This window comes from Oreochromis aureus, linkage group 14, assembly GCF_013358895.1.
Source record: "Oreochromis aureus strain Israel breed Guangdong linkage group 14, ZZ_aureus, whole genome shotgun sequence".
Lineage (NCBI taxonomy): Eukaryota > Metazoa > Chordata > Actinopteri > Cichliformes > Cichlidae > Oreochromis > Oreochromis aureus.
This window is the reverse complement of record NC_052955.1, coordinates 836,755-906,725: the sequence shown is the minus strand read 5'-3', so window position 1 is coordinate 906,725 and position 69,971 is coordinate 836,755. Positions and strand designations below refer to the sequence as shown.

The 69,971-nt window shown below is 43.9% G+C and overlaps 6 protein-coding genes and 1 non-coding gene across 11 annotated transcripts; 5 read left to right on the top strand and 2 right to left on the bottom strand.

Annotated features, from left to right (window-relative positions):
- The first annotated feature begins 12,104 nt into the window (after positions 1–12,104).
- On the top strand, positions 12,105–13,031 carry LOC116335334 (olfactory receptor 49-like). The gene has a single exon (XM_031758993.2). The coding sequence runs from the start codon at positions 12,105–12,107 to the stop codon at positions 13,029–13,031; it is 927 nt and encodes a 308-aa protein (XP_031614853.2).
- A 14,257-nt stretch (positions 13,032–27,288) lies between these two features.
- Positions 27,289–29,083, top strand: LOC116335333 (olfactory receptor 10A3-like). The gene is made up of 2 exons (XM_039597970.1): positions 27,289–28,010; positions 28,900–29,083. The coding sequence occupies exons 1-2, from the start codon at positions 27,289–27,291 to the stop codon at positions 29,081–29,083; spliced, it is 906 nt and encodes a 301-aa protein (XP_039453904.1).
- A 17,345-nt stretch (positions 29,084–46,428) lies between these two features.
- trnag-ucc lies at positions 46,429–46,500 on the top strand. Its single transcript has one exon. It is a non-coding gene; the product is annotated as a tRNA-Gly (tRNA).
- Positions 46,501–46,815: 315 nt separating this feature from the next.
- On the top strand, positions 46,816–53,371 carry polr2d (RNA polymerase II subunit D). Its single transcript, XM_031759016.2, has 4 exons — positions 46,816–47,124; positions 47,274–47,454; positions 47,526–47,621; positions 53,093–53,371. Exons 1-4 carry the CDS (start codon positions 47,046–47,048, stop codon positions 53,169–53,171), a joined length of 435 nt encoding a protein of 144 aa, XP_031614876.1. The 5' UTR covers positions 46,816–47,045; the 3' UTR covers positions 53,172–53,371.
- A 5-nt stretch (positions 53,372–53,376) lies between these two features.
- On the bottom strand, positions 53,377–55,484 carry LOC116335347 (dual specificity protein phosphatase 14). 2 transcript variants are annotated; one of them, XM_031759013.2, is made up of 4 exons: positions 55,350–55,484; positions 54,324–54,398; positions 53,922–54,238; positions 53,377–53,846 (listed from the first exon to the last, which is right to left on the bottom strand). In XM_031759013.2, exons 3-4 carry the CDS (start codon positions 54,230–54,232, stop codon positions 53,633–53,635), a joined length of 525 nt encoding a protein of 174 aa, XP_031614873.2. In that variant the 5' UTR covers positions 54,233–54,238; positions 54,324–54,398; positions 55,350–55,484; the 3' UTR covers positions 53,377–53,632. The 2 variants fall into 2 exon arrangements, with proteins under 2 accessions (XP_031614873.2, XP_031614875.2); XM_031759015.2 differs by lacking the exon at positions 54,324–54,398 and having other exon boundaries at positions 55,350–55,480.
- LOC116335345 lies at positions 54,719–59,972 on the top strand. Of its 2 annotated transcripts, none has more exons than XM_031759012.2 (5): positions 54,719–55,320; positions 56,202–56,788; positions 56,943–57,019; positions 57,500–57,751; positions 57,878–59,971. In XM_031759012.2, exons 2-5 carry the CDS (start codon positions 56,242–56,244, stop codon positions 58,133–58,135), a joined length of 1,134 nt encoding a protein of 377 aa, XP_031614872.2. In that variant the 5' UTR covers positions 54,719–55,320; positions 56,202–56,241; the 3' UTR covers positions 58,136–59,971. The 2 variants fall into 2 exon arrangements, with proteins under 2 accessions (XP_031614872.2, XP_039454006.1); XM_039598072.1 differs by lacking the exon at positions 54,719–55,320 and adding an exon at positions 55,491–55,614 and having other exon boundaries at positions 57,878–59,972.
- Positions 59,973–62,465: 2,493 nt separating this feature from the next.
- Positions 62,466–67,648, bottom strand: LOC116335332 (P2Y purinoceptor 14-like). 3 transcript variants are annotated; one of them, XM_039622335.1, is made up of 4 exons: positions 67,297–67,648; positions 64,224–64,332; positions 63,864–64,123; positions 62,466–63,701 (listed from the first exon to the last, which is right to left on the bottom strand). In XM_039622335.1, the coding sequence occupies exons 2-4, from the start codon at positions 64,326–64,328 to the stop codon at positions 63,014–63,016; spliced, it is 1,053 nt and encodes a 350-aa protein (XP_039478269.1). In that variant the 5' UTR covers positions 64,329–64,332; positions 67,297–67,648; the 3' UTR covers positions 62,466–63,013. The 3 variants fall into 3 exon arrangements, with proteins under 3 accessions (XP_039478269.1, XP_039478268.1, XP_039478267.1); XM_039622334.1 differs by lacking the exon at positions 67,297–67,648 and adding an exon at positions 65,131–65,724; XM_039622333.1 differs by lacking the exon at positions 67,297–67,648 and having other exon boundaries at positions 64,224–65,724.
- Positions 67,649–69,971: the final 2,323 nt, after the last annotated feature.

Here is a 69,971-nt window from a genome sequence, read left to right as displayed (position 1 = left end):
AGAGGCTGGTGGCCCAAAGGAACAAAGGCTCCTTCTTCTGATGCTTGAGCTTGTATGACCCACAGAAGATGGCGGCGCACACTGTTGCAGCGGCTTACGGCTCTCTGTCTCAGTACTCCTTTCTTTTGTTTAGTTTGTTTAGTTTGTATGTCCTTCTTATTTTTTTCTGCACTATCGGCTCTGCTTTCAAAGTTTGCTACACCCGCCAGAGCCTCATAGACATCGGTGACCAGCATCAAACATCTGTTTCACTGGACTTTCTTCGCACGCACAACATCCCAGATCACATAGCGAGACCACCGGGCTCCCCGTGGATTGTTATCGGGACTAGGCGGCGGAGGGAGAGGAAGCAAAAGCAGGGCCGTAGGTCCGGCATTATGCTGAGGCTAAAAAACAAACCACACAAGCCACCTCTGCTGAGCCTCTATCTCTCCAACGCCAGATCCCTCGAGCAAAAAACGGATGACCTGGAATTACAACTAGTGGGAAATCGCTATGTTCGTGACTGCTGTGCCTTGATCATCACCAAAACCTGGCTTCACCCGGGAATACCCGATGCTAGCGTGCAGCTAGCAGGCCGCACTCTGCTCCGCTGGGACAGGACAAAGGACTCCGGTAAGAGCAGGGGGGGAGGGCTCTGTATTTACGTGCATGAAAGCTGGTGCAACAACGGGACAATTATAAACAGTCACTGCTCCCCGAACCTCGAGTACATGTCAGTAAGATGCCGGCCTTTTTTTCTACCGAGAGAGCTAACAGTAGTGATCATCACGGCTGTGTACATTCCACCCGATGCCAACGTAAACACGGCGCTCTATATCCTGCTGAACACCGTTAACGAACAGCAGCAGGCCCACCCGGATGGTGTTCACATAATTACAGGTGATTTTAATAAGGCCAACATAAAGACTGTACTCCCAAAGTTCTATCAGCATGTCAAATGTCCCACCAGAGGAGAAAACACTCTAGATCATGTTTACTCCAACATCAACCATGCATATAGAGCCATACCCCTCCCCCACCTCGGTCAGTCCGACCACCTCTCCCTCCTGCTCTCCCCAGCCTACACCCCCCTCAGACGCAGTGCCAGGCCCACCACAAAGACTGTTACAACCTGGCCTGAAAATGCTCTCTCCAAACTACTCTGCTTCACAGAGACAGACTGGGACATATTTGAACACCAGGACCTGGAAACCTTCACAGGATCAGTACTGGCCCAGATAGCAAGACGACATTGAATCTATGTTGATTTTTCATCCAAACCGTCGTATATGGTCGGAGTTGAAATGCCAATGTTGTAACAACATTGAAATACTGTGGTAAACCGACGGTCTTACTATAGAGACGTTGTAACGATGTTGATTCACCGTTGTTTTTTTGTCATTGATATTTGATCTATTTATAGTCGACCAGGTGACAACAACAACGTCGAGAAAACGTCTATTTATAGTTGACGATCATTCGGCTCTGGTCACCATCAAAAACCATCAATTTGTAGTTGAGCATTAAATTGCATTGCAACTGATCGGGTATAAAGTACCAGAGAAAGTAGATTTATTGTTCATTTGTTATCAATGACTTGGTCTAGTTCACCAGCTTTAAAAAATCGTGTCTACGTGCAATTTATGTATAGTTGACCGAAATTAAAGCAGCGATCAATTGGACTATTCCGCAGCACCCCTCTCACATTGGTACATCCCCCCAGGTATTCATTGTCTTCTACAGTAGAGCGGGACATTTGATTTACTCTCAGCGGAATTGAGCGGAGAAGGCATCAGTTCATGCACTGCACTGGCCCGCACCACGATTAGTATAAGGTAAGAATTAATGATATTTTTTTTCCTACTCGTTATTTCCATGTTTGCATTTGAATAACAGTAAAAAAGTCAAAGTCAAAGTCAAAGTCAGTTTTATTTGTCAATTTCTTCAGATGTACTTGCCATACAAAGGAATTGAAATTACGTTTCACACTGTCCCATGCGTAGACATAGACAACAATAAAGTGCAGATGCACAACATTTAGGTACATACAGGATGTAACAAGACAGGACCTACACATAACGTATAATAAAGTGTTCCACAGTGCGCCCTGGAAAGTAGTGTACTTGTCTACTTGACGTAGTCCCAGGTTGTGGTTGGTAAGTGTTTTTGTTTTAATGCAGCATAAGACTGTAGCAGCAGTAATAGTAATATAAATAATATAAATAGTGCTAAAGAAAATACTAAAATATATAGCAGCAGGTGTGTGCAATTGTAATGCAGAGGTAGTCGTTTCCAGTCAGGAATGTGGAGAGTGTTTCCTTGTTGTGGTGTGTGTGTGTGTGTGTGTGTGTGTGTGTGTGTGTGTGTGTGTGTGTGTGTGTGTGTGTGTGTGTGTGTGTGTGTGTGTGTGTGTGTGTGTGTGTTGGGGGGGGTAGGGTCCAGTCTGTCTTCCCTATACTCCTGCCAGTCTGGTGGTTCTGCTGGCTGGGAGCCGGGAGGAGAGAGTTCAGCAGTCTCACAGCCTGGTGGATGAAGCTGTTGGTGAGCCTGGTAGTGCGGGGGGCGGAGACTTCTGTATCTTTTTCCGGAGGGCAGGAGGCTGAACAGACAGTGCTTGGGGTGGGTTGCATCGTTGACAATTGTGATGGCTTTGCGGGTAAGGCGGGTGGTGTAGATGTCTTGCAGGGAGGGGAGTGGTACACCAACTATCCTCTCAGCTGTTAATGTTGTACATTAACAAGTTTTTTTTACTGTTATTTACGTTGCTCCCACAAAATGTGGGAGCCCGAAATTGTGTCTACTTCTTACAATCCGGCAACAAATAAATTGCACTGCGAACAAAGTATATCAACAAAGAAAACATTTTCGTTTCATAATTTCTTCGTTATATTCCTTACAAAGCTAGCTTTAACGCTTTGAGGTTTCCTTTGTTCTTGCCGCCGCCTCGGCGCTTGACCCAGACTTTCGCTCTGTAGTTGCTTAGTACTACAAAAATTCTAAATCTGTGATATATGATTGATAAACGTAAAGTTAACTGTATAAACGTGTTCAATGACTTTGTTACTTTTGATGATTGGAGAGCACTCGCTTCAATTCGCACACGAAAACTTTAGACTCAGTTTGAATGCTCACGCAGCATGCCCACGTGACTGTACGTTGCACGCGTACATGACTTTCCGTTTGTGCCTTGAATAATGAATAAGGCTACGTCCACACGCATTACCAGCGTATTTTGAAACCGCTGATTTTTCTATGCGTTTGCACCTTTTGTCCACACGTAATGTATGTCTGGCCGTACATTGTGTTTGTATTTCTAGGCACATTTCACGAAGCAGAACGCAGTCTTCAGAGATATCCACGTGAACGCTGTGATAGGTCTGACCTTCAGTCCGAAGAAGAAACTCAGACCAGTCTTAAAAGAAAGCACAAGTAAAACCTTTTTATTCACAAACATATCTTTGATTGTTAAGAATTTATGATCTTGTCTTTTATACATATCTGTGGTGCGTGCATACTGCAATATCACCACATAATATAGTCCAAAAAGTGAAAGTTTGTAAACTTTTTAAAAATGCAAAGCAGTGTACACTTGTGCACTTCAAAAATTCATTGTATACTGTACCTTCTTGCACGTCTCTGTTTCCTGTGTGTGTTGTTAGAAATCAAACTAACTTTAGGAAACAATATGCCAAAAGCATATTTACAATTACTTAAGACCGTTTTTAATTTCTTTTCTTTAGACCAAATCCCCTGTACACATATACGGACTCAGAGGATGAGCAGCCTACAAAAAAACGGTTTCCCCAGGCCCCTCGAGTGAAAATACCAGGTAATAAAATACTGTCTAGTTTCTGTGTACATATCTGTGTCTGACACGAGGAAACTTTTTGACAAGTTGTCTGTATTCTTAAATACTTAAAAATTATCTTTTTTCTAAACAGCCCTCATCACTCCGCAGTCTGCCCCCCAGCCCACTGATAGCAACCATCATAATGCCCCACCCAGCTTCCGGCACCTTTCGCCACTCCGGCACAAACCGACACAGCTTTGCGATCTCGCCAGCATGCAGAGTCTGATGTCTTCCCTATAGATGGTATGCTTTTAAAAAAGCTTTAAAGCTGCATCACAATGTCATTGTACTCTTATCTTAAAAAAAAAAAAACCAATTTATACTCCTGAATGTCATCTTGTTGTGATTTTTTTTTTTTTTCTGTAGATTCCAGAGACTCTGTGAGGCCACTATTACAAGGCAAGTTTGAAAATCTTGGAATTTCACAGTTTACATGGTATAACAAATATATGTGACAGGCAAAAACTAGTAAAAAACTTTTAGCAGTTACAAGAACTAACAAATGAATATCCAACAAAAGGGAATAGAAATACATTGTACAGCCAATACTTTGGTTTATTCTTTGTATGACTTGAAAATCAGGCTTTAGGGAAAACTAAATGACATGTTTCTATCATCAATTACATGAAGTAAACACACAAGCACTTGCATACACATGAGACACGCTAATTCCATCTCATAAAATGTGTCTATAGGTGAGACGCTTTGCATTGATTGGTGCTGCTGGACCACACTGGAGGTGCGAGTCCGCCGTGTAATGGTTTATGCCATTACAAAGGAGCTGGCCTCTGTACTCAACTGGGCAGGGGAAAAAACCAAGGACCAGACAAAGCAAAAAGGGCATTTAAAGAGACAGCGCTGTGCAGATGCATATTTGGTAAGTTTTAACATTTATTGTAGTTTTATGAGCCTAAAGTGAACAATAAAGGGATCAATTGATGTGCTGGGTGCGTTTCACATTTCCTATGTCTGGTTTTTGCTATATTACTTTGTCTTTCTTAATAACAAGACTTTCATGTCCGGTTAATCTGGAGATGGAGTCTTTGGTCTTGACTTGTTTTGTCCTCGGGTTGTACACTTTGTACAGCCCGAGGACTATGTTTTCTTTTTTCTTTTTTAAAGGATACACGGCACACCATGCTAAGACATATCACATTTTCAGCTTATAGCTCTTTGGGAATCAAATGCGGCAGTTTGCTGATTTCCGCCTGGTGACTTTCATGTTTATCAGCCTAGGAGTTTACATACTTTCTCCTGCTGAAGACAGTTAACAAGAGCTTATTCATGTGCTGTAATTCCCTTTTTTGTCTTTGTTTTTTTGTGTGTGTCTATTTTTGTCCTAGATGGCCTGGCGCAGCAGGTGAGGGGCGAACTCTATGTCTGAGTTGGTCTTTGCTCAAGCAGTCCAGAAATGGCTCAGATATGCTCCAGATAAATGCGGTGGTGGCGCGCGAGGACGCACATCGTCCTTCCCCATCCCGGAGTAAATAATAAAAAGTGACGTGAAACATAGAAATGTAAATAGGAAACTTTGTCTTTTAATAAAGTATTTTGCAAATGATACATGTCTATTGACCTTTTTTGTTTTTTTCAATAAAAAGCAACTGTGCGAAAGAGGTGGAAAATCAATACCATAGCTCAACAGTGTTTCAATATCAGAATCTGACATTGTTTCAATGTCAACAGTGTTAGAAAATATAACGTCGAATCAATGTCAGGTTTCAACATTGATTCAACATCAAAACCTGACGTTGTTTCAACGTTAAAAATGGGTGCAAGAGTGATGTTGGGTCAACGTCACACTTCAACGTTGATTCAGTGACGTCGCCTGATATTGACTCAACATTGTTTCAATGTTTCCTTGCTATCTGGGGGACTACATCAAGTTCTGTACTGCAAATGTGACTGTGGACAAAAGCATTCGGGTTTTCCCAAACCAAAAACCCTGGATGACCAGCGAGGTCCGCTCACTCCTCAAAGCCCATGATGCCGCCTTCAGGTCAGGTGACAGAGCTCTGTACAAGGCTGCTCGAGCTGACCTGAAAAGGGGGATTAAAAAAGCCAAATCAGACCACAAAAGAAACATCGAGTCCCACCTGTCCAGCAACAACACACGGGAGGTGTGGCAGGGAATGCAAGACATCATCAACCACAGAGGCAGAACTGCGAAAACAGAAAACCTGAGTGTGCAGCTGGCAGAGGAAATAAACAGCTTCTTTGCCCGCTTTGAAACACCACAACAGCAGCACTCATCTGCCTCAGCCCTGCTCCCATCCTCATCCTCACCTGGTTCCTGCACCGCTCCACTCACTGTAATGGAGCACGATGTCAGACGTGTGCTCCTAGCAGTGAACCCCAGGAAGGCGGGCAGTCCAGACGGAGTACCTGGCAAGGTACTAAGAGCATGCGCACACCAGCTCACCCTCATCTTCACCAGACTCTTCAACCTCTCACTGGATCAGGCAGCCATCCCATCCTGTCTAAAATCAGCCACAATCATCCCAGTGCCAAACAAGTCTCCCATCACCAGCCTGAACGATTACCGCCCTGTGGCCCTCACACCGGTAATCATGAAATGCTTTGAGAGACTAGTCCTTCAGCACATCAAGGATTACCTCCCCCCAGAATTCGACCCCCACCAGTTTGCATACCGCGCAAACAGATCCACAGAAGACGCCATCGCCACAGCCCTCCACGCTGTGCTGAGTCAGCTAGAGCAGCGGCAGAGCTACGTCCGAATGCTCTTCGTGGACTACAGCTCAGCCTTTAATACAATCATCCCGGACATCCTCATCACCAAACTGGTCACTCTTGGCCTCCCTCCTCTCACATGTGCCTGGATAAAGGACTTTCTCACAAACCGCCCCCAGACTGTAAGACTCGGCCTCATCTCTCCTCCACTCGCACACTGAGCACGGATCCCCACAGGGCTGTGTGCTGAGCCCCCCTCCTGTATTCTCTCTACACCCACGACTGCAGTTCGACTCACAACAACACTCTCATCATCAAGTTTGCTGATGACACCACGTTACTCGGACTCATCTTAAAGGGAGACGAGGCAGAGTACAGAGAAGAAGTCCTGAAGCTGGCAGCATGGTGTTCAGAAAACAACCTGGCACTGAACACTAAGAAAACCAAAGAGCTCATTGTTGACTTCAGGAGACACAGCACTGGCTTAGCCCCCCTTTACATCAATGGGGAGTGTGTGGAGAGGGTCCACACCTTCCGGTTCCTTGGTGTCCTCATCTCTGCTGACATCTCCTGGACAGACAACTTCGTCAAGAAGGCCCAACAGCGGCTGCACTTCCTGTGGGTCCTCAGGAAGTACAAGCTGAACTCCAACCTGCTGCTGACCTTCTACCGCTCGTCCATTGAGAGCCTGCTAACCTACTGCATCACGGTATGGTACGGCAGCTGCACCAAGGCGGATAGAGTGAGGCTTCAGAGTCTGGTCAAGACAGCACAGAAGATCATCGGCTTCCCTCTCCCCTCCCTGATGGACATTTATTCCTCCCGCTGCCTCAGCAGAGCAGCAAACATCATCAAGGACAGCTCCCACCCTGGTTTCAACATGTTCAGCCTGGGCTACAGGTGCATCAGCACAAAAACCCACAGACTCAAAAACAGTTTCTTCCCCAAAGCCATAACCACCCTGAATTCACACATGCACCAATAACACAGCCCCCAATTTTTTTTCCTTCCCACTTCCTCTATGAACCACCACTGTGCAATACCAATTCTATGTGCAATAACCCAACTGTATATACATAACACTATTTATTACATATTACCTTTTTTTAAAACCGGCTTGTATATTTGTACATTTTATATATATATATATATCTTTTTCCCTCTGTTAATACTGTCCATATGTATATAGCGCTGCAGAACTGTACCCCCAGCATGTTTGCACCGAGTAGGAGATGCTCTGTATCTCATTATACAACTGTATAGTGACAATAAAGGCATTCTGTTCTATTCTATTCTATTGTTCCTGCTGCCTGTTGTTGGCTGGTGGGCAGAAAGTGTGATGCGAGGTGTGGGGTAGCTTCATCGTTGGCAGCGTTGTCTTTGTTTCTGCCTAGTAAAGGATCATTTTTGTTTGCTGTTTGGATGTGGGAGTGTTGAGAAGTTAAATTGGAATAACTTCCCCTTCGCCTCCGCGAATCGCTACCTTATTGTGGTGTAGGGGTTTGGGTCCAAGGGATCCCAGGGGCTATAAATGCACTTTTAATTTTAATTTTTATGTTTATTTAAGCATTGTCTGACAGTATGTTTTGCACGTACCTCAGCAATTTCCTAATGTTGTAAACTTGCTCAACATTTGGCAATAAAACCCTTTCTGATTCTGATTCTGATTCTAAATGGCCTGTATTTGTATAGCGCTTTACTTAGTCCCTATGGAGCCCAAAGCGCTTTACACTACATTCAGTCATCCACCCATTCACACACACATTCACACACTGGTGATGGTAAGCTCGGCTTGTTGCCTGTATGCTGGGGTTTCTCCCAGTTGAAGAGAGGGTTTGTTCCCTGCGCCTCCGGGTCTGGGAATGGGTCCTGACCATCATCTGCGCTTATCTGCCAAGTGGGGGTTCAGAGTACCCAGCCTTCTTGGAATCCCTGGGTGGGGTACTGGAGGGTGCTGAAGAAAGTCCTATCAGCCTTGGTTAGCCTGTGGGACTTCAGAGGCAGCTGATAGGTACCGACAGGCCAAGCAGAACGCGGCACGGGCAGTGGCTGAAGCAAAAACTTGGGTGTGGGAGGAGTTTGGAGAGACCATGGAAAAAGACTTATGGACTGCCTCGAAGAGATTCTGGCAAACCGTCAGGTGACTCAGGAGGGGAAAGCGGTGTTCTACCTGCACTGTGTATAGTGTGGGTGGAGCGCTGCTGACTTCAACCTAGAAAATTGTCGGGCGGTGGAAGGAATACTTCGAGGACCTCCTTAATCCCACTGGCACGTCTTCCATGGAGGAAGCAGAGGTGGGGAGGAAGAGGATGAGGGGCGAGGTCACTTAGGCAGTTAAACAACTCTTTGGTGCCAGAGCCCCTGGGGTGAATGAGGTCCACCCTGAGTTCCTGAAGGCTCTGGATATTTTTGGGCTGTCTTGGTTAACATGCCTCTACAATGTTGCATGGAGATCAGAGGCAGTATCCCTAGATTGGCAGACCGGGGTGTTGGTTCCCATCTTTAAGAAAGGGGACCGGATGGTGTGTTCCAACTAGAGGGGAATCACACTCCTCAGCCTCCCTGGGAAGGTCTATGCCAGGGTGCTCGAGAAGAGAGTAGAACCTCGGATAGAGGAGGAACAATTTGGTTTTCATCCTTGTTGTGGAACACTGGATGAGCTCTTCATCCTCTCAAGGATACTTGAGGGTGTATGGGAGTTTGCCCAAAACCACTCTACATGTGTTTTGTGGACTTGGAGAAGGCATTCAACCGTGTCCCTCAGGGGGTCCTGTGGAGGGTGTTTCAGGACAAGATGGGCTCCGCCAGGGCTGCCTTTTGTCACAGATTCTGTTCATAATTTTTCACATAATTTCTAGGCATAGCCAAGTGGCGGAAGGCTTTCACTTGGATGGTCTCAGAATATCATCTCTACTTTTCACGGATGAAGTGGTTCTGTTTGCTTCATCGGGTGATGGCCTCCAGCTCACCTTGGAATGGTTTGCAGCCAAGTGTGAAGCGGGGGGAATGAGAATCAGCAACTCCAAATCTGAGGCCATGATCCTAAACTGGAAAAGGGTGGAGTGCCCACTCTGGATCAGGGACTAGTTCTTGCCCCAAGTGGAGGAGTTTAAGTATCTCTGGGTCTTGTTCATGAGTGATGGGAGAAGGGAGTCTGAGATTGACAGACAGATTGGTTTACCGGTCTGTTATGGTGAAGAGAGAGCTGAGTGTAAAAGCAAAGCTGTCAATTTACCGGTCAATCTACATCCCTACTCTCACCTATGGTCACGAGCTGTGGGCAGTGACCAAAAGAGCGAGATTGCGGATACAAGCGGTGGAAATGGGCTTCCTGCAAAGGGTGGCTGGCCTCTCCCTTAGAAATAGGGTGAGAAGTCCGGCCATCTGGGAGGGGATCAGAGTAGAGCCGCTGCTCCTCCACATCAAAAGGAGCCAGTTGAGGTGGTTCGGGGATTTGACAAGGATGCCTCCTGGGCGCCTCCTGGGTGAGGTGTTCCGAGTATGTCCCACCGGGAGGAGATCCCGGGGCAGACCCAGGACACGCTGGACAGATTGTATCTCTCGGCTGGCCTAGGAACGACTTGGTGTTCGCCTGGACAATCTGGAGGAGATGGCTGGGGAGAGGGGGGGTCTGGGCTTCTCTGCTTGGGCTGCTGCCCCCACAACGGCCCCAGATAAGCCGAAGAAGATGGATGGATGGATGGATGGATGGATGGAATACCTTAAGCGAATAAATCTCTCTTTTAGAACTCATTGTAGACAGACTACAGTCCAGTCTGAAATCCTTGATGCGAAAACATCTATGGGAGACGTTTCTGGAGCATGGGAAAGGTGGCGTTTCTTCTGATTTCGTCGCTGAGATGGGTCGGATTTTCAGGACACTCCACTAGGCTCAAAACCGGTTTCATAACAACTAGGAGTCACTGTCTAGCTAGATGGAGCACAGAGAGGAATTCAGAGGAATTAATACGGTGGAGAAGATTGTCAAACAGCGAGAATGGCTGCTAGGAAGGTTCCCTGGGGTGGCCAGTAGCGTTGGGTCTGTCTGCCAGAGCATGTCTTTTAGGGCTGGAAGTTTGGGATTATTGGACTTCCTGGAAGAGATTCAATGAAGATGGGCTGAGATTTTGGTCTGATGAGCTGAGGGACCAAAGGTTCATGATGAGCCTGCTAGATGGGTAAACAGGATTCCTTGCTCTTATAGGAAACACCGTTAGAGTCGCACAAAAATGGGAACAACAGGTATCTCCAAAGATCCTCAGGATTTTCTATACAGGCACTGTGGAGAGCATCCTCGCACAGAACATCACATCGTGGTTTGGGAACAGCTGTGTTAAGGACCAAAAAGCTCTCCAGAGAGTGATCCGTACAGCAGAACGCTGCTGCAGGATTGCTCTCCCCCCGCTTCAGGAAACCTACACCAGGAGATGCCGGACTAGAGCAGCGTAGATACTGAAGGACCCGTCCCATCCCGGCAACAAACTCTTCCAACTTCTGCAATCCGGTAGAAGGTTCCGCATCATCCAGGCAAGGATAGAGAGACTCACGAGGAGCTTCTATCCCCAAGCCATCCGGGCCCTAAACACACACACCCGCCCTCTCACATCATCTATGATTGACTGAGACAGGATTCTCTTCCAGACACTCTAAACCCAGGCACAATGTGCATTTCAAATTCCTTTAATTTTAAATATGTTTATATTGTCTATTCTGTAAAATAGTCAGATTGCCTATTCTTATTTAATTCACTTGATGTACAGAATTCACCTGCTTGCTGCTGCTACTGCACATTCACCTAATGTATATACTACATATATAATGTTCTTCCTCTAACCCCCCCACCCCCCTTTGCCCATGTCGAGGAGCGTGTCAGGTTACATTTCACTGTGTGTCATACTTGTATAACTATGCATGTGACAAATAAAGAACCTTGAACCTATTAGTGCTAGAGGCGTGTCTAGACCGGAAGGAGAGTGTAGGTGTTGTCCTGCTCCTGAATTTCAGATAAATTATCTCCAATTAACTTATGCATATGCAGAAAGATTAGACTCACAATCTATCTCTGTGTTTAAACCATATTTAGTATCAATGTTAAGGGTTTGTTGCACTGCAGTGCAAGAAGTTCTTCCACTTCTTCTGTATTTCATGCATACTATACTACTTGAATAACAACTTGAACACCATTCTTTGACAACACTATTCTCTCCAGTGAATAAATAGCAGGTCAAAATAATTTACAATGACTTTAGTGATAAATCCATTAGCTTTTATAATAAATGTGATACTTTAACTTCATCTTTACTCATTACTCATCAATCTCCAATAGGCATTCACCAAGCATTAACCCAGGCTTAATAATATTGTTTTGATTGGACTTGTCCATGATATATTACTAATGATTTGTCACCAAGTGATCATTAATAATTAATTTCATGGTGGAGTCAGCTCAGTCCACCCCTGACATGAAAAGTTAAAAGAAGCAGAATGGGTGTGTCTGCTCAGCCGGGTGGGATCAGTGTTGCTCGTCCATTGTCAGGAAGAGTCGTATGCTGACTGTAATGAAGTGATGCAGAGGATCGTGATGAACAGCACACGGGTTTCAGACTTCACACTTGGAGCATACTTTGACACAGGTGTTTATAAATCCCTGTATTTCCTCATTGTTCTCACCGTTTATATTGTGATTCTTTGTGCCAACGTCCTGCTGATTGTGGTTATCTGTGTAAACAGAAGCTTACATGAACCTATGTACATGTTTCTGTGCAGCCTGTTTGTGAATGAGCTGTATGGTAGTACAGGGCTGTTTCCGTTCCTCCTGCTTCAGATCCTCTCTGATGTTCACACTGTTTCTGCTCCTCTGTGCTTCCTGCAGATCTTCTGTGTGTACACATATGCCAGTGTTGAATTTTTCAACCTGGCTGTCATGTCCTTTGACAGATACCTTGCCATCTGTTGTCCTCTACAATATCGCACACGTATGACGGATAACAAAGTTGCCATGCTCACTGCTCTAGCGTGGTTCTATTCTTTTCTTGTAAATGCTTCCATACTGTCCTCTCTGACTGTCTCTCTGCAGCTTTGCAGGGGCATCATTAACAAACTGTACTGTGACAATTATTACATTATCAAACTGGCCTGCTCTGACACTACAATCAGTAGTGACTTTGGACGTGTTCACATGTTCACAGTAATCTTTGGTCTCATCCTTTTAATCCTGTACTCCTACATGAGGATCTTTAAAGTCTGCTTTTATGGATCCAAACAGACGCGACAGAAAGCCATCAGCACCTGCACGCCTCACCTTGCTTCTCTGTTCAACTTTTCATGCGGTGCTTTTTTTGGGATAGTTCAGAGCAGCTTGAACATGAATACTTTACCAACCATGTTTCGTATTTTTTTGTCACTATACTATCTTACATGCCAACCACTCGTTAACCCTTTACTGTATGGACTCAAAATGTCTCAAATACGCATGTTATATAAAAGTTTGCTCTTCTGGAAGAAATGAAAGATGAGTCCAAGAATCAGCTTCAGACTACAGCTTTTCAAACACAGCACTAAAATGTTGCCCAAATCTAATTTGATTATGATTTTTCTGAATGCACCTCTGAGTATGTTTAAGCACTTCTGTTTGATTGTTTACCTTTACAGTTTTTCTTCGTACAGAAGTCTTCATACAGTCTGTGAATACATGCAGCATGTCTTTATACAGAGCACATGGTTTGCTCCACTGTGACAGACAGATTAAATATAGCTCTCATTTCATTGCCAGAAAGGCCTTTGCTATATGTGTCTACTGATGTCATTAAATCTGGTTAGCTTTCTTGGCAGTTTCTTTGTATTTGATCCACAAAATGTGTCCAAATAGTACATACATTTGTTTGACAGTTGTTCTGATGGATGCAAACTATTCCTGGTAAAGTGATTCCATCTCCATGAAAACTTTATCCACAAATATATATATCAAACAAAAGCTACTAAAATACAACAGGAATTCATCAAATGAGAGTACACCTAACACAGGAATAGAGGCTTAACAGCACAGGGAACACAGGAGGGCAGGAAAACGGGAACTTTTCTCAATATAAATAATTAGCTAGATAAACAAATTACAAAAGGACAAGGAAATAAAACAGAATAAAATTATGAACATAAGTCAAAATGACCTGAACAAAGAACAAACTAAGCAGTTTTATTTGTATACTGCCAAATCATGACATTCACACTATATTGTAAAGACCCCGATAATCAAACAACTCCCTTTGAGCAAAACCTTGGTGACAGCTGGAAGGAAAAACTCCCTTTTAGCAGGAAGAAATATCTGGCAGAACCAGGATCAGCTTTAGCAAAAAGAAAAGTTTGAAGTCTAATCTTAAAAGTAGAGATAGTGTCTGTCTCCTGAATCCAAACTGGAAGCTGGTTCCACAGAAGAGGGGCCTGAAAACTGAAGGCTCTGCCTCCCATTCTACTTTTAAATACTCTAGGAACAACAAGTAGGCCTGCAGAGCGAGAGCGAAGTGCTCTAATAGGGTGATATGGTACTACAAGGTCATTAAGATAAGATGGGGCCTGATTATTTAAGACCTTGTATATGAAGAGCAGGATTTTGAGACAGGATATTTCTAATTTTAGAGATCTTGCACAAATGGAAGAAAGCAGCCCTACATATTTGTTTAACATGTGCATTGAAGGACATATCTTGGTCAAAAATGACTCCAAGTCAGTACAGTACAGTGGGTACGGAAAGTATTCAGACCCCCTTAATTTTTTTCATTTTTTGTTATATTGCAGCCATTTGCTAAAATCATCTAAGTTTATTTTTCTTTCCTCATTAATGTACACACAGCACCCCGTATTAGCAGAAAAACACAGAAATGTTGACATTTGTGTAGATTTATTGAAAAAGAAAAACTGAAATATCACCTGGTCCTAAGTGTTCAGACCCTTTGCTCAGTATTTAGTAGAAGCACCCTTTTGAAATAATACAGCCTTGAGTCTTTTGGGGAAAGAGGCACGTCAAAGTTTTTCCCACCTAGATTTGGGGATCCTCTGCCAATCCTCCTTCCAGATCATCTCCAGTTCTCTCAGGTTGGATGGTAAACATTGGTGGACAGCCATTTTAGGTCTCTCCAGAGAAGCTGAATTGGGTTTAAGTCAGGGCTCTGGTTGGGGTATTCAAGAAGAGTCACTGAGTTGTTGTGAAGCCACTCCTTCGTTATTTTAGCCGTGGGTCATTGTCTTGTTGGAAGGTAAGTGTAGTGCCCAGTCTGAGGTCCTGAGCACTTTGGAGAAGGTTTTCGTCCAGGATCTCCCTGTACTTGGCCTATTCATCTTTCCCTCGATTGCAACCAGTCATCCTCTCCATGCAGCTGATGATCTAATGATCAGAAGAAATGGACAGCACCTGAGCTAAATATTAGAGTGTTACAGCAAAGGGTCTGAATACTTAGGACTAGGTGATATTTCAGTTTTTCTTTTTTAATAAATCTGCACAAATGTCAACAATTCTGTGTTTTTCTGCCAATATTGTCACGGACCCGGCTCTGGAGGACTCGGGGGTCCATGAGCAGTTTTGACTGTTGGTATTATAATAATAATAATAATTATTATTATTATTATTATTATTATTATTATTATTATTATTATTATTATTAGGGGATGTGTCTTTCTGCACTTTCTGCACTATGCTGTGTTATTCTGTGTTCCACTTATTATATGTATAGGCTGGATGTGGGTGTGTACATGTGTGTCTGCGGGTGTGGCTGGAGGATGGAGAACGGCCACATGCAGGCCTGATGGGTGTGGCCCTGCAGGTGGACTGGCCACACCTGAAGTTCCTGCCACACACCTGTTTGTGATCAGGGCTCGTTGGGGAGCTACTTGGAGAGTGTTGGAGCTCCCACCGGTAGCGGGATCATTGCGTTGTCATCCCAAGTTAGTGTGTGTGAGTGTAAGTCAGTTCGTGTATGCCGCGGGGTCAGTGTTGACGGCTGTTTCTGTGGTTTTCCTGCAGGAGGAAAAGTGGACCAGAAAGGCAGCACGCACGGGGTGTCTTGAACACGACAGCGGGGAGCACGAGCACAGGCGTCGGAGGGGAGCACACACACGGGAGTCAAGGGAGCGACGGGGAGTTATTGTGTTTACAACCTTCACTGTAAATAAAGTGCACTGTTTGCATCGCAGAACCATGCGTTTTGGGTCCTCATTCCCCCATATCCCCACGGTCTGCCAGCCAGACCGTGACAAATATGGGGTGCTGTGTGTACATTAATGAGGAAAAAAATTAACTTAGATGATTTTAGAAAATGGCTGCAATATAACAAAGACTGAAAAATTTAAGGGGGTCTGAATACTTTCTGTACCCACTGTGATGTTATCCAGATTAAGGATATAGTTAGACACCATGTTTCTAAGATTCTTAGAGCTGGGTACAATAACCTCAGTTTTCTCTTAATTTAGAAGCAGAAAATTGAGCTCATTCTGGTCTTTATGGCTACGTTCACACTGCAGGCGAAAGCGCATCAAATCCGATTTTTTTGACCCTATGCGACCCATATCCGATCATGGTATGACAGTGTGAACGGCACAAATCCGATATTTTCAAATAGAATAGAATTCAACTTTATTGTCATTTCACATGTCACAGGTACAGGGTAACGAAATGCAGTTTGCATCCATCCAGAAGTGCTATAGCCGTGATATAGATATATTACAATATATATTAGCAATAATATAGATATGTAAGTATATTACAGAAATAGGTCTATTATGGTATGTTATAATGTACACGGTATGAAGTATGTTATGAATATGCTATAACTATAAGAATGTACAGGCTATGAACAGGATATAAATATGAAATAAAAAACTATACAGAAATATGAGATATACAGTTATACAGAAATGTGAACTATGCAAGTTATAAACAGTTGTAGGATTAAAAATTATTGTATGTACAGAATGATTATTTACACAGAACTATACAGTAGTGCAGTTAAGATAAGTGAGATATGTGGATAATTTCTACAGAGGTTATATAAAGTGCTGGTGGTTGTGAGTGGTGGTTCAGTCCATGTTATTATTGTGTGTTTGAGGGTACAGTTGTCCATTGTGTGTGTGTGTAGGTGGTTGTGGGTGTGTGTATGTTCAGTCCATGAGTTTAACGTGGGTCAGATGTCAGGAGGCAGAGTTCAGGAGTCTGACAGCTGTGGGGAAGAAGCTGTTCCGGTACCTGGTGGTCTTAGTCCGGAGGCTCCTGTAGCGCCTCCCAGAGGGCAGGAGGGTGAAGAGTCCATGTGATGGGTGACTGGGGTCTCTGATGATTTTCCCAGCCCTTTTCAGACACCGCTTCCTGTAGATGTCCTTTATGGCAGGAAGTGGTGCTCCGGCGATGCGCTGGGCAGTTTTCACGACCCTCTGCAACGCCTTCCGGTCCGAGGCAGAGCAGTTCCCGTACCAGACTGTTATACAGTTGGTCAGGATGCTCTCGATGGTGCAGCGGTAGAAGTTCACCAGGATGTCTGAGGACAGGTGGTTCTTCCTCAGAGTCCTCAAGAAGAAGAGGCGCTGGTGAGCCTTCTTGACCAGCTTGGAGCAGTTGGTCGTCCAGGTGAGATCCTCGGAGATGTGGACACCCAGGAACTTGAAGCTGCTCACACGCTCCACAGCCGTCCCTTTAATGTGGATGGGTGGATGTGGGTCAGCATTCCTCCTGTAGTCCACAATGAGCTCCTTGGTCTTCTCAGTGTTAAGCAGCAGGTTGTTTCTGTTGCACCACTCAGCCAGATGATCCACCTCCTCCCTGTAGGCGGTCTCATCGTTGTTGCTGATGAGGCCAATCACCGTGGTGTCATCTGCAAACTTAATGATGGTGTTGGAACCATCAGCAGGTCTGCAGTCGTGGGTGAAGAGGGAGTAGAGGAAAAGGCTCATCACACAGCCTTGTGGTACACCGGTGTTCATTGTGATTGTTGATGAGCAGTGGTTATTCAGTCGGACATGTTGGGGGCGGTTGGTCAGGAAGTCCAGTAACCATTTGCAGATGAGGGAACTGATGCCCAGGTCTGTCAGTTTCCTGATGAGTTGTGAGGGGTGGATTGTATTGAATGCTGAACTGAAGTCTATAAACAGCATTCTGGCATAGGTGTTGTTGTTGTCCAGGTGTGAGAGGACAGAGTGCAGTGCGATGAAGACTGCATCCTCTGTGCTCCTGTTCTGATGGTATGCGAATTGGTGGGGGTCCAGGGTGGGGGGGAGACAGGATTTGAAGTGTGCTAGGACCAGCTGCTCTAAGCACTTAGTGATGATGGGGGTGAGTGCTACTGGGCGGTAGTCATTGAGGCTAGATGGGTTGGAGTTTTTGGGTATCGGGACGATGGAGGTGGATTTGAAGCAGGCCGGTACCACAGCGTGGGCCAAGGACAGGTTGAATATGTCTGTGAGCACTCCTGCAAGCTCCCCCAGAACACGCTCTGAGAACACGCCCGGGGATGCCATCAGGACCTGCAGCCTTGTGGACATTGATCCTGCTCAGCACCGCTCCTACATCGGTGGGGGAGAGAGTCAGAGGTTGGTGGTCTGATGTCGTGTCTGTCTTGGTTGTGGTTGTGGGGTTCCCTTGCTCAAAACAAGCCGCATGTTCTCCTTAAATTGCTGGCTGTCTGAGTGGTGTCCCAGAAACGATGTGGGCTTCATAGATAATTGGCAAACCTTCTGGAGGAAACCTGGTCTTGTTAGGAGAGGCGGCATCCATCCCACTTTGGATGGAGCAGCTCTCATTTCTAGAAATATGGACAAATTTATTAAACCCCCAAAATATGACTATCCAGAGTTGGGACCAGGAAGCAGAGTTGCAGTCTTACACGCCTCTCTGCAGCTTCTCTCCTCCTGCTACCCCCAAAAACCCATCTCCATTGAGACTGTGTCAGCTCCCAAACAGACAAAAAACAAACCAAAAACCAGCAATAAACAACTTAAACATAAAAATCACAAAGAAAGAACAATACAGTATCCACATCTGAACCAAAGAGTAAAACAGTGAAATGTGGATTATTAAATATTAGGTCTCTCTCCTCCAAGTCTCTGTTAGTACATGACTTAATAATTGATCAACAAATCGATTTACTCTGCCTTACAGAAACCTGGTTGCAGCAGGATGAGTATGTTAGTTTAAATGAATCAACACCCCGAGTCATTCTAACTACCAGAAATCTCGAAGCACAGGCCGAGGGGGCGGTGTGGCAGCAATTTTTCACACCAGCCTATTAATTAACCAAAGACCAAGACAGACTTTTAATTCATTTGAAAGCCTGATGCTTTCAACTTTTTATCTGATTTAGTGCTCAGCTCAGATAAAATAATTATTGTGGGTGATTTTAATATCCATGTAGATGCTAAAAATGACAGCCTCAACATGGCATTTAATCTGTTATTAGACTCAATTGGCTTCTCTCAAAATGTAAAAGAACCCACCCACCACTTTAATCACACTCTAGATCTTGTTTTAACATATGGCATAGAAACTGAACATTTAACAGTGTTTCCTGAAAACCCTCTGCTGTCTGATCATTTCCTGATAACATTTACATTTACAATAATTGATTACACAGCAGTGGAGAGTAGACTTTATCACAGTAGATGTCTTTCTGAAAGCACTGTAACTAAGTTTAAGAATATAATCCACCCACTGTTATCATCTTCAATGCCCTGTACCAACATAGAGCAGAGCAGCTATCTGAACGCTACTCCAACAGAGGTCGATTATCTTGTTAATAATTTTACCTCCTCACTACGCACGACTCTGGATACTGTAGCTCCTGTGAAAACTAAGGCCTCAAATCCAAAGTCCCTGACTCCGTGGTATAATTCTCAAACACGTAGCCTAAAGCAGATAACTCGTAAGCTGGAGAGGAAATGGCGTGTCACAAATTTAGAGGATCATCATTTAGCCTGGAGAAATAGTTTGCTGCTTTATAAGAAAGCCCTCCATAAAGCCAGAACATCTTACTATTCGTCACTGATTGAAGAAAATAAGAACGACCCCAGGTTTCTCTTCAGCACTGTAGCCAGGCTGACAAAAGTCAGAGCTCTACTGAGCCAACCATCCCTTTAACGTTAACTAGTAATGACTTCATGAACTTCTTCACAAATAAAATTTTTATCATTAGAGAAAAATTACCAATAATCATCCCACAGATGTAATATTATCTACAGCTACTCTTAGTACCATCAATGTTAAGTTAGACTCTTTTTCTCCAATTGATCTTTCTGAGTTAACTTCAATAATTAATTCCTCCAAACCATCAACGTGTCTTTTAGACCCCATTCCTACAAAACTGCTCAAAGAAGTCCTGCCATTAATTAATGCTTCAATCTTAAATATGATCAACCTATCTCTAATAATCGGCTATGTACCACAGGCCTTCAAGGTGGCTGTAGTTAAACCTTTACTTAAAAGCCATCTCTAGCCCCAGCTGTCTTAGCTAATTATAGGCCAATCTCCAACCTTCCTTTCATATCAAAAATCCTTGAAAGAGTAGTTGTCAAACAGCTAACTGATCATCTGCAGAGGAATGGCTTATTTGAAGCGTTTCAGTCAGGTTTCAGAGCTCAGCACAGCACAGAAACAGCTTTAGTGAAGGTTACAAATGATCTTCTTATGGCCTCTGACAGTGGACTCATCTCTGTGCTTGTCCTGCTAGACCTCAGTGCTGCGTTTGATACTGTTGACCATAATATCCTATTAGAGCGATTAGAACATGCTGTAGGTATTACAGGTACTGCACTGCAGTGGTTTGTATCATATCTATCTAATAGACTCCAATTTGTACATGTAAATGGAGAGTCCTCTTCAGACACTAAGGTCAATTATGGTGTTCCACAGGGTTCAGTGCTAGGACCAATTCTATTTACATTATACATGCTTCCCTAGGCAACATCATTAGAAGACATAGCATAAATTTTCACTGCTATGCAGATGACACGCAGCTCTATCTATCCATGAAGCCAGGTAACACACACCAATTAGTTAAACTGCAGGAATGTCTTAAAGACATAAAGACCTGGATGGCCGCTAACTTTCTGCTTCTTAATTCAGATCAAACTGAGGTTATTGTACTCGGCCCTGAAAATCTTAGAAATATGGTATCTAAGCAGATTCTTACTCTGGATGGCATTACCTTGGCCTCCAGTAACACTGTGAGAAACCTTGAGTCATTTTGACCAGGACATGTCCTTCAACGCACATATTAAACAAATATGTAAGACTGCTTTCTTCCATTTTGCGCAACATCTCTAAAATTAGAAATATCCTGTCTCAGAGTGATGCTGAAAAACTAGTTCATGCATTTATTACTTCCAGGCTGGACTACTGTAATTCACTATTATCAGGATGTCCTAAAACTCGCTGAAAAGCCTTCAGTTAATCCAAAATGCTGCAGCAAGAGTACTGACAGGGACTAGAAAGAGAGAGCATATTTCTCCTGTTTTAGCTTCCTTCATTGGCTTCCTGTTAAATCCAGAATTCAAAATCCTGCTCCTCACATACAAGGTCTTAAATAATCAGGCCCCATCTTATCTTAATGACCTTGTAGTACCATATCACCCTATTAGAGCACTTCGCTCTTGCACTGCAGGCCTACTTGTTGTTCCTAGAGTATTTAAAAGTAGAATGGGAGGCAGAGCCTTCAGTTTTCAGGCCTCTCTTCTGTGGAACCAACTTCCAGTTTGGATTCGGGAGACAGACACTATCTCTACTTTCAAGATTAGGCTTAAAACTTTCCTTTTTTGCTAAAGCATATAGTTAGGGCTGGACCAGGTGACCCTGAATCCTCCCTTAGTTATGCTGCAATAGGCGTGAGGCTGCCGGGGATTCCCATGATGCATTGAGTTTTTCCCTTCCAGTCACCTTTCTCACTCACTATGTGCTAATAGACCTCTCTGCATCGAATCATATCTGTTATTAATCTCTGTCTCTCTTCCACAGCATGTCTTTCATCCTGTTTTCCTTCTTTCACCCCAACCGGTCGCAGCAGATGGCCGCCCCTCCCTGAGCCTGGTTCTGCGGAGGTTTCTTCCTGTTAAAGGGAGTTTTCCTTCCCACTGTTGCCAAAGTGCTTGCTCATAGGGGGTCATATGATTGTTGGGTTTTTCTCTGTATTTATTATTGTGCTATCTACTGTACAATATAAAGCGCCTTGAGGCGACTTTTGTTGTGATTTGGCACTATATAAATAAAATTGAATTGAAAAATTGAATTGAATAAAAGTTGTTGAGCTCATTGAGGAAGGAGACATCAGAGGATGCGGGGGAGGGTTTGGTGGTCCTGTAGTCTGTAATGGTCTGGAGTCCTTGCCACATGCGTCGGGGTTGGAGTTGGAGAAGTGTTCTTCTACCTTCTTTTGTAATGGTGTTTGGCTTTTTGATGCCCTTCTTTGAGATTAGCCCTGGCTGTACTGTAGGCGTGTGCATCTCCTGACCTAAAAGGCGGTGTTGCGGGCCTTCAGGAGGAGACAGAACATCCCGGTTCATCCAAGGCTTCTGGTTGGGGTACATGGTGATCCGTTTCTGGGTGGTGACACTGTCTGTGGTTTCGGAGATGTAATCCAGTACAGATGAGGCGTACTGGTCCAGGTCTGTGTGGGTGAACATATTCCAGTCTGTGTTTTTAAATCTGTCCTGGAGCACTGCGTCTGTCCCCTCTGGCCACACTTTAATTGTCCTCACAGCAGGTTTCACACGTTGGATGAGTGGTGAATACCTAGGTGTGAGGAACAGGAGAGATGGTCCGATTGTCCAATGTGGGGAGGGTGTTGCTTTGTAGGCTCCAGCCAGGTTGGAATAAACATGGTCTAAAGTCTTGTCTCCTCTGGTGTGGCAGGAGACATGTTGGTGGAATCTGGGGAGGACTGTCTTTAAGTTGGTGTGGTTGAAGTCGCCAGCAACAATAAAAGCAGCCTCGGGGTGTTTATTCTGGTGTTTGTTAATGGCTGCAGAAAGTTCTTTCATGGCCAACCTAGCATTAGCGTCAGGGGGTATATACACGGCAGTGAGTATGATCGAAGTGAGTTCTCTGGGGAGATAATAAGGTCTGCATTTGACCATTAAAACTCCGCATTAGGTGAGCAGTGACTCTCAGTAGTAGTGGAGTTCATGCACCAAGCATTGTTAATATAAATGCACAAACCTCCACCTCTGGTCTTGCTGGAGTCATCTGCTAGCCTGTCGGCTCGGTGTGTGTGGTGTCCTGCTAACTCGATAGCATTGTCCGGGCAGCTGTCGTTCAACCATGTTTCGGTGAAAAACATGACATTTGAGTCCATAATCCGTCTGTTGTTAGTGATGGAGAGCCGTATCTCATCCATTTTGTTTGCCAGAGAACGGACATTGGCGAGGAAAATACTGGGTAAAGGCAGCCGATGTGGTGTTAGCTTTAGCTTAGCCCGTAGCCCTCCGCGCCTACCTCGCCTTTGTTTACGTTCTCGGCGCCATCTGCGTGCAGTTCCGCCCGGCCGGGGAGAGTGGGCAGCCTCCGGTGTTCTGAAGATCTCTGGGATGAGTCGGAGATCGGCGATAAAACTGTTGGAGTTATGAGTCCAGATCTCCAGAAGCTCTTGTCTGCTGTAGGTCAGCAACGCACAGCAATTCTGGATGAATAATCCGGTTAAAAGTAGATAAAAAAAACCGCTAAATAGCAGATCTGGGTCACTTTCGTATGTGGTACTGAATCCGATACATATCCGATGTTTTAGAAAGTGACTGCTGTTTGAACGGTCATGTCGCATTAAATCCGTCTTTTACGTCACTGACACAAGACAGACGGCAATTATCAGCGCCAGAGAAGACATCGCGAACGATTCCTGGCCATCCAGTGTAGATGTTAGTGAAACTGTTGGGAAGACAATGTGAACATTTTATTTGTACTGTATAATCTGCAGATTCTGACAGAAATCTGCAACTATCCTTTGAAGCACCGCTCCTCTAAAACAGCAATAAGGATCATTATTAGGTTATTTACATTATTATGTAAATAACAAAATAACTTAAAGCAAAAATTGGGAAACGTAAAGTCCGAAGTCTTTATATTAAGGGCCATCAGTCAAACAATACAGGGAGTGCAGAATTATTAGGCAAGTTGTATTTTTGAGGAATAATTTTGTTATTGAACAACAACCATGTTCTCAATGAACCCAAAAACTCATTAATATCAAAGCTGAATGTTTTTGGAAGTAGTTTTAGTTTGTTTTAGTTTGAGCTATTTTAGGGGATATCTGTGTGTGCAGGTGACTATTACTGTGCATAATTATTAGGCAACTTAACAAAAAACAAATATATACCCATTTCAATTATTTATTTTACCAGTGAAACCAATATAACATCTCCACATTCACAAATATACATTTCTGACATTCAAAAACAAAACAAAAACAAATCAGCGACCAATATAGCCACCTTTCTTTGCAAGGACACTCAAAAGCCTGCCATCCATGGATTCTGTCAGTGTTTTGATCTGTTCACCATCAACATTGCGTGCAGCAGCAACCACAGCCTCCCAGACACTGTTCAGAGAGGTGTACTGTTTTCCCTCCTTGTAAATCTCACATTTGATGATGGACCACAGGTTCTCAATGGGGTTCAGATCAGGTGAACAAGGAGGCCATGTCTTTAGTTTTTCTTCTTTTATACCCTTTCTTGCCAGCCACGCTGTGGAGTACTTGGACGTGTGATGGAGCAATGTCCTGCATGAAAATCATGTTTTCTTGAAGGATGCAGACTTCTTCCTGTACCACTGCTTGAAGAAGGTGTCTTCCAGAAACTGGCAGTAGGACTGGGAGTTGAGCTTGACTCCATCCTCAACCCGAAAAGGCCCCACAAGCTCATCTTTGATGATACCAGCCCAAACCAGTACTCCACCTCCACCTTGCTGGCGTCTGAGTCGGGACTGGAGCTCTCTGCCCTTTACCAATCCAGCCACAGGCCCATCCATCTGGCCCATCAAGACTCACTCTCATTTCATCAGTCCATAAAACCTTAGAAAAATCAGTCTTGAGATATTTCTTGGCCCAGTCTTGACGTTTCAGCTTGTGTGTCTTGTTCAGTGGTGGTCGTCTTTCAGCCTTTCTTACCTTGGCCATGTCTCTGAGTATTGCACACCTTGTGCTTTTGGGCACTCCAGTGATGTTGCAGCTCTGAAATATGGCCAAACTGGTGGCAAGTGGCATCTTGGCAGCTGCACGCTTGACTTTTCTCAGTTCATGGGCAGTTATTTTGCGCCTTGGTTTTTCCACACGCTTCTTGCGACCCTGTTGACTATTTTGAATGAAAGCGCTTGATTGTTCGATGATCATGCTTCAGAAGCTTTGCAATTTTAAGACTGCTGCATCCCTCTGCAAGATATCTCACTATTTTTGACTTTTCTGAGCCTGTCAAGTCCTTCTTTTGACCCATTTGCCAAAGGAAAGGAAGTTGCCTAATAATTATGCACACCTGATATAGGGTGTTGATGTCATTAGACCACACCCCTTCTCATTACAGAGATGCACATCACCTAATATGCTTAATTGGTAGTAGGCTTTCGAGCTTATACAGCTTGGAGTAAGACAACATGCATGAAGAGGATGATGTGGACAAAATACTCATTTGCCTAATAATTCTGCACTCCCTGTATTGTTTGCTCTGGGTCTAAACAGAGCGCGTTGTGTGTGACGTCTTCTTTTGCGCATGCGGGCCGCTTTGAGCGTTCACACTAGAGCACGTTTGCTGTCGCATTTTATTTGTAGTGTGAACAAGCAGACAAAAAAATCGGATTTGATCAAAAAATCAGAATTGAGCATTAAGACCTGCAGTGTGAACGTAGCCAAAGTCTTCTAGAAATCTTCTAAATTAATCAGAAACCATTCCCTCTCCAGATTATTGGTTATCTGCTTTAAGGTGCATATTTGAGGCTTTCATTTGAGGGGGAGCCACAGTCAGTCGTATGCAGTGATGATGTAATAATTTTACAAAGATAATCTACCCGTGTGGGAGTAGAGTTTCGACACGTTCTCACTCCCAAAGCGTAACATACTACACTGTGTGACGCTTTTGGCCACCCAACACGTTCCACTGTTATGCGTTCAGAAACCGAAGGAAACACGAGACCCGTTTGGACTGAATCGACACGTACATTTATTTTACTTTCTCATCATGAATCGCTTTAGAAAACACAACCTAATACGATTAAGGTTGTGGTTAAGGTTAGGGATAAGGTTATGGTTAGGGTTAGGGCTGGAATACATGGCTGGAATGTGTGTTAGCGTCATTCTATTGGATTCCTTCGACAGTCCGACATGTATCATAGGGATGCGGAAGGTTACACTGTGTTCCCATGAGACGCCTTGGGATGTGAGAAATCGTCGGTATGTTACGTGCCGGTAATGAGAATGCCCTGAGAGTTTAGGTAGCTGCTTTGCATTGTGTTGGCAAATGGCATTGAAGGAGGTAAGTGTGGGGAAATTATATCCTTAAACTTAGTTACAGTGCTTTCAGAAAGACCTCAACTGTAATGAAATTTATTTCTGCTGTGTGACTTCATTTTAAATTTAGTTTTTAGAGTCTAAGTTATTACAGATAGGCAAAGACTGGGAAAATTCACTTTCAGTTTCATACCAGTACACAGGAAAGGAAGAAAAAGTAAATTAGAGATATATAGAGATATATGTTTATTGCAGGAGTTATGTTCTAAGAGTAACCCGGGATAGGTGAAATCCGTGAAGAAGCTAGCTTTATTTTTTACAATTATTATACATATTTTAAGGCTGTAAAACCCCTCACTACACACTTTATACAGTTTTCTCAGACAGGCATGAACATTTTCACATTTTTCTCTCTTGTTTAAACTCTCAAAGTTCAAACCTTCTGAGAAAAATAAGTCCAGTATTATAGAATAAAACCAAAGATCAAACCCTGTTTTCGGTCCAGAACATGGGAATAGAGCAGCTGCCCGAGAATTCAACATTAATGAATCATGAATGAATCAATCGAACACAATGCGCTGTAAAAAAAAAAAAAAAAAGAAGAAGAAGAAGAAGAAAAAGCATGCAAAATTGCACAAAGGAAAGCTGCGAAACAGCAAAGCCGTGAAAGGTGAACCACGTTATAGCGAGGGACCACTGTACTACAAAAATAATAATCAAAAATACAAATATGAAAAACAAAAAAGCCAAACTACTACCTATGTACAAATGCTTAATACATCCAATAACATTTATATGTACATAAAGTGCAGTGGGAGTGATAATAATACACATGTATTCTTTTAAGCAGTGTTCATCCTGTGTGTGTATTCAGTCTGATTGAGTAGGCCTAAGACTGAAAAGTGTGAATTTTGTCTGACACCTTGTCATATCTCTATGATCCAGCAGCTTTGTCTAAACCACACAATTTGATGCTCTGGAACCCGAGTTAGGTAATCCTCAGTAAGATTACCAAAAGGCTATGGAGTACTTGGGCTGAGGGTCATAGACCTGTGCAGGTAACCATCATCAGGAACAGCTGTGGGCGTTTCTGTCTTTAAGAGGAGCTGAATCAGCCCTCAGCTCAGTTTGATTCATGTCCTGAATCTCTGCTGCTTCTCAGTTATCATCAGTATTGTTTATGACTTTCCTATTTGTGAACACACCACATTATTGTTGTATGTGTTGCAAATGCTTTACCTTCATAAATCTGAGAAAAAATAATTGCAGTTGCTTCGTCAACTGTTCTGTGGAATGATTTGTGTTAAAGCTGGAATGAGGACTAAAACAAACTCTACACAGGTTTTATATTTCACCCTCACTGCGTACTTTGACACCGCCCTTTTCAAATACTTATATTTCATTAGTGTCATGTCTCTGTATATGTTTACAGTTGGTTCCAACGTCCTGCTGATTGTGGTTATCTGTGTGAACAGAAGCTTACATGAACCTATGTACATGTTTCTGTGCAGCCTGTTTGTGAATGAGCTGTATGGTAGTACAGGGCTGTTTCCGTTCCTCCTGCTTCAGATCCTCTCTGATGTTCACACTGTTTCTGCTCCTCTGTGCTTCCTGCAGGTTTATTGTTTGTGTGTCTATGGAAGTGTAGAATTCTTCATTTTAGGAGTCATGTCTTATCTTGCAATATGTTATCCTCTACAATATAACACACGAATGACACGCTGTAAGGTTGTGGTCATTACTGCCTTCATGTGGTTTTACAGCACACTTACTACTGCTGTTGTGATTTGTCTGAGTGCTTCTCTGCAGCTGTGTGGGAATATTATTCACCGGGTGTACTGTCACAATTCTATATTGAATCTGATCTGTTCTGACACTCCAGTCAACGATGTCCTTGGATATCTGTTTAGCCTGTTCCTGGGTCTCATGCTCTTAATCATTTACTCTTACATGAGGATCCTTAAAGTCTGTTTTTCTGGGTCCAAACAGACCCGACAGAAAGCCGTCAGCACCTGCACGCCTCACCTCGCTTCTCTCATCAACTTCCATCCATCCATCCATCTTCATCCGCTTTATCCGAGGCCAGGTCGCGGGGGCAGCAGCCTAAGCAGAGAAGCCCAGACCTCCCTCTCCCCAGCCACCTCCTCCAGCTTATCCGGGGGAACACCAAGGCGTTCCCAGGCCAGCCGAGAAATATAATCTCTCCAGCGTGTCCTGGGTCTGCCCCGGGGCCTCCTCCCGGTGGGACATGCCCGGAACACCTCACCCAGGAGGCGCCCAGGAGGCATCCTTGTCAGATGCCCGAACCACCTCAACTGGCTCCTTTCGATGTGGAGGAGCAGCGGCTCTACTCTGAGCCCCTCCCGGATGGCCGAACTTCTCACCCTATCTCTAAGGGAGAGGCCAGCCACCCTTCGGAGGAAGCCCATTTCTGCCGCTTGTATCCGCGATCTCGTTCTTTCGGTCACTACCCACAGCTCGTGGCCATAGGTGAGGGTCGGGACGTAGATCGACCGGTAAATTGAGAGCCGCTTTTACACTCAGCTCCCTCTTCACCACGACGGACCCGGTGCAGCGTCCGCATCACTGCAGCCGCAGCACCAATCCGTCTGTCGATCTCCGGCTCCCTTCTCCCATCACTCGCGAACAAGACCCGAGATACTTGAACTCCTCCACTTGGGGCAGGAACTCATCCCCGACCCAGAGTGGGCACTCCACCCTTTTCCGGCTGAGAACCATGGCCTCAGATTTGGAGGTGCTGATCCTCATTTCCACTGCTTCACACTCGGCTGCAAACCGTTCCAGTGTGAGCTGGAGGCCTTCACCTGATGAAGCCAACAGAACCACATCATCCGCAAAAAGCAGAGATGAGATTCTGAGGCCACCGAAGTGAAAGCCCTCTGCCACTTGGCTGCGCCTAGAATCCATCAACTTCTCTTTTGGTTATTTCTTTGATGTACTTCAGAGCTGGTTCGATATGAGTCGTGTGCCTAATATTTTTTGCATTTTCTTATCGTTGTACTATATTACATGCCAGCCGCTTTTCAACCCGTTAATATACAGTCTGAAAGTGTCCAAAATATGCAGTTTATGCAAGTCTTACTTATAATGACCGACTACTAGGTCACATGAGTTAATTTGAATTATTGAAGCTCTTCGTGTGGGCAGTGTTGGTGATGAAATGCTGCAGCATTTTGGATCAGCTGAAGGCTTTTCAGGGAGTTTTTAGGACATCCTGATAATAAAGAATTACAGTAGTCCAGCCTGGAAGTAATAAATGCATGAACTAGTTTTTCAGCATCACTCTGAGACAGGATATTTCTAATTTTAGAGATGTTGCGCAAATGGAAGAAAGCAGTCTTACATATTTGTTTAATATGTGCATTGAAGGACATGTCCTGGTCAAAGATGACTCTTAGACTCCTCGCTGTTACTGTGTTACTGACAGCCCATTAACAGACAGAATCTGATATGAATTAATGGTAGGACTTCTCTGAGCAGTTTGAGGGTCACTGACATAAATTTAGAAACACCAATCAAAGAGAAAGAGTCTACTTAAATATGACTAGTATTGAATTAGTTGTACATGTAACACGCCCCGAGTGAGAGGGCAGCCAACAGATTATATCTGGTCCTGAAAAACAGGTAAATGATGAGATGGATGACAGGTAGTGTGTTTTCCTCTATGGTGTCTGCCAGATCTTCATTTATACACATTCATGTGTTCACAATGGGTTACCACCACTTCTGAGGCTACATCTGTTATGGTAGGGACTAATTTAATGGTTCATGCAGCACCCTCTGGTGGTTGTGCCTTGTGTTGTGCATTGCAGCTTGGCAATAAACGCAGTCACCGCATTAAGAGAGAACTGTCCTTGTCTCATTAATATTGCTGCTATTATAAAGCCCAGAGCTACCAAAACATGGTATCAGAGGTTCTCTGGAGGGACGAAGAAGGTCAAGAAAAACAAAAGCTTTCTCACCAAAGAGAATTCACACTGAATTGAATTTGATTTGAATTAAAAGTACAGTAAGAGCTAAGCTAACAAATTAGCAAGTGCTAACTAGGATCTTGCGTCTAGCACCATGGCAGCCGCGCCAACAGCTTTCCAAGTTGTCACCGTCGCCAAAGTTCAACTTTTCAAAGCCAGAACAGTGGCTGAAATGGATCCAACGCTTTAAGCGATTCAGGATTGCATCCGGACTCGAGCTACAATTGGAAAATAACCAGGTTAACACTCTGATATATCTTATGTTATATATACCATCTTCATCTCATGCGGCCCCCTGGCGTCAGCTGGATGCTCAAGGCAAAAGCTGACGGGAATAACAAAATTCTCCCTTAGATAACAAGACTGTTGTTGTGACTCTCTCCCCCCTCCTTCAAGGCCACCCACATCATCCGAAGATTGTTGACTTTTGCCTAACCGATTTAAGGGACACTATCTCTTGGCTGAACACGGAACACACACACACATACGCATGTACACTGACACATACCTAAACTCACCCCCTCCAAACGCCTTCGAAGCTTATGTCTTCTGTGTTGTGAGCTGTGATGATTCATGTGTGCTGAGGTGTTCTCAAACTGATCTCCCTGTTGGAGCTCAGTCTGGGGGAGACCTGTCTTCCCCATGTGATGTTTGTGTAAGGGTAAGATGGCGCTGGCATAAGGCCGGCAGCCTTAACCCAATTTCCTTCGGGGCCAACCTTCGGGATCAAAGTTTTATTGAATTTAATTGAATTGAATTGAATACAAAATTGAGCTTAAAGCAGATGATAGCCATTTCCCCTGAAGGGTCCCACTTCCCCGTTACCCAAGTCAAAAAAGAGCTAGCTCATATGGAAGAGTTAGGGGTAATCTCCAGAGTAGAGCAGCCTACTGACTGGTGCGCAGGAATGGTTCCAGTACCCAAACCAAACAGAGAAGAAGTGCGTGTGCGTTGACTTGACCAAACTGAACAATTCTGTGAAAAGAGAAAGACACATGTTGCCATCAGTAGAGCACACCCTAGGACAACAGAGGTTTAACTCAGGATTTTGGCAAGTACCTTTGTCCAAGCCATTGACTGTACAAAACATGGACGACGCGACAGCTCCCCCAAAATGAAGCCAAAACATCTCTATCGCCCCCTGGTGTCTGGCTGCAGTATAGGTCATAAACCCCGCCTCCTCCATGTTAGCGGATGGGACTGGGGTCAGACTAAAATAAATTTATTCTCCTTAGATAATTTTTTTCCAAAGATTCTTTCTTTTGTTATCAATAGTTCTCATCATGCTGATTGATGTCCAAGGGTCTCTTTCCCATAAGTTTGATTCTAATTCCTACCGCGGTGATGTTAAATTGGGGTGAAAACGTCATCATAGCAGCTTTGACTGGCAGCTGCAGTCACGGAGAAACTTGCGTATCTCTGTTCGGGAATAGCAGATAGGCGTAGGCTCTGAGAGGAGGGCCAGCGTTTACGCTACGAAAAACACGACCGAGTGTTTTAACCTGACAGCCTGAGGTGTTCTTCAGTAAACTGGACTACCCGACAGAAGGACCCGAGGCCCGCTGCACTTTTTCGGTAAGTTAAACGTGTTTGTAAGCTAATCCGTAACTACCGTCCTTAGCTACGTCTTGAGACCTAGCTAGCTAAGATGAGCACTCGGCTGTCGGGGTTCGTTTAGCTAATCTGTGCAGGTGAATGAACTTACTAAAGAAATTAAGAGAAACGCTCCGGGCTACTGAGTCACTAATTACTGTTACTGTACTTTTATTACAAGTATTATACTGTAAAAACAACAGGCTGCACGCTGCTGCAGCTCCTGTGCAGAGCTGATTATTAAATATGTGCAAACAACAGCATGTTTTCAGTCTCTTGCCACATCTGTAAAGACAGTAACATCTTTTTAAAAGCTTGTACTTCAGTAACTCCTCATTAATCAGGAACTATGGATTAAAAGTACTGTAGTGTACTGTAATACTGAAAAAATGTAAGAGAAGAACTTCAGATCCTGAGTGTGTGAGGACAGAAGGATCAGCTTTATTTCAATTTTGAGGGATAAAATTTATATTTGAGTTTGATGGTTCTGTTGTCTTTGTGATTACAGGAGCTGCCCTCAGATTCAGACCTCAGCACCACCCAGTGACAGCAGACAGATCATCCAACATGTTCACATGTTAACTGCAAAATGAACTGATGAAAACAGTACAAAGGTTAAAGTACCACATGTGCTGTCAGTGGAAGCTGCAGCTTTATTGATAAAGTTAAAGACAAAAAAACAAAAGGATTAATCACTCATGTAACTGTGTGTGTGTGTAACTGTATATCAGCATTAACAGGACCTCAGTTTGATGTTTCACAAAGCTGCTGATCTCAGACCTGCACAGCTTCTGTTTTAAACACTTGATGTACTCAGCTGCATGAAGAGCATATGAGATTTTCTCTAACACAACTTAATAAAACCTGATGAAGGTCAAAGGTCGTCACTTGTATGTTGAACTACAAACTTGTCATCTGGAATTCTTTCACAGTTTTTTTTACACATAGTGTGTTATTTACCATAAAGTGATTCAGAGTTATTCATACCAGAGTAACCAGAGAGGATCATATATTTTTAAATATATAACTTTCTACAGGACTGAATATAATATCTTTATGTAAAAGTCTGGAGCCTCTGGGGAGTATCCGAGTATTTATAACATTACACAAAGCAAAGGTCTCCATCACAGTGTTCATGAAATGCTGGGTTTATCCATCTCCTGGGGCGGGCCTACGGAGGAGTGCTGAAGATTTCCCTGTGAGGGAGCTGCTGGTGAAGATCATGAGTCCTGCTTGATCAATGTGATGAGCTTCAGTCTTCCTGGTGTTTCTTAAATGAAGCCTCTCTCAGTGGGTCAACAGAACTTCTGGCACAGGACAGCTGTGATGAAGAAAGGGAAGAAGTTTCTCCAAACCTCTGGACCCAGGAAACCCAGCTTGGTCCTGATGGTCTCCCTCACTAGTTTCTCTCCAGGGTGAATGTAGCTGTTGATATAATATGGACTCTGTTATTAAATGAAAAGAACAAATTAGACTACACTACTGAAACGTTCTGCTGATGTTTTTAAAGTCTCCATGTTACCAGGCTGTAGAGGGCTCTGAAGATTCAAACAGTTTTAGATCCATTACACTCACAGTCTTATGTTAAAATCTCAAAGGACAGCATTATATTTTTGATATTAACAGTAACTCTGGGCCTCTGTAGAGTGTGCAGCTGATCTCATCGCTGTCTAAAAATGGATAACAAACATAAGAAGTGCTGAATCCTTCAATAACACAGACTATTAGAGTAGCAGGTGTGTAGCATCGCTAACTAGCTAGCAACAAGCCTCCAACACAGTGCGTATGCTAGTGGCTAATCTAGCAAACGAATTAACAACAGAGTGATTTTAGAACTATAAGATGATAAGCTGTATGTCTTTTTTTATAACAGTGACATGGTTGTATTTACCTTAATTAAACGAGTCGTCAGCTGCGGTAAACCAGCAAAAAAACTGGAGCAGCCGGGCTACGTAAAAAGTGTAGAGGGGCGTGTTTGCGGTCATGTCCAGCGGGTGTGTGGGCGGGAGCGTTACACAGTCGCTCCACCTCAAGTCACTACTGCGCAGACTCTGGCTCCAAATTTGCAAGATGGCAGCCTCCACAAGCGGGGTATTTTGGCTTCATTTTTGCACAATGGGAGGAGGCGGAGTCACGTCATCCATGTTTTCTACAGTCAATGGTCCAAGCAGTCAGCTCTTCTCACAACCTTCATCACGCTATTTGGAAGGTATTGTTTCCATAGACTCTGTTTCGCCATATCCTCAGCCCCTGAGCATTTTCTAAAATGAATGTCTCAGCTCTTGGAGGGGCTGGACAGAGTTGTCTGCCAAATGGATGACTTTATGGGTTATGCTGACACACAGACCCGGCACGAAAAGACACTAGTTGCAGCCCTCGAGCGGCTCACAAAAGCAGGTGTGACATTGAAAAGTGAGAAATGTGAGTTTGCAAAAACCTCAGTTGAGTTCCTCGGACAGATCATTGACAGTACAGGAGTCAAAGCAGACCCAGAAAAAGTGAGAGGCACCCACTGTTGTAAGTGGAGTGAGACGATTCCTGGGAATGGTTAATCATCTAGGCAAGTACCTTCCCCACCTAGCAGAGAAAACACAGCCATTGAGAGAACTACTCAGTACCAAAGTCATGTGGTGTTGGAGTGAGGCTCGACAAACAGTGCTGTACAGTGCAGCGAGGAATGCCCAGACCTCTACATTGCAGAGACCAAACAGCCACTTCACATACGCATGGCACAACATAGAAGAGGATCATTAGGGGGTCCATTGTCCCTCTTGGGGGCGACACTCCCAGAGCTTCACAGACATGTCAGAACCGAGTAAACCATCAAACTTGGCACTCTACAGTCCCAAAGCACAAACAACAGTATCAGCTGATGCAGCCTCCTATGGACTGGGAGCAGTGCTACTTCAGAAACAAGAGGATGATACAACCAAGGCAGAGGCCTTCGCTTTAAGAGTATTAACCCCCCACGGGACTAAAATATGCTCAAATAGAGAAGGAAGCGTTAGCCATAGACTGGGGATGCGAGCAATTCTCTGATTTTCTCATCGGCATTGCATTGCATTTGAGAGAGATCACAAGCAAAGAACTTAGATGAATTGTCGCCACGAGCACAAAGACTGAGAATGAGATTAATGAGGTACTCTTTCACCATCTCACATGTCCCAGGCAAACACATAGCAACTGCAGATGTGCTGTCCAGATTGCCAGAAAGGATGGTTGAAATACATAAAATAGACTTGTATGCACATCAGGTGATTTCAGGCCTTCCTGCCACAGAGGAGAGACTACAACAAATAAGAGAGCAGCAAGACAAAGATGAAACACTAAAACAAGTCAAACTCTAGTGCAAAAATAGCTGGCCAGACAAACACAAAATACCAGATCCATGTTTCCCATATCACCAGCTTTCCCTCCCTGATTTTAAGCTCTAGTGGGAGTGTCCCTTAACTGGGTCGCTATTGATCATCTGCTTCAATTCAATTCAATTCAATTCAATTCAATTTTATTTATATAGCGCCAAATCACAACAAAAGTCGCCTCAAGGCGCTTTATATTGTACAGTAGATAGCACAATAATAAATACAGAGAAAAACCCAACAATCATATGACCCCCTATGAGCAAGCACTTTGGCAACAGTGGGAAGGAAAAACTCCCTTTTAACAGGAAGAAACCTCCGGCAGAACCAGGCTCAGGGAGGGGCGGGGCCATCTGCTGCGACCGGTTGGGGTGAAAGAAGAAAAACAGGATAAAGACACGCTGTGGGAGAGAGACAGAGATTAATAACAGATATGATTCGATGCAGAGAGGTCTATTAACACATAGTGAGTGAGAAAGGTGACTGGAAAGGAAAAACACAATGCATCATGGGAATCCCGGCAGCTCACGTCTATTGCAGCATAACTAAGGGAGGATTCAGGGTCACCTGGTCCAGCCCTAACTATATGCTTTAGCAAAAGGAAAGTTTGAAGCCTAATCTTGAAAGTAGAGATAGTGTCTGTCTCCTGAATCCAAACTGGAAGCTGGTTCCACAGAAGAGGGGCCTGAAAACTGAAGGCTCTGCCTCCCATTCTACTTTTAAATACTCTAGGAACAACAAGTAGGCCTGCAGTGCGAGGAGGGAAGTGCTCTAATAGGGTGATATGGTACTACAAGGTCATTAAGATAAGATGGGGCCTGATTATTTAAGACCTTGTATGTGAGGAGCAGGATTTTGAATTCAATTCTGGATTTAACAGGAAGCCAATGAAGGGAAGCCAAAACAGGAGAAATCTGCTCTCTCTTCCTAGTCCCTGTCAGGACTCTTGCTGCAGCATTTTGGATCAGCTGAAGGCTTTTCAGTGAGTTTTAGGACATCCTGATAATAAAGAATTACAGTAGTCCAGCCTGGAAGTAATAAATGCATGAACTAGTTTTTCAGCATCACTCTGAGACAGAATATTTCTAATTTCCATTTCTGATGCTTCAGCACCAGAAATGGAGTAGTTATAATAATCCAATTACTTTTTTTCACACCAGCCTATTAATCAACCAAAGACCCAGACAGACTTTTAATTCATTTGAAAGCCTGATGCTTAGCCTCGTCCACCCCAGCTGTAAAACTCAGAAACCAGTCTTACTTGTTATCATCTATCGTCCACCTGGGCCTTACACAGAGTTTCTCTCTGATTTCTCAGACTTTTATCTGATTTAGTGCTCAGCTCAGATAAAATCATTATTGTGGGTGATTTTAACATCCATGTAGATGCTAAAATGACAGCCTCAACATGGCATTTAATCTGTTATTAGACTCAATTGGCTTCTCTCAAAATGTAAAAGAACCCACCCACCACTTTAATCACACTATAGATCTTGTTTTAACATATGGCATAGAAACTGAACATTTAACAGTGTTTCCTGAAAACCCTCTGCTGTCTGATCATTTCCTGATAACATTTACATTTACAATAATTGATTACACAGCAATGGAGAGTAGACTTTATCACAGTAGATGTCTTTCTGAAAGTGCTGTAACTAAGTTTAAGAATATAATCCACCCACTGTTATCATCTTCAATGCCCTGTACCAACATAGAGCAGAGCAGCTATCTGAGCGCTACTCCAACAGAGGTCGATCATCTTGTTAATAATTTTACCTCCTCACTACGTGCGACTCTGGATACTGTAGCTCCTGTGAAAACTAAGGCCTCAAATCAGAAGTACCTGACTCCGTGGTATAATTCTCAAACACGTAGCCTAAAGCAGATAACTCATAAGCTGGAGAGGAAATGGCGTGTCACAAATTTAGAGGATCATCATTTAGCCTGGAGAAATAGTTTGCTGCTTTATAAGAAAGCCCTCCATAAAGCCAGAACATCTTACTATTCGTCACTGATTGAAGAAAATAAGAACAACCCCAGGTTTCTCTTCAGCACTGTAGCCAGGCTGACAAACAGTCAGAGCTCTACTGAGCCAACAATCCCTTTAACGTTAACTAGTAATGACTTCATGAACTTCTTCACAAATAATATTTTTATCATTAGAGAAAAAATTACAATGATCATCCCACAGATGTAATATTATCTACAGCTACTTTTAGTACCATTGATGTTAAGTTAGACTCTTTTTCTCCAATTGATCTTTCTGAGTTAACTTCAATAATTAATTCCTCCAAACCATCAACGTGTCTTTTAGACCCCATTCCTACAAAACTGCTCAAAGAAGTCCTGCCATTAATTAATTCTTAGATCTTAAATATGATCAACCTATCTCTAATAATCAGCTATGTACCACAGGCCTTCAAGCTGGCTGTAGTTAAACCTTTACTTAAAAAGCATCTCTAGACCCAGCAGTCTTAGCTAATTACAGGCCAATCTCCAACCTTCCTTTCATATCAAACATCCTTGAAAGAGTAGTTGTCAAACAGCTAACAGATCATCTGCAGAGGAATGGCTTATTTGAAGAGTTTCAGTCAGGTTTCAGTCAGCTCATCACAGCACAGAAACAGCTTTAGTGAAGGTTACAAATGATCTTCTTATGGCCTCTGACAGTGGACTCATCTCTGTGCTTGTCCTGCTAGACCTCAGTGCTGCGTTTGATACTGTTGACCACAATATCCTATTAGAGCGATTAGAACATGCTGTAGGTATTACAGGTACTGCACTGCAGTGGTTTGTATCATATCTATCTAATAGACTCCAATTTGTACATGTAAATGGAGAGTCCTCTTCACACACTGAGGTCAATTATGGAGTTCCACAGGGTTCAGTGCTAGGACCAATTCTGTTTACATTACACATGCTTCCCTTAGGCAGCATCATTAGAAGACATAGCATACACTTTCACTGCTATGCAGATGACACGCAGCTCTATCTATCCATGAAGCCAGGTAACACACACCAATTAGTTAAACTGCAGGAATGTCTTAAAGACATAAAGACCTGGATGGCCGCTAACTTTCTGCTTCTTAATTCAGATCAAACTGAGGTTATTGTACTCGGCCCTGAAAATCTTAGAAATATGGTATCTAAGCAGATTCTTACTCTGGATGGCATTACCTTGGCCTCCAGTAACACTGTGAGGAACCTTGGAGTCATTTTTGACCAGGACATGTCCTTCAACGCACATATTAAACAAATATGTAAGACTGCAGCATAACTAAGGGAGGATTCAGGGTCACCTGGTCCAGCCCTAACTATATGCTTTAGCAAAAAGGAAAGTTTGAAGCCTAATCTTGAAAGTAGAGATAGTGTCTGTCTCCTGAATCCAAACTGGAAGCTGGTTCCACAGAAGAGGGGCCTGAAAACTGAAGGCTCTGCCTCCCATTCTACTTTTAAATACTCTAGGAACAACAAGTAGGCCTGCAGTGTGAGAGCGAAGTGCTCTAATAGGGTGATATGGTACTACAAGGTCATTAAGATAAGATGGGGCCTGATTATTTAAGACCTTGTATGTGAGGAGCAGGATTTTGAATTCTGGATTTAACAGGAAGCCAATGAAGGAAGCCAAAACAGGAGAAATCTGCTCTCTCTTTCTAGTCCCTGTCAGGACTCTTGCTGCAGCATTTTGGATCAGCTGAAGGCTTTTCAGCGAGTTTTAGGACATCCTGATAATAATGAATTACAGTAGTCCAGCCTGGAAGTAATAAATGCATGAACTAGTTTTCAGCATCACTCTGAGACAGGATATTTCTAATTTTAGAGATGTTGCACAAATGGAAGAAAGCAGTCTTACATATTTGTTTAATATGTGCATTGAAGGACATGTCCTGGTCAAAAATGACTCAAGGTTCCTCACAGCGTTACTGGAGGCCAAGGTAATGCCATCCAGAGTAAGAATCTGCTTAGATACCATATTTCTAAGATTTTCAGGGCCGAGTACAATAACCTCAGTTTGATCTGAATTAAGAAGCAGAAAGTTAGCGGCCATCCAGGTCTTTATGTCTTTAAGACATTCCTGCAGTTTAACTAATTGGTGTGTGTTACCTGGCTTCATGGATAGATAGAGCTGCGTGTCATCTGCATAGCAGTGAAAATGTATGCTATGTCTTCTAATGATGCTGCCTAAGGAAGCATGTATAATGTAAACAGAATTGGTCCTAGCACTGAACCCTGTGGAACTCCATAATTGACCTTAGTGTGTGAAGAGGACTCTCCATTTACATGTACAAATTGGAGTCTATTAGATAGATATGATACAAACCACTGCAGTGCAGTACCTGTAATACCTACAGCATGTTCTAATCGCTCTAATAGGATATTGTGGTCAACAGTATCAAACGCTGCACTGAGGTCTAGCAGGACAAGCACAGAGATGAGTCCACTGTCAGAGGCCATAAGAAGATCATTTGTAACCTTCACTAAAGCTGTTTCTGTGCTGTGATGAGCTCTGAAACCTGACTGAAACTCTTCAAATAAGCCATTCCTCTGCAGATGATCTGTTAGCTGTTTGACAACTACTCTTTCAAGGATGTTTGATATGAAAGGAAGGTTGGAGATTGGCCTGTAATTAGCTAAGACTGCTGGGTCTAGAGATGCTTTTTAAGTAAAGGTTTAACTACAGCCAGCTTGAAGGCCTGTGGTACATAGCTGATTATTAGAGATAGGTTGATCATATTTAAGATCGAAGAATTAATTAATGGCAGGACTTCTTTGAGCAGTTTTGTAGGAATGGGGTCTAAAAGACACGTTGATGCTTTGGAGGAAGTAATTATTGAAGTTAACTCAGAAAGATCAATTGGAGAAAAAGAGTCTAACTTAACATCAATGGTACTAAAAGTAGCTGTAGATAATATTACATCTGTGGGATGATCATTGGTAATTTTTTCTCTAATGATAAAAATATTATTTGTGAAGAAGTTCATGAAGTCATTACTAGTTAACGTTAAAGGGATGGTTGGCTCAGTAGAGCTCTGACTGTTTGTCAGCCTGGCTACAGTGCTGAAGAGAAACCTGGGGTTGTTCTTATTTTCTTCAATCAGTGACGAATAGTAAGATGTTCTGGCTTTTGCGGAGGGCTTTCTTATAAAGCAGCAAACTATTTCTCCAGGCTAAATGATGATCCTCTAAATTTGTGACACGCCATTTCCTCTCCAGCTACGAGTTATCTGCTTTAGGCTACGTGTTTGAGAATTATACCGCGAGTCAGGTACTTCTGATTTGAGGCCTTAGTTTTCACAGGAGCTACAGTATCCAGAGTCGTACGTAGTGAGGAGGTAAAATTATTAACAAGATAATCGACCTCTGTTGGAGTAGCGTTCAGATAGCTGCTCTGCTCTATGTTGGTACAGGGCATTGAAGATGATAACAGTGGGTGGATTATATTCTTAAACTTAGTTACAGCACTTTCAGAAAGACATCTACTGTGATAAAGTCTACTCTCCACTGCTGTGTAATCAATTATTGTAAATGTAAATGTTATCAGGAAATGATCAGACAGCAGAGGGTTTTCAGGAAACACTGTTAAATGTTCAGTTTCTATGCCATATGTTAAAACAAGATCTAGAGTGTGATTAAAGTGGTGGGTGGGTTCTTTTACATTTTGAGAGAAGCCAATTGAGTCTAATAACAGATTAAATGCCATGTTGAGGCTGTCATTTTTAGCATCTACATGGATGTTAAAATCACCCACAATAATGATTTTATCTGAGCTGAGCACTAAATCAGATAAAAAGTCTGAGAAATCAGAGAGAAACTCTGTGTAAGGCCCAGGTGGACGATAGATGATAACAAGTAAGACTGGTTTCTGAGTTTTACAGCTGGGGTGGACGAGGCTAAGCATCAGGCTTTCAAATGAATTAAAAGTCTGTCTTGGTCTTTCGTTGATTAATAGGCTGGTGTGAAAAAAAGTAATTGGATTACAATAACTACTCCATTTCTGGTGCTGAAGCATCAGAAATGGAAATTAGAAATATCCTGTCTCAGAGTGATGCTGAAAAACTAGTTCATGCATTTATTACTTCCAGGCTGGACTAGATAAGATAAGATAAGATAAGATAATTCTTTATTGTCATTGCACAGTCATACATAGTACAGTAGTACAATGAAATTGGAAAAACTGTCCTACGTCGGTACTACATATAACACAACACGACACGATATGACACATCACTGGCATAACACAAACAACACAACACAGTATATTAACTTAGAAATAAAAAAAGAAGAATAAGTGTTTTAAGAGTATTGCACACTGTTATTATTGCACATTAATTATTATTGCACCTTGTTATAAATATAAATATTATTATTGTTATTGTTTTAAACATTGTTACCTCCCCTAAAAAAGTCCAGGCAGGTAGCCAATCAGGTCAGCTATTTGCATTGATTAGGGCTATTGCCCTGTTGTAAAAGCTGTCCTTAAGTCTGTTTGTTCGGGACCTCAGCAGCCTGAACCTCCTGCCAGATGGCAGCAGCTTAAACACCCGGTGTCCTGGGTGTGTACAGTCTCGTGAGGATGCTGCGTGCCCTCTTGAGACAGCGAGTGCTGTACAGGTCCTTCAGGGAGGGAAGAGGATGTCCAATGATTTTTGGGCCATATTGATGACCCTCTGGAGTGCCTTTCTGTGTGCTGTGGTGCAGCTGGAGAACCATACACCGATGCAATATGTCAGCACACTTTCAATGGAGCAGCGGTAGAAGGCGGTCAGCAGCTCCTTCTTCAGGTCCATTTTCTGAGGATTCTCAGAAAGTGGAGGCGCTGTTGGGCCTTCTTTAAGACCGCAGAGGTGTTAGAGCTCCATTGGAGGTCTGTGTCTATGTGCACACCCAGAAACTTGAAACTGGAGACCCTTTCCACGCACTCCCGTTGATGCTGACAAGCTGCAGCTCGGACTTCCTCCTTCTGAAGTCAACTACCAGTTCTTTTGTCTTGGTGGTATTGAGGTCCAGGTTGTTATCTACACACCAATCTGACAGCCTCTGAACTTCAGCTCTGAACTTCAGCTCTGTAACTACTGTAATTCTTTATTATCAGGATGTCCTAAAAACTCCCTGAAAAGCCTTCAGCTGATCCAAAATGCTGCAGCAAGAGTCCTGACAGGGACTAGGAAGAGAAACAATTTCTCCTGTTTTGGCTTCCCTTCATTGGCTTCCTGTTAAATCCAGAATTGAATTCAAAATCCTGCTCCTCACATACAAGGTCTTAAATAATCAGGCCCCATCTTATCTTAATGACCTTGTAGTACCATATCACCCTATTAGAGCACTTCGCTCTCGCACTGCAGGCCTACTTGTTGTTCCTAGAGTATTTAAAAGTAGAATGGGAGGCAGAGCCTTCAGTTTTCAGGCCCCTCTTCTGTGGAACCAGCTTCCAGTTTGGATTCAGGAGACAGACACTATCTCTACTTTCAAGATTAGGCTTCAAACTTTCCTTTTGCTAAAGCATATAGTTAGGGCTGGACCAGGTGACCCTGAATCCTCCCTTAGTTATGCTGCAATAGACATAGGCTGCCGGGATTCCCATGATGCATTGAGTTTTTCCTTTCCAGTCACCTTTCTCACTCACTATGTGTTAATAGACCTCTCTGCATCGAATCATATCTGTTATTAATTTCTGTCTCTCTTCCACAGCATGTCTTTATCCTGTCTTCCTTCTCTCACCCCAACCGGTCGCATGAAGATGGCCCGCCCCTCCTGAACCTGGTTCTGCGGAGGTTTCTTCCTGTTAAAGGGGTTTTCCTTCCCACTGTCGCCAAAGTGCTTGCTCATAGGAGGTCATATGATTGTTGAGTTTTTCTCTGTATCTACTGTACAATATAAAGCGCCTTGAGGCGACTGCTGTTGTGATTTGGCGCTATATAAATAAAACTGAATTGAATTGAACTTTTTTCAAGTAACAAGCACTGAGCACGCTGCCATGGGAATATGACATTCACAAAGAAACCCCCGGATCCTCCCACTGACATGATCACTCCTTCTTCCCCACTGCTATCAGACTCCTGAACAGCTCACCTACCTCAAATGCAATTTACACATCAGGATAATTTTCACACTAAGTTCATTTTGTACATTAAGCTCCTTTGTACATCCATTTACAATGACAACTGCATACCTCACTTATCTTCATTGACTTATTTTTGTACTTATTTATTTATCTTTCACTATTTTTTATCCTTATTTATCTTGTTCCTCCAACTCTTACCTTCCATACATTTGTGTATGGACAGCAAAGGAGGGTTTTCATTGCAGGGAGAAATGCTTTTTCTTCTATACACATGACAATAAGCACTTTGAATCTTTGAATCTTGAATGACCGCTGTGGGCAAACCTCCACCCGCCCCATTGCTGCTAAACAGGTGACAATAGATTTAAGTGCTGCTGAATCTTTGATTTTATTTATTTTCTGCTGTGTTTTACTTGCATCTATTTGAAAGAGTGAGTGTAAACACAAAACATGATTTTAGTTTATATGCTGGAATATGCAGACAATATGTTTAAATGTTAAACATATTTCTTCAAGTCAAAGACTGTTGCATATAATTTAATTTTTGCTTGATGCAAAAAGTTAAAAGATTAAAACTAATGAAACAAGTTTTAAAAAGAGACTTTTTCATTTGATTCAGTTTTATATGATGGTTTATGGAGAAAAAATAGAATTGGGCTGAAAGGTCTGTTGCTTTATTACACATAAGTAATGGGATTACTTTCTTAGAGAAGTGATCAGTAATTAGTAATTAATTAGTATTTTCAAGTAACTTGACCAACACTGCTCATCACATGACCCAAGGTGTGAAAAGGGTGTGTGTCATCATCAGCAGGTGAAACCACTCAAAGACCCTGACCCCCATCATGTGACCTACTGAAATCAACTGACCCAAGGTGTGAGTGGGCGTTAAAACGACCGGATTATAGATGGCAGACAGTTGGTGTGGTAAGCCCCACCCTCTGTTCAAAGATGGTCGCTCACAGTGGACATAGATGCTTCGTTCACTCCTCTTTCAAACTATCTGTTTTCTCTGTCCACAATGTGAACACTGGCATTCTCAGAGAGTGACCTTTGAACTTTGGATGCAGATGAACAGCTGCATCTAAATTGATTTCATGAGTCTTTTACTTACTCTCAAAGTGTTAAATGCTTTAAGGAAACTCCTCAACATATAAAACCCCAAAAGAGCACCGAGATGGTCCAGCCAGATGCTCTTAGTACAGCCGAGGTCTCGACTGAAGCATAGAGGAGATCAGGCCTTCACAATGCATTTCTTACTTGGAAATTCCAAATGGGAATAGTAGAAAGTAGAATGGGAAACTTTATTATCTTCAATGTGCTATTGCTGTGTGATTTTTATTACTATTAATGAAGGATACTCAACACAGCTAGTGGTGTTAGCTGAGGTTAGTTCATAGACTGCAGACTGTTAGACTGTCTCTAAATACTTTCACTAGTCCAGACCTAAGTTCACACGGGAGTTCGGACTTCCCGAGAATGTAGCGCAATCGTTCTACAATTGTAACGGCAGTGTACGTGATGACATCACAGCTCCATCCCCTCTTAATTTAACTGTGATTAATATTTGCAATGGAAATTACACATGACATTAAAAAATTACACATGATGTCGTAGATTTCGTTAAGAAAAAAAGATCATTTAAAAAAGAATCTTAAGCACTTTGGCAAAATTCACTTTTATGTATCATCTGTTTCATAATGTCTAATAGGCGTCATACAGCTAAGCATAATCACTACATGACAGAAACGCAAGCTTCATCTCTCTTAATAAACACGGTACACATGTATGCCTGAACAAAACCAGTGAGATGTTGGAACACTTTTATTATTATTTTAGTAAACAGTCAAAACTTACAGCAGACAGCTGCTGGGGTTTGGAGGAGAATTGAACAAATATTTCAAATATAATCTGATCCTTTTTGGAGCAGCTTTCAGGATCTCCACGTATTAACATGCTGTTTTTAGACTTGATGGATAGCATTAACAACCTGCTAGTTGCAAATAATCATGTGCAGTTCCACATGATTATTAACAGACAGAAAGAAAACATATTACTTATACAGAAATAGTTTTCTGTACGAGATCGCTGCAAAAAGTGCAGCCTTACCTAATGTCCACCCTACTTTTACTCATTTTATATTAAGATTTAAAAATCTAGTTGGCATTGGTATGGCGAGTAACCTTCAGTAATAGTAATAAGTCACACAGCAATAGGACACTCATGTAGTTGTAAAAATTATGACAATAGATTAAGTAATCCAAAGTATTCAGTTACAAATATGTTACAAAATACATTTTGGGGCATGTATTCTGTAATCTGTAGTGAAATACATTTAAATGTACCCTTCCCAACACTGGGAATCACTTGCCACTTGATATTCGTACTTCAGAGTCTATACAGTGTTTCAAATCTCGTCTTGAAACTCACTTTTTTACGCTGGCTTGATGAAACTCAAAGTTCAGTTTGAGCACCATCAGGTTTGTTTTGTGTTTGTTTTGTTTTTATGTTAAATATGTTGCCTTTGATCGACAGACGGATTGGTGCTGCGGCTGCAGTGATGCGGACGCTGCACCGGTCCGTCGTGGTGGTGAGGGAGCTGAGTGTAAAAGCGAAGCTCTCAATTTACCGGTCGATCTCGTCCCGACTCCCTCACCTATGGCCACGAGCTGTGGGTAGTGACGAAAAAGAACGAGATCGCGGATACAAGCGGCGAAATGAGCTTCCTCCGAAGGGTGGCTGGCCTCTCCCTTAGAGATAGGGTGAAGTTCGGCCATCCGGGAGGGAGCTCAGAGTAGAGCCGCTGCTCCTCCACATCGAAAGGAGCCAGTTGAGGTGGTTCGGGCATCTGATAAGGATGCCCCTGGGCGCCTCCTGGGTGAGGTGTTCGGGCATGTCCCACGGAGGAGGCCCAGGGGCAGACCCAGGACGCGCTGGAGAGATTATATCTCTCGGCTGGCCTGGGAACGCCTTGGTGTTCCCCGGATGAGCTGGAGGAGGTGGCTGGGGAGAGGGAGGTCTGGGCTTCTCTGCTTAGGCTGCTGCCCCCGCGACCCGGCCTCGGATAAAGCGGATGAGGATGGATGGATGGATGGATATGTTGCCTTTGCCTCATATCATGTGTTATTTTTCCATTTTCTCTTGTTCATGAACTACTTGTGAAGCACTTTGGGCAACTTTGTTGCTTTTAAATGTGCTATAGAAATAAAATTGATAACTGATGTTATGAAGTGGCTGTTTGGTTTTTCCAGGTCTGAGCTGTCGTCGCTGTACTGCACAGCTACACTAGGTTGTTGACTTTGTGGCCGGTGTGCTTGGAGAAGCCTCTGCTGAGTTTCTCTGATACCCAGGACCTCCCTGCCGTGAGGTCACAGCCGTCACGTTACGCCATATTGAGTCTCGCTGATGCTGCGTGTGTTTTATTGTGGTACAGCACCATTGCTTTCAGGCGTTGGTGGTATAGTGGTTAGCATAGCTGCCTTCCAAGCAGTTGACCCGGGTTCGATTCCCGGCCAACGCAGTCTCCCTTTTACGACCGCTGAGACAGATTTCGGTTGTTCTGTTTCTTCTTGTCGGGTTTCAGTGGCTCCCGGCGCTCATGAAAGAAAAGAATCTTCCTTAAACTGCTTAAAACGATTCTCTGACACTCAGTGCGACGCTGCCGCTCCCGTCCGCAGGAGGGCGCTGCAAGCAGAGACTGTTACTTTGAAAGGATTCCTGCCAGACAGGAAAATGAACTGTCGATCTGATTCTCTAGTTTTATGTAATTTATTTTTTTATATTGTCGTATCTTTGGCACAAACTGCACCCTCCTTCTGTTTTTCATAATGTTATATAATGTCGCCACAAAGAGCGGAAGTGACCACGGGCGCCCCGGAAGTAGCTCTCGCTGTTTTCTTGCGGTGCGGATCGGCGGAGCTGCTTTCTACCCCCTGACCGTTCTCCCCGGGATCTCCTCCCCGACCTGCGCTTTGTTATCGGGCTGCCGGGCTTGACCGGGCGCCTGTGTCTCACCCTCCGGGCGGCTTCACACTCCCCGGCCGGTAGCCGGGACTGCTCCTCGACATGGCGGCTGGAGGCGGCGCGGCTCCTCCGCATGTTGGTGATGTTGAAGAGGACGCTTCTCAGCTGCTCTTTCCTAAAGGTGAGTACCTGCAGCGCGCGCACGCACTCTCGAACAACTACCGACACGCGCAGGCGGTCCGTGGGTACACAGACCGAGCTGCTGTCTGTGGGTTCTCTGAGCCTGTGTGCTGAGTGATTGACAGATGTTAACCCCCTCCTCCTCCTCAGAGTTCGAGAACGCGGAGACGCTACTGAACTCCGAGGTCCACATGTTGCTGGAGCACAGGAAGCAGCAGAACGAGAGCGCCGAGGACGAGCAGGAGCTGTCCGAGGTCTTCATGAAGACCCTCAACTACACGGCCCGCTTCAGCCGCTTCAAGAACCGCGAGACCATCACGGCCGTGCGCAGGTACGCCCCCCCGGCCCCTGCCCAGGTCCGAGGCAATCCAGTTCTGACCCCTGTCATCTCTCTGTCTTCAGCCTCCTGCTGCAGAAGAAGCTCCACAAGTTCGAGCTCGCCAGTTTGGCCAACCTGTGTCCAGAAGCCGCCGAGGAGGCCAAAGCCCTGATCCCCAGGTAAGTCCGATCCACGTCACAGCAGGAACAATAAAAGCCTTTGTTACAGCTGCAGTGTTGAGGTACAGGAGCTGCTCCACAGTTCATAACTAGCTGAGTTAAACACACAGGCAGGTTCAATTCAATTCAGTTTTATTTATACAGCTCCAAATCACAACAACAGTCGCCTAAATCCACTTTATACTACAAGGTAGACCCTACAATAATACATACAGAGAAAACCCAACAATCATATGATCCCCTATGAGCAAGCACTTTGGTGACAGTGGGAAGGAAAAACTCCCTTTTAACAGGAAGAAACCTCCAGCAGAACCAGGCTCAGGAAGGGGCGGGGCCATCTGCTGCGACCGGTTGGGTTGAGAGAAGGAAGACAAGATAAAGACATGCTGTGGGAGAGAGAGAGAGATTAATAACAGGTATGATTCAATGCAGAGAGGTCTGTTAACACATAGTGAGTGAGAAAGGTGAATGGTATCAGTGTTCTTTGGTCAGTGGTTGTTGATCAATGGTCATGGGAATTTGCATAATTATGATTAAGGAACTGACCTCCCAGCCCATTGTTCCTTCAGTGGGCTGGTTTCAGTCATTATGCAAATGTGCTGTTTATAAGGTTTGGGGAAACCTGCAGTCAGCTGAGACTGAAGAAGTCACTTGGATGAGTGACGAAACGTTTCTCCCACAAAACGCTACGTCCAGATGAACAGATTCAACTTTTGGAGAATGTGGGACTCTGTAGTTTTCTCTGGTCCCCTCCCCAATCAGACCAGGAGTGACATGTTTAGCCGCATGTTCTCCTTAAATTGCTGGCTGTCTGAGTGGTGTCCCAGAAAGCGATGTGGGCTTCATAGATAATTGGCAAACCTTCTGGAGGAAACCTGGTCTTGTTAGGGAGGCGGCATCCATCCCACTTTGGATGGAGCAGCTCTCATTTCTAGAAATATGGACCAATTTATTAAACCCCCAAAATATGACTATCCAGAGTTGGGACCAGGAAGCAGAGTTGCAGTCTTACACGCCTCTCTGCAGCTTCTCTCCTCCTGCTACCCCCAAAACCCATCTCCATTGAGACTGTGTCAGCTCCCAAACAGACAAAAACCAAACTAAAAACCAGCAACAAACAACTTAAACATAAAAATCACAAAGAAAGAACAATACAGTATCCACATCTGAACCAAAGAGTAAAACAGTGAAATGTGGATTATTAAATATTAGGTCTCTCTCCTCCAAGTCTCTGTTAGTACATGACTTAATAATTGATCAACAAATCGATTTACTCTGCCTTACAGAAACCTGGTTGCAGCAGGATGATTATGTTAGTTTAAATGAATCAACACCCCGAGTCATTCTAACTACCAGAAACCTCGAAGCACAGGCCGAGGGGGCGGTGTGGCAGCAATTTTCACACCAGCCTATTAATTAACGAAAGACCAAGACAGACTTTTAATTCATTTGAAAGCCTGATGCTTAGCCTCGTCCACCCCAGCTGTAAAACTCAGAAACCAGTCTTACTTGTTATCATCTATCGTCCACCTGGGCCTTACACAGAGTTTCTCTCTGATTTCTCTCTCTTTCTAGTCCCTGTCAGGACTCTTGCTGCAGCATTTTTGGATCAGCTGAAGGCTTTTCAGTGAGTTTTTAGGACATCCTGATAATAAAGAATTACAGTAGTCCAGCCTGGAAGTAATAAATGCATGAACTAGTTTTTCAGCATCACTCTGAGACAGAATATTTCTAATTTCCATTTCTGATGCTTCAGCACCAGAAATGGAGTAGTTATTGTAATCCAATTACTTTTTTTCACACCAGCCTATTAATCAACCAAAGACCCAGACAGACTTTTAATTCATTTGAAAGCCTGATGCTTAGCCTCGTCCACCCCAGCTGTAAAACTCAGAAACCAGTCTTACTTGTTATCATCTATCGTCCACCTGGGCCTTACACAGAGTTTCTCTCTGATTTCTCAGACTTTTTATCTGATTTAGTGCTCAGCTCAGATAAAATAATTATTGTGGGTGATTTTAACATCCATGTAGATGCTAAAATGACAGCCTCAACATGGCATTTAATCTGTTATTAGACTCAATTGGCTTCTCTCAAAATGTAAAGAACCCACCCACCACTTTAATCACACTCTAGATCTTGTTTTAACATATGGCATAGAAACTGAACATTTAACAGTGTTTCCTGAAAACCCTCTGCTGTCTGATCATTTCCTGATAACATTTACATTTACAATAATTGATTACACAGCAGTGGAGAGTAGACTTTATCACAGTAGATGTCTTTCTGAAAGTGCTGTAACTAAGTTTAAGAATATAATCCACCCACTGTTATCATCTTCAATGCCCTGTACCAACATAGAGCAGAGCAGCTATCTGAACGCTACTCCAACAGAGGTCGATCATCTTGTTAATAATTTTACCTCCTCACTACGTACGACTCTGGATACTGTAGCTCCTGTGAAAACTAAGGCCTCAAATCAGAAGTACCTGACTCCGTGGTATAATTCTCAAACACGTAGCCTAAAGCAGATAACTCGTAAGCTGGAGAGGAAATGGCGTGTCACAAATTTAGAGGATCATCATTTAGCCTGGAGAAATAGTTTGCTGCTTTATAAGAAAGCCCTTCGCAAAGCCAGAACATCTTACTATTCGTCACTGATTGAAGAAAATAAGAACAACCCCAGGTTTCTCTTCAGCACTGTAGCCAGGCTGACAAACAGTCAGAGCTCTACTGAGCCAACCATCCTTTTAACGTAGAGCTGGGCGATAAAATGATAACGATATGTATTGCGAAATAACTTTTTCTTGATAGAAAAATTAAACTATTGCGATAGGCCTCATCTCTCTTGTCCTCTTTAAAAAAAAAAAAAAAAAGAACAGCCAATCCAAATTAAGTAGCGCAGAGCCGAACCAATCACAGCCGCAGCGTCACGTCACGTGACTTGTTACGTACAGCACAAGCGCCAAAGGCGCACATGTGTATTTGTTTTGCAGCCCTGCAGCCGGGTAATGAAGGAAATGAGTTTGCCGACTAGAGAAAAATCAACCGAGGCGTGGCGAAGGTTACCGAAAAAAAACCGATGATGGTTCCAATGCCGGAGAGCTTGTCAAGCGGAAGGGCCACAGAAGTTCCGTGAGTGTGAAGGTATTTCGGCTATTTCAAGTCTGACAAAAAACAGAGTAGCGCCGCACTGTAAATCGTGCGAAAGCAAGTCTGGAAATACAATAAAGCGGTGCATGCTCAATCTCTGACTGAAAGCGCTAATTCGTCATTCGGCTTTTGTCAGACTAAAGTAACTGTTAAAACTGTTTGAAAAGCTAAGCTATACAACAAGGAGAGATTGATGCTACGTCCACACGTACCGGTATTTTTGAAAGCGCAGATTTTTCTATGCGTTTGCACCTTTCAATCCACACGTAAGCGGCGTTTCAGTCACTGAAAGCGGAGATTTCTAAAAACTCCGGCCAGGGTGGATATTTTCGAAAACTCCGTTTTGCATTTACGTGTGGACAAGAAAAAGCGGAGAAAAGCGCAGCGTCAAAGGTGTGCGCCTTTTGGCGTCACACTGTGCGCCACGTTATTGTTTCGGTGAAATGAATTTCTACAATACTGTTACTGTTAATTGTCCTCTCTGCAGTGTTTAAATGCTTACATATACACACATAGTTACTGTCCCTTCACACATACCACTCGGTTCTGCTTCTATGCCCCATCTTTGTTTACTATTTCCTACCGAGGCTTCTAGACTTCTGATTGGCCAACATTTCTACACGGTTAGGAATATATAAAAAATGATCTTCTTATGGCCTCTGACAGTGGACTCATCTCTGTGCTTGTCCTGCTAGACCTCAGTGCTGCGTTCGATACTGTTGACCATAATATCCTATTAGAGCGATTAGAACATGCTGTAGGTATTACAGGTACTGCACTGCAGTGGTTTGTATCATATCTATCTAATAGACTCCAGTTTGTACATGTAAATGGAGAGTCCTCTTCACACACTAAGGTCAATTATGGTGTTCCACAGGGTTCAGTGCTAGGACCAATTCTATTTACATTATACATGCTTCCCTTAGGCAGCATCATTAGAAGACATAGCATAAATTTTCACTGCTATGCAGATGACTCGCAGCTCTATCTATCCATGAAGCCAGGTAACACACACCAATTAGTTAAACTGCAGGAATGTCTTAAAGACATAAAGACCTGGATGGCCGCTAACTTTCTGCTTCTTAATTCAGATCAAACTGAGGTTATTGTACTCGGCCCTGAAAATCTTAGAAATATGGTATCTAACCAGATTCTTACTCTGGATGGCATTACCTTGGCCTCCAGTAATGCTGTGAGGAACCTTGAGTCATTTTTGACCAGGACATGTCCTTCAACGCACATATTAAACAAATATGTAAGACTGCTTTCTTCCATTTGTGCAACATCTCTAAAATTAGAAATATCCTGTCTCAGAGTGATGCTGAAAAACTAGTTCATGCATTTATTACTTCCAGGCTGGACTACTGTAATTCTTTATTATCAGGATGTCCTAAAACTCCCTGAAAAGCCTTCAGCTGATCCAAAATGCTGCAGCAAGAGTCCTGACAGGGACTAGAAAGAGAGACAGATTTCTCCTGTTTTGGCTTCCCTTCATTGGCTTCCTGTTAAATCCAGAATTCAAAATCCTGCTCCTCACATACAAGGTCTTAAATAATCAGGCCCCATCTTATCTTAATGACCTTGTAGTACCATATCACCCTATTAGAGCACTTCGGCTCTCACACTGCAGGCCTACTTGTTGTTCCTAGAGTATTTAAAAGTAGAATGGGAGGAGAGCCTTCAGTTTTCAGGCCCCTCTTCTGTGGAACCAGCTTCCAGTTTGGATTAGGAGACAGACACTATCTCTACTTTCAAGATTAGGCTTCAAACTTTCCTTTTGCTAAAGCATATAGTTAGGGCTGGACCAGGTGACCCTGAATCCTCCCTTAGTTATGCTGCAATAGGCGTGAGGCTGCCGGGATTCCCATGATGCATTGTGTTTTCCTTTCCAGTCACCTTTCTCACTCACTATGTGTTAATAGACCTCTCTGCATCGAATCATATCTGTTATTAATCTCTGTCTCTCTTCCACAGCATGTCTTTATCCTGTCTTCCTTCTCTCACCCCAACCGGTCGCAGCAGATGGCCCCGCCCTCCCTGAGCCTGGTTCTGCGGAGGTTTCTTCCTGTTAAAGGGAGTTTTCCTTCCCACTGTCGCCAAAGTGCTTGCTCATAGGGGGTCATATGATTGTTGGGTTTTCTCTGTATTTATTATTGTGTGATCTACTGTACAATATAAAGCGCCTTGAGGCGACTTTTGTTGTGATTTGGCGCTATATAAATAAAATTGAATTGAATTGAAGCTCCTTAGACTACGATAACCTGGATGACTGAGAACCTTCAGACATACTGTGTCAATAAAGTTTTCTGTTTTTTCAGCTTGGAGGGTCGCTTCGAGGACGAGGAGCTGCAGCAGATCCTCGATGACATCCAGACCAAGAGAAGCTTCCAGTACTGAGACCTCAGTCCCCCCTACAGCCCCGCCCCCGGACTGATGTGGTCGATCTGCTGTCCTGATAAAACTTTAAAAACACTTTACTCATTGTTTTCATGCTCAGTTCAGCTTGATTGCAGGGTTGTGTGCAGCGTCTGACCTGAACTGTTGCTGATGATGTTTTTTTTGTTTTGTTTTTTTTAAATAAAGGTTTGACTGAACCAGCTGCTCAGTCATGTGACATTTTCATTTGTACCATAAAATTACAAGTAAACAACAGTCTGGCACCATAACACACACACAATGCAGAAAACAGATGATTTCAGCAGCATTTAAACTACAACCAATCACAGAGCAGCACTCTGAGGTCCAGCGATTATGAGAAATATGCACAGGTTTATAAGCTCCTCCCAACAACAGGAACAGCACGTAGAAGCAGTTCCTCAGAGCGCTTCACACCGAAAACGCTGCAGAGCCAGCCAGCATCAGACGTTCAGGCAGTACACCACTGCAGCGTCCGAGTCCTCCAGAGCTTCAGGAAGGACGCCGCCTGGTGTCTTTGCCATCCTCACCGTGGTCCTACCAAAAAGGGTCCTCTCAAAGTCCATCAGCTGCCTCCAGAAACCAGCGTTGGGTCGAATAAATGGTCGCTGTTCCAGAACAAGTTCGTGAGCTCGACGGAGGCTGAGACCCTGAGACCTGAAGCACAGAGACCAGAACCACATCAGAGACCAGAACCTGACTGTCAAACTGAGATTAAGGCACTGTGGCTACCTCATGAGGTAGGCCATGATCAGCGCAGGGGACCGGCTTCTGCCGGCAGTGCAGTGGACCAGAGTCGCCCCCGTTTGGTTCTGGTTGATCCATTCAGTTACCAGGTTGAAGTACTCTCTGAGGGGGGCATGAGGCTGGTCCTGGACGGGGACGTGGAGCACCTGCAGACCATCCAGTTGCGGGTAGGAAATGTTCTCGAGCCCACTGGCGTTGACGATGAGAGTGACGTTTCTGCTGGTCAACACGCTGGCGTTCAGAGCCGAGTCCAGATCAGTGAGGAAGAGGCCAGCAGAGACCCGAGAGACCCGCATGATCCGCTGCAGGAGGACAGAGTCATCACAGCGGTTCAACATAAACTCAGATCTAACAGAACAAAGACTCAAAAAAAGAGCAGGAGCTCACCACTTCCTGTCAAATTCTCAATGAGGCGAGCAGCGGTTCAGCCAACCACACAGAACCACAGACAGCTAGCGGGCTCTGACCAGAGTGGAGACAGTATCAGTATTATTACTTCCAGGCTGGACTACTGTAATTCATTATTATCAGGATGTCCTAAAATCTCCCTGAAAAGCCTTCAGCTGATCCAAAATGCTGCAGCAAGAGTCCTGAAAGGGACTAGAAAGAGAGAGCAGATTTCTCCTGTTTTGGCTTCCCTTCATTGGCTTCCTGTTAAATCCAGAATTCAAAATCCTGCTCCTCACATACAAGGTCTTAAATAATCAGCCCCCATCTTATCTTAATGACCTTGTAGTACCATATCACCCTATTAGAGCACTTCGCTCTCACACTGCAGGCCTACTTGTTGTTCCTAGAGTATTTAAAAGTAGAATGGGAGGCAGAGCCTTCAGTTTTCAGGCCCCTCTTCTGTGGAACCAGCTTCCAGTTTGGATTCACAGAGAACCTTCGCAGACATAGTGTGACATAGGGGGTCATATGATTGTTGGGTTTTTCTCTGTATCTATTATTGTAGGGTCTACCTTACAATATAAAGCGCCTTGAGGCGACTGTTGTTGTGATTTTTATGCATCACTTTGTTTCACTATTGTAAACAAACAAGAGCAAAGCGTTTTGTCAGAAGTGGATTCGAAGCCACGCCTCCAGGTGAGACTGCGACCTGCACACAGGTGGGCTGAGAGCAGCTCGTCCTTCATACACAGTGATGTGATGATGATGATGATGACGAGTGTTCAGCGTCTACGTATGTATTAACAAACTCCAGACCCGAGTCTTCCGGTTGTTATTGATAGGATTCATCGATGATCGCCCGGATTATTGGGAGCAGGCTGAGCTGAAACATGCCGGGACGTGTCTGAGTGTCACGGGATACTGAGTCAGCGAAGCTTTAAATAGACTCGGTTTCGTTTCTGCTCTCAGTCCGACAGACCGACAGCAGAGACAGGTAAGGTGCACCCTGACACTCTCACTCACCTGGCAGGTAGATAAGGAGCCAGCCCTCCGGTTTACAGCTTAATGAGCGTGGAACAGACAGGCCGAGGTCTGGAGACACGAACTAACATCGCCGTGTGCTCTCAGAGGAGCCGGAGCGGCTTCAACCAGACTCTATTCAAAATTCATGCACTTTAGGGCCTCCTTCCGTTTCTGTGTTTCTCTGTTTTTCTGTTTCAAGAGAAAAACTATTTTCCATAAGACGAGGACCTCTTAAAGGACTCGGCCCTAAGAACACATTATAAAAGTAAGTAAAATTGTATTTATATATATTAATATAAGAGGATCACAGATTGCTTCACAACAAAATAACAGCGCATAAAAACTCGTCAGAAAATATGAGCTTTTAGTTGTTTCTTAAAAGAGAGACGAGGAAACGTTAAAGTTGGCCTGATTATTTGGAAGAATCTCCCTGAAAAACGATGAACGCTGCCTTCGTGAGGCCAGCGCCGAAAACCAGAGCGGCTCCTCCCCGTGAGTCTTAAACGCCTCCCGGTGAGCCTGCATCCACCGGAACACCGAGCTCCGTGTTTCTACACAAATCTGAACGGAGTCTGGTGGCAGGAGTGTATGTGCTTGGGGACGTGGTCGGGTGATCACGTGGTTTGTTTCCGCTTGAACTGGATGTGTGGCGAAACATTTGACTCTTCAAAATAAAAGCCTCGATCGAGTCTGTCATGTTAAAAATCTGTTATTACCCGTTTGTTTTAATATTCATTTCGATGATGGTGATTCATTTCGTTTCGTGATTTTTATTTCATCTGATCATGTTTATTTGGCATTATTTCTGCTTCCTGGATTCAGACTCTTCGGCTTTTCATTCCTTTCCTGCAGTTTCTCTTCTGGTCCCCTTTCAAATCAAGACCCAACAACAATGCGGAACCACAACACCAAGCAGACTTCCACAGGTACCGGCACGGCTCAGAAACCGGTCCTGCCTCAGGTCAGATACCACCCCTCCATCCAGACTTCAGAAGGCATCACTGGAACCAGAACCTCCAGTAAAACCAGACCCGGTGCTGTGCGCCCCCTTCAGACTGGGACTGACTCCCGGGCAGATCCAGGAACCAGCGGCGCCCAAAAAGCTGCCTCGGCTGTGAGACCTCCTCCTAAAGGACGACAGAAACAGGCACAGAAACCTGTGAAGGAGGCGGTTGCTGCTGATCCAGATCCTCCCCAGAAACCTTCCCCAGCAGCCCCTCCCAGACCCGAGCAGGTGCCCCTGGATGTGGGCGTCCATCTGGACAGGTGTGTGGTGGAGGAGGTGGAGGTCTTGACCCGCGGACAGAGAAACAACCCAGACTGGTTCGCCTGGAGGAAGAACCGGATCACGGCCTCGGTGGCACACAGCATCGCTCGCTCCGGCTTTGTTAACGGCAAGAGTAAAACTCCGCCCACCTCCTACCTGGCTGCTGTCACAGGTAGGCCACACCTTCTACCACCTGGTACCCTGACTCCATATAAATGTGTCTTTTAGCAGCTTCACCAGGACGTCTGCTGGTGTGACTTTTTATTGTAACAAGTGCAGGATCCCGAGAGGTCAGCCAGTAACTGGTTACCTGACTGTCTCGACAGGTGAGGGGCCCAGAGTCCAGACCAGAGCCATGAGCTGGGGGGTCCACATGGAGGCTGAGGTCGTCCGCAGGTACCAGGTGTGTTTCAGCATCTTTGTAACACTCAGCCATCCTCACAAACACGGCCAGCAGGATATGTGGACGTTATGAGAGCTCTGAGTTTAAGTTTAATTTAACAAGTCAAAAAAGCTCAGTATCACGAGGAAAAGACTAAAAAGTGCGACGACCGAGAGATAAAATACAAATAAATGACTATTACTAATTTAATGGTAATGGTCAACGGTGAACAAAGAAAATAAGTTTTTAATCAGTGACGTGAAAGATAGATGTGTATAAAATAATAAGAAAACCAGAATCAGTGAAAAATATCAGAAAACACACAAAATATGTGAGAAAACTGCAACGATCACAAGAACGTTACAAACTGGGGACGAGGAGGAGGAGGTCCTTCACTACTGTTTTCTACACAATCACGTTTAAAACCAATAAGTTCTCAAAGTTTTTTTAAAACTTTATTGAACATTTGCTGATGATGTCACTGATTACATCACCCCACAGAGGCTGAAGTCCTCGGCGTTGGGCCGGCAGGTCTGCGTTCAGGACTGCGGCTTGTTCGTCGACCCCCGGAGGCCCTGGTTGGCTGCCAGTCCTGACGGCATCGTGACGGACAGACGAAGCGGCCATTGGCTGCTCTGTCTGGAGGTGAAGTGTCCCTACAAGCACAAACACAGACGGGTGGAGGACGCCTGCAGGGAGGACCCCGCCTTCTGTCTGCAGCTGCATGAGGAGGCCACACGGGAGCGCAGAGGGGTAACAAACACACATCAGTCTCCTCCTCTCTGATTTCTCTTCCTCCTCCTTCATTTCTCCTCCTCCTCCTCTCTGATTTCGTGTCCTCCTCTTCTTCCTCTCTGATTCCTCCTCCTCCTCCTCCAGGCTCCAGTGTACCGCCTGAAGACCTCGCACAGCTACTACACTCAGATCCAGTGTCAGCTGGCGGTGACGGGGCTGCGGGACGCCGACCTCGTGGTCTTCACCCTGAAGGAGACGGCTGTGGTCCCGGTGACCTTTGACCCCGAGCTGTGGGAGGAGACGGTGTCCAAACTGGAGGTGTTTTACAGGGACGCTGTGCTGCCTCACGTCAGGCAGAAGATGCAGCAGCGTGCAGCAGCTGCTGGGATGCCGGAGCCGTAGAGGTCACTTCCTGCGGGAAGAGCTTTGTGGCCTGAAGCGTGTTCCACTGCATGTGGGGTTTACCCGCAGTCACACCAGGTGGCGCTCTGAAATGCTGACAGACACTGTCTTTAATCATGTGATCGCCACATGTTCGGTTCATGCCGTCATCATCAAAGCATGCTGGGAGAAAAGTGTCTCGCCCGGTAACCTTCCTGTTTGACCGCGATGAGTCATCATGTGGAACCCACTCTTCATTTTGATAAACATGAGTCACATGACCTCCGCCCTGCAGGTATCGATTGTTAAAGTTGTGACCTCGCAGCAAAAAGAACATGACTGATGGTATGAAACCACAAAAGATCTGCTGATAGAGCAGCTGTGAAACGGCGCCCCCCGCTGGCCCGTTTGTCATTGGGTTGAAGTGTAATGACCTCACAGGTGCCGGCTGTGGTTCCCGGCCCACTGTGGAACTGTGTGTTTTACTTGTGAGTGGAGAAGACGGCGGTTTTGGTTTGTTGTTAATAAAAATCTTTTTTTGAGTGCCAGCTTTGTCTCCACGCTCGTTGTTGCTACGCTGCGCCTCCTGGACTCCTGTTGGAGCAGCACGACGAACCCCTCGGTATACACGCACACATGCTGGGCGTGGTCCGGGTGGTCAAACTGTCACTGTTGGATTCTGGGATATGTTTGATCATAAAAATGTTTTATTAATTTACTTCTATAAATTCTTCTGTGCTTTAAAGAATTTGACCCATTGTTGTGGCAGGATGACGGAAGGTTCTGGAATGTAGTGAACCATCTGCAAAAGCCATGAGGCTAAACCTCAGCCATACTGCGCCAGATTAATAATATTATTTCTATGATTACTAATTATCATATTTAATGACATCATTTGTCACAGAAAGGAAACAGTATAGGTGAAATAAAGCCATTAAAAAGTATTCCTGTATAAAATAAACCCATCAAACATCAGATCTCACTGGGAGAAACGAAGCTGGGTAACGTGATGGGGAGGAAACGATGCCACATCGTTTGATAGACATGAAAATGATCAACCTGCAGAGGCCGAATTCAATGACACCCCAAAGATCAAAATCAAAGTGAGTCCATTGAGCTGAAATTTCCCTGCAGCAACTCAGCAGCTGTCCTGAGGGATCTCCTCCCACATCTGGACCTGGGCATCAGGACGAGGTGCAGATATTGTGTCCCCGAAGACTAAGGTCAGTGGTATCAGTTCGTGGAGAAAACAGGTCCAAGTATGTCTGCAGCAGCTCTGCTGTGCACATGTGGTCACATTACCGTGAGCTGGGGTGGAGGGGACACTTATAGGCAAGACATGAAACTGTGGAAGAGACTGAGTGTGATGTTTAAGGAGCAGGTGGGGAGAAACCTGCTGATGTCCGGTGTTTGTCCGGAGGCTTCACGATCACTGTTGGAAAGGCCAACATGTGGCTGTAGACTGCTGCACCTCCTGGCTGAATGATGAGACAGCGCCCCCTGCTGACTCAGACGTTAGTGTGAGGAAAACCCTCGGCACAGCGTTTGTGGAAGCCTTGAATGTGACTTGAGACAGTTCAGCAGCCTGTGAGTCGTTCAGCTCTCGGCTCTTTGTGCTGTGAACACGACAGAAACACCACAAGTTTTGTATTTCTTTCATTTTTATGTGTTTGACGTCTCTACCTTTGTGCTCATCTTTGTTTACATTTCACCTTCCTCTATTTTTAGTAGTAGTAGTATTTTACTAGTATTGTGGTCGGGGTGTGGACGTCCCAGAAGAGGGATGACATGACAGAAGAAATAATTAAAAAGAAAAGTCTATAAATAATGTTTTATACTGTAAAATTTCTTCTTGTAATAAAAGCTGCGTGCTTTGTGTTAAGGGCCATCGACACCGGATGTGATTAGTTTGTCAGAAAGCCAGATGCTTATTGAGACTGATATCCAAAACAAAAACAAGACAAGGCGAGTCGGGGGAAAACTAAACTAAAGCCTAAACTGTGGTAAACTAAACATAAACATGGAAACTATGACATGGGACGTAATCTGAACAGGTGCATGCAAAAACTGTGACCAGAAACATGAAGATGAACATGGACTTGAACAGGAGCATGAAAATAATCCTGAGACTTACAGTGACAGGAGATAAGCAGACGACCCGACACTGAACAGAAAGCGACAGAGGACTTAAATGCACAGAAGGGTAACGAGGGAAGTGGAAACACTTGGGAAACACAACTGACTCAAATGAACATGACGCCAGGGGGGAAACAAAAGTAACACACTGAACATGGAGCACAAGACCTTCAAAATAAAACAGGAAAGACGTAACCCAGTATGCACAAGTTTGACATGTTAGAGAGAGACCGAGAGAGGGAAACATGGAAACGGATAAGGGAGGCGAGTGGCTCCAGCAGATTCCAACATCTCTGTCCAGAAGAGCGCGGTCCTAGGAACAGCTAAGATACTGCGCAGGACCCTCAGGCCCCCAGGCCTCTGGTAAAAGACTCAAGCTTGAAGGACAGACCGCCCACAGTCTGTCCTTCACACCTACAGACCAGTGGACACACTTTCAATGATGAGGATGTACACATCCTGGACTGACCCCAGACACTGCGATTGAGCTAATGGGACAAGCTACATTCAGAGCGGACAGGAATGAAGAGGCCGGAGGAGGTCTGCTGGTGTATGTGAACAATAACTGGTGCACCAACACCACAGTTAAAGTCGTCCACTGCTGCCCAGACATAGAATACATGATGGTTCAGTGCAGACCCTTCTACTTGCCGAGAGAGCTCACAGCGATCACAATAATAGCAGTTTATGTGCCGCCGCAAGCTAATGCTAAGTCAGCCATGAAGCTACTCCAGCGCTCCATTAATAACCAGCTAACAACACACCCGGACTGCGCTGTGATCGTGGCAGATTTTAACCACGCAAACCTGAAATCTGTCCTGCCTGGATTCTTTAAAAACGTGAGCTTTCCGACTAGGGAAAACAACACACTGGACCAGGTCTACACCAACATCCCAGATGCTTACAAGGCCACCCCCCTGCCTCATCTCGGACTCTCTGACCATCTCTCTCTGTCCCTGACCCCTGCTTATAAACCTCTAATTCAAAGACAAAACCATCTGAAAAAAATCAGTAAGTGTGTGGACCGCGGAAGCCACCACGGCCTTACAAGACTGTTTGATAACACGAATTGGAGTGTATTTGCAGAAGGATCAGACATGGAGGGCCACACATCTGCTGTACTCTCATACATCAGCTTCTGTACTGAGAGCGTAACAACAACAAAGACTGTTAAAGTGTTCCCGAACCAGAAGCCATGGCTCAACAGTGAGGTGGGAGCACGTGACAGCGCCTTCAAATCAGGAGACCAACAAGTTCCGTCTCTGTTTAGAGGCGCAAAAGAAGCCAAGTCCAAATACAAACAGCGCATCAAGGAACACTTTAACACAAACAACTCCAGAAACATGTGGCAGGGGATCAAGACACTCACTCCCGGACATCACCTAAAGCTGGGCAGACACTGTGCGATTTTTTCAGTCGCGTTATTCAGCTCCTGCTCAAACTGTATGATTGAATCTCAGGGGTTAGAAGTTCGTAGGTCACGATGCAGGGTCTCTCACCATACGGCCCGATGCTCTGATGCGACCTGAGTGCTCACACTGTGTGTCCAGCTTATAACACAAAATCTGTCTCTCACTCACACAGACTCACACCACCACCATCAACTTTGCTAAAGTGCTAATGAAAAACATTGATCAGGCAGCTGTGATTGAGCAGCGGTGTAAATCCAACTCTTTTCACGGTTGTTGTGATAATTTTGTGAGGTCACATCGAAAAGGCTCGGATGAGCCAAAGTTCTGCAAGTTGTGCCTCCATCGCTTGTGTCCAGATCACACGCCGCACTGCCGTGCTGCTCCGTCTTTTCACTTCCATTTCTGTGTTTGTGCGTGCGCAGTGTGAGCAGCTGCAGTGACGCCCTCACGATGGGCGACAGGATTTCAAACAGGTTTGATTTTCATGCGACCAAACGATTGATGATCGGGAGCTGGTCGTGAGGTGCTAATTGCTTCTTGTTACCACATGTAGACAATGCGCGACACACGATGAGGGCGAAACTCGGGCCGATCCCCAAAACAGTCGCACGACTGAAAAATTGTCTCAAAATGGGCCAAAATTCGCACACTGTATGCCCAGCTTTACCTGACACCCTAAACCAGTTCTTTGCCCGTTTTGACTAACTGATAGGAGTGTTTGAAGTGAAGTCAGACTCATATTGATTTCTAAACTCAGCAGTGACATGCTCGTTTCTTTTTCTTATGAAGTACAGGAGAGCGACTGTTTTTTAAAAGATTTAATTTGCTTCAGCAGTTGAAATTACAAGTTACAGACCTCGATGTGAAACCAGCAGTCTGCTTCACACAAAGATGACCCTCAGGGCGGGCAATACACTTCAATACTAAAACAAAAACATCTATTATTATGACTGTCTTCTTCTAGGAAGCAACATGGTGCTCCTCTCTTGCATATCTTCTCTCTGACCTCGTCTCGGTCAGACATGAACCAGAACTTGACCCAGAAAAAATATCACCCTGACTTTAACCAGTTATGATGTGTAAGCATGTTTGCAAAAATCCCTTCTTCTCCTCTACATGTCATTGACAATAATTCAATTCAGTCATAGCGCCGAATCAGTTTGACCCTTATTACATGGAGTGCCGCCTCTTTAATGAGCACACAGCAATGTGTATATAAAGATAATAAAAAGAGCTTTATTTAATCATTTTATTCCTAACAGCAGAAGCTCCTGTTGTTCATGATGTCTTGAGCTACCCGATTCTTGGTTCACTCGTCTTATCTGACTCTCAGACAAAGATCACCTGTTCTCTACAGCTCACTGGTTTGAATCATTGTCACTGGTGTAAGCGTGTCCAGCTGCTCCTCGCTGCTCTTCCTCTCCTTATTTACTGGTTGGATGTTGATCTGTGCAAACCTGGATGGCATCCTCAAGTTCACCTGGGCCCGAAAAGCCTTACAGAGAAAACAGTAGATAAGAGGATCCAGACACACGTTGAAAACCGATATCATGATGGTCACTTCATTCAGATAGAATAGAACCACAGAGACCAGGGAGTGGCTATTCAACAGAAAAATGTAGGGAAGGCGAACCAGGTGGTAGGGGATGAAGCAAACACAGAAGACGCACACCAGCAGCAACATGTTCTTGCGAGACTTCACAAGCTTCTTGGAGTTGGAGCTGGAGAATCGCCTCTGCTGTGCCAGCAACACCCTGTGGGAGGTGTTGTAATAGAAGAAGACCAGGGATATTAGGACCACCAGGAAGATGATCCCCAAACAGGTGTGGATGCCCTTTCCGAGCAGGCTGGCAGATGCACTGAAGACGGAGTCACAGTGTCTGAGGTCAGAGATCTGAGGTTTTTGGGTGATGAAAAATGTGATGATGAAGCTGATTGTTGGGGCCAGGAGACAAGCCCAGGTGATCCCGGAGAGGATTTTTGCAGCTCGTACTGTCTGCAACATGTGAGTTCCTGATGGATGGATGATCTTCAGATACCTGGAGAGACCAGAGGAAGGAGGCAGTAGATAACTTTACTAATCAGTCACAGCAGTTCCTGTTCTCATCTGCAGAAGGCGTTAAGAAGAGAACAAGATTCATGTTTATTAAGCTTTTAATATTCTTATGAACTACAGTCTGAAATCAACAAAGGTTTTCTACCTGTTAGCAGCAATGTACCCCATGAACAGGATGCTGGTGTACATGTTAAAGTATAGCACAGGGATTCCAATGCTGCAGTGGAGTTGGAGGATGGTGGTGGAGCTGCTGGCGTAGTTGGTGATGCGGATGGGCAGGCTGAGGCAGAGCAGGAAGTCAGCAGCCGTCAGGTTCTTCAGGTAGACTGTCAGGCTGCTGGATACCCGATGATGAGTTCGACAGAAGTAAAACTTCATGGTGAAGCTGTTGAGGAGTAAACCCACCTGAAGACATGAAGAAGATGGAGAGAGGACAGAAAAATGATGTGGCGTTAATAAATATAACCACTAAACAAGGACTCAAATTATAAGATTTAAAACTTGCCAGAAACACGAGGCTGTAGATCAGGATAAAGAAAGCGTGGACTGATGTGTTGACCGGATGACAGCCATCCACGGTCAATCTGTTAACCGATGTCTGGTCAGCCATGTTTCTGAAAAATAAACACCATAATGAATGTTTGCTGGAGCCAACAAAGTAGCTTATCATTTTTATTTTTATTCTTTTGTGTTCTGCCTTTGTTTCTGCTACTCGAATTTATAATCAGGTTACTCTATTAAATATTAAAAGTTCAATGTTGAGCTACTGTGAAAGCTGAGACAGCTACAGCCAAAACTTCTCCTCCTTTTGTGTTCCAACACAGTGCCCACAATGTGCACTGCTGCATTTTGTGAGGAAGGATAGATGATGGAGAATCCTGGTACCAGAGAAGTTTGCTGCTAAATATTGCAAAGGAAGGGCGGCGGAGTGATTAACTGGACACCCTCTGCCTGTAATGTCCATTGCAACCCAGTGTCAGAAAGGTTTGCAGCTGCATTTTGCATAAAAGAGAAACTGTGCGCGAAGAAACCTGGTGAAAGGAATATATGCTGCTGCATTTGCTGCAGGCACCCCTGGTGTCAGAAAAGCTTCAGCTGCACATTAGTGCCAGGAGGGTTCAGTATTGCATTTTGTAAAAGAGGGATATAAAAGAAGGAACCTGCATCCCCCACTTTTGTGAGTTCAGTTCACAGAACTGAACTCACAATCACAGCTTTAAAAAGGGTGGCAAGCAACAAAGTCAAAATACCCAATAAACAATAAATGGACATAATACTGACTGACTGACAGAAATATCACCTACAAGGAGGGTGAATGTGACAAAGAACACAGAGGGATAACATATGCACATGTGATAATGAGGGAACAGGCAGGGTGGGAACACAGCTGATACTAATCTAGGCTAACAAACCTGAACATGATACACAGGAGGAGACTGTCACGGTAAACAGGAACAAACCCACAGAGAGGCTGTGTCCAAATTCAGGGGAAGGATGCTGCGTATGATCCATTGATGGCCGGTTAGGACACAAGTGAGCGGCTGTGAAACTGGACAGCCTTCTAGCCTTCGTTCAAGTCCGCCCCTACTTCCGTTTTTTTTTTCCCGCTCGCTAACGCCACAGCGCAAAAACTGAAAAATGGACAGAGAAGTGTTGCTCCGTGTGTTGTGTACTGTTTGAATTTCGAGGAGCTACAAAACCGGTATCAACATTGCTGGCATGTTTGGTACCTTAGGCTCATCAGAGACAATCATATCCAGGTAAAATAATCCCCTTTAATCTACACGCATTTAGGAGTTACTAGCTAGTTTCATGGATAATTTCAGTGACTGAATTATTGCCGGTCATTCGTACACATTTACTGTATTATATAAAATATATAAACTAAATCTCTTTGAAACTTATAGAATCCAATCTTGTAACCACAAGATTAGATTCTATGTTAACAGAATTTTATCGAACTGTTGTCTGCTACAGAGTTACAAGTATTATACTAATAATAGAGCATCCACCATCTCCTGCTTGCATATTTCTGTAAACATCTTAGTGGTGTGGCAGCCACGAGTGAGCCCTGCAAACCCTGTGGATGGACGATGCCGTGGACAGTGGGAGGAAGCATCCTAAAGCTCTCTTTGGAGACCACCCTGTGTGATTCTCCACTCGCCCACCAGAAAAGACAAAGCGCAGGTCTCAGTTGCAGCAGCTCATCCACGTCTGATCTTGCTCGGGCAGATTCAGCAACACTGCGAGAGACTTCCTGTAATCTATTACAGTTGTTAAAGAAACGGTCCCGGAACAGGTCACTCAGGTTAATCCTGTGTGAACAACTGTATTTGAAATATTCTTGTTTAATTGTTATTGTTATTTACTTTATTGTCATTAAATAAATATCCATGTAAATGTAAGTTAGCATTATGTTCATAAATGTGACAAATACCTGTAAATAAAATGAGTTCGGTGACAATTACTGTTTATTGTAATCAATTCGATTCATAATATAAACCTTTTAAACTAACACAACACATGTAACAATGTAACAAATATATTCAAAAAAATTCATACCACTGCAGTGCAGTACCTGTAATACCTACAGCATGTTCTAATCGCTCTAATAGGATATTATGGTCGACAGTATCGAACGCAGCACTGAGGTCTAGCAGGACAAGCACAGAGATGAGTCCACTGTCAGAGGCCATAAGAAGATCATTTGTAACCTTCACTAAAGCTGTTTCTGTGCTGTGATGAGCTCTGAAACCTGACTGAAACTCTTCAAATAAGCCATTACAGGTACTGTGCTGCAGTGGTTTGTATCATATCTATCTAATAGACTCCAATTTGCACATGTAAATGGTGAGTCCTCTTCACACACTAAGGTCAATTATGGAGTTCCACAGGGTTCAGTGCTAGGACCAATTCTGTTTACATTATACATGCTTCCCTTAGGCAGCATCATTAGAAGACATAGCATAAATTTTCACTGCTATGCTGATGACACACAGCTCTATCTATCCATGAAGCCAGGTAACACACACCAATTAGTTAAACTGCAGGAATGTCTTAAAGACATAAAGACCTGGATGGCCGCTAACTTTCTGCTTCTTAATTCAGATCAAACTGAGGTTATTGTACTCGGCCCTGAAAATCTTAGAAATATGGTATCTAAGCAGATTCTTACTCTTACCAACCACTATTTTTTTCTGGTAACAGGCAGATCTGAAACAAACAGGAACATGTTTTTGTTTTTTAAATTGACAGTCAACTTTAAATACATGGTGTTGTTTGTTGGTGTATTTGTTTTGGCTATGATACCTCCCCACATACACATGTCTGCTAACACAGTACACTCCTCCGGCCTTAGTCGGTGACAGTGTTTTCTTTGAACCTGGTAGAAGCTCCAGCCTGTGAAGCTGGAGTGACTGAAGCAGCTGCGTTAAAAGGACTCGCTTTTTAATCACCATGTTAGAAGCTGTTAAAAGCAGCATCTCAAGTTTGTCTTTGGAAAGTTAGTTAAAAAAATCCCTCAGAAGTCATCATTAAACAGTATAAAAGACGTGTGGATGAAAACCTGCAGGACTCACCTGTGTTTAAAGTATCCTCTGTAATTTTCAATATACAGAAAAAGCTGCTTCACTGGTTATGTTTACTCTGTGCATCTTTGTCTTCACTGTCTGAGCATCTTTACACTTCTCACACTTCATCATCATCATCATCAACAACAACTTCCTTTTTCTGACTCGTGTGATTGAATCAACCAATCAGACTCTAGAAGGTTTTAGCCTGAGGTACATGTGTTGAAACCACAAGTGGTTTTGAAACTGCTTTGAAAGGTGCACATGCAAACATTCAGACATGTAAATATGTAAATAATAAAACATGTGAACACTAAATATAAACCAGTAAATACAGTCCCGATCAAAAGTTTGAAACCATTTGAAAAATGGCAAAACTCCCATTTTGCATGGTTGGATCTTAACAAGGTTCCAAGTAGATCTTCAACATGCAACAAGAAGAAATGTGAGTGAGACAAAACAGTTTTTGAGCGATTTATTGAAAACAATGCTTAAACTGAAACAGCTAATCAAAAATTTAGGACCACACCTCCAAAAAAAACCCAAAACAGAAATCAAAGTTCCAAACATGAACTCAGTAATGAGCAGTGTTGGGACTAACGCGTTATTAAGTAACGCGTTACAGTAACTACGTTATTATTGTGGTAACGAGCACGGTAACTAGTTATTATGCCAAAACCAGGAACGCGTTACTCGTTACTGGGATTTAGATAGGCTCGTTACTCGTTACTCGTGTGGTGGATATCGCGGAGCTTCCACAGATTCAATAACATTAGCAAGTGGTGGAGGCCAGCAGGTGGATGAAGGAAAAGGGAGGCAAGAGGAGAGACCAAGCGGCCGCGGTCCGCGTGTCAGGTGAACTGAACTTCAGGTAAGAAGTTATGACCTGCAGTCTATCGGAGTCAGATATAAACCAAGTTTAGGTGGAGTTTATTTTCGGTATGCTGACATTTTCGTACTGCGTGCTAGCTAGCATGACGGAGTTTCTATACAGCTGGGTGGGTGCTATGTTACTGATGTTGAACTTTATTTTGTTCATACGGTTAATTATTAGAGTTGCCAACCGTCCCATAAAAACAGAATCGTCTGGTATTCAGAGAAAATATTACGCGTTTCGTACTGAGGTGAAAAGGAACACAGTTTGTCCCGGACTTCAGCTACAATGAAAAAGACACAAAGCTGAAGCTGCACAGCTGCCTCTTCTTCTCTCATTCTCTCCTGTTTCTACTTCAATCACGAAACTGATCAATGATCAGCTGATCGGCTTTTCTCTCTTGTTTATTTATCGCCCACTTTGCGCCAGAAAGAGGAAACCAGCGGATGTCGCTTTAAACAACAGCAGCACGTTTAAGCTTGATCAGCTGTTGATAGAATTTATTTAATATTAATTTCTAGTATCAGCTGATGTTTGCTGGAGCCACAGCTGTAAAGCTGCTGGTCATGATATCGGTTTGGTTATCTGGTGAGAGGGAAACATGAAGATGAAACCAGGAGATGTCCTTACTGAATCATCAGAGCTGAACAGGTGATGGAGAAACAGGTTTACCCTTTTAGGTGACATGAATGAGTTGAAGGAAGTTATGAACTGTTTCTGAGAGACAAATAACACCAGGATCCTTTTCTCACGTAGCTGACAGCTGGTAACTGTGCAGGGGCGGGTCTAGCAAAGTGTTGCCAGGGGGCAGGTAGGGCATTAACAGGGAGAGGGGGCACAAGGAAATACTTTTCTTTCTTATTCTCATTTAAAATGTCTCGCTTTAAAAATAATAATTATCTGAGTCTTACAACAAACAATTGATAGATTGATACATATATACCATCAGAACAGTGTACATCACTGTCACAACAGTGTTTATTTTCATTCAAAGTCTTTATGATTTTTCCTATAATGGTGGGCCGGTCTCTAGTCAAAATGCCCGGGACGATTGTTTTGTCCCAGTCCAGCTCTGTATGCAGCTCATCTGCAGTCTGGTGTTACCTACATCTTCCTATTCAGAAGGCAGAATTTCCAAGTTCTGAGTACAATCAAAAGCACCACGACTGCAGTTTTGTGTTGGATGTAAAAAGCAGGCTAGAATCATGGCGGCGGTCAACGACGGTCCAGGCGTGGGATTTCTCTCATGGAAATGTGCACATTATTTTTTCCTTTCTATTGGTAGGTGGCACAGTGCACTTGTGGCAAGTAAGCAAGATAGAAGACTGGCAGTCTGGCTGGGTATCCAGTTACGGAAGCAACACATTAACAAGAGAATTCTGAGTAAAACCAAAGTTACTTTCCCTAGTAACTAGTTACTTTGAAAGTAACGAATAACTTGAAGTAACTGAGTTACTTTTTTAGAGAAGTAACTAGTAATGTAACTAAGTTACTAATTTAAAGTAACTTACCCAACACTGGTAATGAGTAGCTCCACCGTTATAGAAAACACCTCAGGTGGGATCTGCTTATCATGCCAGTAACGTTGGAAACCATCAGGACCATCAAGGTTACATTTGTTCTCATTAGAGAATAAAACTTTCTTCCACCTTTCAGTGTCCTATGTTTGGGACATGGGAAATGACCGTCTTACTGCGTCCCACCTCAGCAGCGATGGCGCGCTGAGAGAGACCCTGCTTATGCAGTTCAACAACGACCACGTTCCAAAACACGTTTTTTTGCCTTTGCCATCAGAAAGTCATGATAGTTT

Coding starts and splice junctions, on each gene's coding strand:
- LOC116335334 (XM_031758993.2), top strand. CDS start 12,105: ATGAACAGCACACGGGTTTCAGACTTCACACTTGGAGCATACTTTGAC.
- LOC116335333 (XM_039597970.1), top strand. CDS start 27,289: ATGAGGACTAAAACAAACTCTACACAGGTTTTATATTTCACCCTCACT. Junction 28,011..28,899: donor ACGCCTCACCTCGCTTCTCT/CATCAACTTCCA, acceptor GCGCCTAGAATC/CATCAACTTCTCTTTTGGTT.
- polr2d (XM_031759016.2), top strand. CDS start 47,046: ATGGCGGCTGGAGGCGGCGCGGCTCCTCCGCATGTTGGTGATGTTGAA. Junction 47,125..47,273: donor TCAGCTGCTCTTTCCTAAAG/GTGAGTACCTGC, acceptor CCTCCTCCTCAG/AGTTCGAGAACGCGGAGACG. Junction 47,455..47,525: donor ACCATCACGGCCGTGCGCAG/GTACGCCCCCCC, acceptor CTCTGTCTTCAG/CCTCCTGCTGCAGAAGAAGC.
- LOC116335347 (XM_031759013.2), bottom strand. CDS start 54,232: ATGCGGGTCTCTCGGGTCTCTGCTGGCCTCTTCCTCACTGATCTGGAC. Junction 53,847..53,921: donor ATCATGGCCTACCTCATGAG/GTAGCCACAGTG, acceptor TCTGTGCTTCAG/GTCTCAGGGTCTCAGCCTCC.
- LOC116335345 (XM_039598072.1), top strand. CDS start 56,242: ATGCGGAACCACAACACCAAGCAGACTTCCACAGGTACCGGCACGGCT. Junction 56,789..56,942: donor CTACCTGGCTGCTGTCACAG/GTAGGCCACACC, acceptor CTGTCTCGACAG/GTGAGGGGCCCAGAGTCCAG. Junction 57,752..57,877: donor CCACACGGGAGCGCAGAGGG/GTAACAAACACA, acceptor CTCCTCCTCCAG/GCTCCAGTGTACCGCCTGAA.
- LOC116335332 (XM_039622333.1), bottom strand. CDS start 64,388: ATGATAAGCTACTTTGTTGGCTCCAGCAAACATTCATTATGGTGTTTA. Junction 64,124..64,223: donor TCTACAGCCTCGTGTTTCTG/GCAAGTTTTAAA, acceptor TCATGTCTTCAG/GTGGGTTTACTCCTCAACAG. Junction 63,702..63,863: donor GGGTACATTGCTGCTAACAG/GTAGAAAACCTT, acceptor TGGTCTCTCCAG/GTATCTGAAGATCATCCATC.